We start from the raw sequence: 72,089 nt of genomic DNA, 5'->3' as shown, positions 1-72,089 counted from the left end.
TGATAAGTTTCATGACCCCCTTCCCCTTAAACCCGAAGTGAAGCACTCTTATAAAGAGTGTGATGTTAACAGTGATGATGATGGTTTTTGGGATGATGAGGAGGATGGATATGGTGTGTTACATTCTTCACCCTCTTCCCTTCACTAGTAGAAAAAGTCCTATTGACATCGCCATAAAGACATAAGTTTTAGTTGAAACGATGTAAATGTTTATAAATAACATCGATTCTTACCAAACCGATATAAAATGTGTACAGTTATTTTTCCTTTACATCGGTTATTTTTAAAAAATGATGTACAAAAATGTTTGGGACATCGGTTTTAACATAAACGATGTAAATGGTGTATCACTAACATCGGTTTTAAATGACAGATGTAAACATTTTCTCGTTAACTGCAAACTATTAGCCCTAGCCTCTCTTGTTCACACGGCCCTTCACTTTCCCTTTATCATCCACAGTACCCTTCATCTATCACAATCCCTCTATTTTTCTATCTACTTGCCTCGCTCTTCACTGCTGTCTTCACCAACGTCTGCCGCTAATTTCCGTCTCATTTGTTTGTTCGTCTCTCTCTCCCGTCAAACATGCATCATGCCTGTGTTTTTTTAAATCATCGAAGAGGTTTAATCGGCATGCACGAAGACCAGATTTCATCTCATCCTCTATCCTCCATAATTCAGATTTCTTACCAAATCTCATCTCAATCCATTTTTAAACCATTGGGGAATTAACTCCTCCAAGCACAATCTGGATCTGCTGCCGATTCTGATGACGGTGCCGATACCACCCGTTGTGTATTCTTACCAGTTTTCTTCATTTTTTCTATTTTGGATGGATTTTCAGGTGAGTTGTCCATTTATTTTTGTGTTATTTATTTGATTCAGTTAATTTTGAGCCATCTTCTTTCGATGGTTGATTCTGGTTGAGTCCCCATTTGTTTTTGATCAGTTTTTTTCCGATTCAATTCAGTTGTTAAGTTTGAGTTTCGATTTTAATTATGTCTGTTGTTGTTGTTGTCCGATTACATATTTTCATATTTACTTGATTTTCTTTCTAATTTCGTTTATGAAGCTAATTGATTTCTCCACCAGTTAGGGTTTTATTCTCTAACAACTCCTTTAATCATTTTCAGTATTCTACACTTTTCTTTAGTTTGTTCCATTTACTTTAGATTTTTTTTAATAATAAGGGTTTATTAAATGGTCATAAGATAAGGCAATGAGAAAGACTAACTATTCTACTCACAATTATACTAATCTGTACATTAAACAACTCTACATTCAAATTTGAGGTTTTGATATACCTGTACAGAATACAGTGTACACTCATTCGTTGGCCTTGCTCAAATTTCTTGTCGATGGAATTTGGAACCTAGCCCTCCTGGACTTTACACTTAACTGATTTATTTGGTACTTTTTGATGAATTGTCTGTTAGAGTTTTTTAAATGGAAAGCTGCAGGACATTCAAGTGCAGTTAAGAAGCTAGAGTCTAGTGCTGACTAAGGACGAAGAAGTACCAGCTGTAGGTGTTGATGAAATGACAAAGCTTGCATACTTGCATGAACGAGGAGTCCTTTCTAACTTAGCCATTAGATATTCAATAAATGAGATCTATGTAAGCCGACTTTAATGGGTTTTGAGACTCGTCTTTATATAGGTGATTTGTGCCCGTGTTCTTGAATAACCAGGTTTCATGTCAATTGCAGACATACACAGAAAGTATTCTTATTGTAGTTAATCCATTTCAAAGTTATTCACATGATGGATCAATATAAAGGAGCACAATTCGGGGAGCTCAGTCCCCATGTTTTCGCAATAGCAGATACTTCATACAGGTGACATCTACTGTCAATATTTTAATTTCTCCACCTTTTTATAACATCCTAATCTTCCACGACTGACATATCTGTTGCAACAAGGGCGATGATTACTGAAGGAAAGAGTAATTCAATCCTGGTTAGTGGAGAAAGTGGTGCTGGTAAGACTGAGACAACAAAGATGCTTATGAGCTATCTTGTACTTCGGAGGACGAGCTGGTGTAGAAGGTCGTACAGTTGAGCAACAATTTCTCGAAGTAAGGAGCTCTAGCCTCTCTGATTTTGTATAGGTTGTATAGTATTGTATTTATTCAGCCACCCTGACAAGGTTATGCTATGGATATTATTAATCCCTCTATTCATTCTCATTCACTAGATTTTTCTTTTCTTGACTTTCAAATTAATTCACTACATTCCATTTTTAGGTATGAAATAACACAAAAAACACTTTCAAGTGAGTGTGGGCCTCATTCTTCTCTCAAATATTTTCCATCTCCTAAAACTTTTATCCTTCGGTAAATGATTAAATGTTGTGTTCAAGTGAAAGGAGAAGTAATCTCCATCGTAAGTTTGTTGAAAAAATGCAATTTGAAAGTAGTGCTGCACTTTTTTGTCTAATATTGGATATCTATTCAGTTTTAGTCTTCTAGAAAGAGTAGAAATGGCAAGCTGAATCTTGTTTGGTCATGTGACAATCCAATCCGGTTCTTGAAGTATTTGGCAATGCCAAAACCTTAAGAAACAACAATTCACGGTCAGTATGAATCATTTCCCGAGTGTCCTTTATAAATATCTAGCTTATGTTTTTGTTCTGAATATGGTCATAATCGTGTTTTTTCCTTCAAAAGTTGTACTAAAAAGCTGATTATTTATCTGCATTCTGTCAACACTGTAGTCGTTTCAGGAAGTTTGTAGAGATCAAATTTGACAAGCATAGGAAGATTTCTAGTGCTGCTATTTGGACATACTTGCTAGAGAGATCTCGTGTCAGTCAGGTTTTAGATCCCGAAAGAAATTATCATTGCTTTTATCTCCTTTGTGCGGCTCCTTAAGAGGTAGGATACTTCCAAAGCCATGAAACATTTGTGTTAGTTCGGTTCCTTAAGTCTTATTATTGGGAACTGATGCTATATGCATGTATGAGACACCTCTAATTCCAGTGAACATATGTAGGTAAGAGAAAAATTCAAGTTGGAGAGCCCTGATAAATACCAGTATTTAAATCAAAACAATTGCTATAAGCTGGATGGGGTCGACGACGGGGAGGAATATCTTGCGACCAGAAGGGCTATGGATGTTGTTGGGATGAGTGCAGATGACCAGGTCAGTATTTAAGTTTGTATTGAGAGATTTTATTTGTTCTCCTTTTACAGACCGGGGGTAATAAGATCTCACAATTCATAATTACAAATGTGAAGATAAATAATTATTCAAATGAGTTAAAATAAAGTAACAGCTTATCTATTTGTGATTCTCACAACACAAATGGTACACATAAGATATGTATATGTTTCTCAATAGTAATTTTTATTATTGTACATCTGCAGGCTCAAATAAACATCGATTTGTTTTCAAATTGCTCTAGGCCATGGAGAGTTAAGGATAAAAACTCGACGCAGTATTGCTAGTTAGAAGGAGCTCAAACATATGGAACAAACAAGGAGTATTACTGTATTATATTAGTTTTCTAATTTCATTTTGTATCGTACTATCATTATTATCATTATTTAGTAAAAAGTATTTTACATGTATTTATTTAAGTGTATATCTAAGAATATTTATGTTCAAAACAATGTATTTTTTGGAATGTAATTTTTTTAATTGATTGAAGCTCTCATTTGAGGCGTTTTTAATAAAACGCCTCAAATATAATTTTTTTTAAATAAAAAAAATACATGTCAATAAATGATGTAAATAAGGTTGATTTACATCGGTTCTGCAACAAAACCGATGTAAATTAGATGCTATTAACATCGGTTTTACATAGAAATGATGTAATTTAAATGCTATTAACATCGGTTTTACCTAGTAAACGATGTAAATTATATAGTATTAACATCGGTTTTTGAACCGATGTTAAGGTAAAAATACTATATACGTCGCCCCCAGAAACATCGCCATAAAATCGATGTAAATGGGGAAAAATAATCGATGTCAATGGCACTTTTTCTACTAGTGCTTGTTTCTATACTTGTTGACTCATCTTGCACTAATATTGAGATGACACATGCTGATAGTTCATTGATGCAAAGTGATTTGAGTAATGTTTCGATCGTTGATGATTTTTAAAATGTGATTGTTGAGCATGAGAAAGAGGGGGTGTTTGTGTCACATGATGAGACCATAGTGAGCGGGGTGGGAGAAGAGGAGATACTTGTTTTTAATAATATGAAAGATGATATTTCTACACTTGTTGAATTCATTAGCATAGAGTTTGGTAAAAAGGTGGGGGAAGGAGAGGACAAGGTAGTTAATGAGTCTTATATTCACAAGAAGGAATCACCCATTCCACCTCTTGAGACTCAATCTGTGTTAGTCCCTCAAAATTTTTATATTATCCTCATTCCTTATTTGACTATCCCTATATCAACCTCATCATATAAGGAGTCATATCGTGACATGACAGCTAATTTTGAACAATATAGAGGTAAAGAAAATTATTTGTTAAATCTTTATACGTCTTTTGTACATGTATGGCTTCGACTGCTCTTACACTATTAATGTCACTTCTCGTTTCTGTGGGCTAACATGTTTGATAGGTTACTAAGGGCATTAAATTGTTCTGCACGTGACTTAACATTTCACTCATTCTCCATGGTCCATTGGTGAGTTACGGTAAGCTTTCTATCTCAGCTTAAGTCGTGTGGTTTTACCATTCCGCGAGATGTCGAGCCAACGACGTTAAATAAAAGCGCTCCCGGGAGGCTTGTTGGAAATCTAGATCTCTTTACTAACATATTCATATATGTTCTAATTAATTTAGTCATAAAATTAATAACAAATCTTATGCATGCAAACAATAATAAAATTAGAGAAGAAATCGGTTTCTCACCATATAAATTTCGGTCATCATATGGGCACCAACAAGATCTCCTTCTTGTTAGTTCTTGAGCTTTCCAATAATGGATGAACATTCAAAATCCCAAAGTAGAGATTCTCCTCTTGATTGCACCCAAGACTATCCCTTATCTCCACTAAATAATATTAACTAGATATTAGTTTAGTAGTTTACCTTAAAATTGATTACTAACACTCATATATTACATTAATAATTTTAGTAATCCTTTTGGAACAATTTGAATCAAAAACTCATATTTTTGATGAAGAAGAGGATGAATATATGAGAGAGGGAGAGTATGCATGAGAAATGAATGGTGGTGTAAGAATGATAATAAAAGAACCAACACTACTCAATTAAGAGTAGTGAGGCCGGCCAACCCATGCCAAAAGAGCATCTTTGTTTTTCTTTTTCTCTTATAAAAAATATAGGTGTGTAAGAAAGTGGTGTAGGTTGTAAGGCTAGTCAAGAATAGCCATGATAACATCTTATTTTATCTCTTAAAATAAAACAACCACAATCCATCACACATCCACCATTTCGGTCCACTTATATAAAATGGACTACCATTTTATTTTGTCAATTTGTCATTTGTCACACAATATGTCTCATGTAGTATGCTACATGTTATTAATTAATTTTAATACATATTTATCACATAAATATCATTTTATGAATTAATTAAATTACATCCAATAATTTGACTAGTGATACTTGATCACATAAATAAAATGGGTCATGTAATTATAATTCACAATATTCTGTAATTATAATTAACCATTCATTCCTATTTCTATTGTTTCTCAAACAATAAATAATTTTAGTAACAAAACATTTTATTACTAAAATAAATCTTATTTAATCCCATTACAATAAGATATTTATTCTCTCTCACAAATCGAATTGTTCAATTTTAAGGAATTGATCAACTTGCATCGTCATACAATTAATCAACTTTATAGATAAGGGCATTATCCTTTAGGTGTGACCTTAAGGGATCAACTGACCACCACCGTCCCACGACAGTAACGTCAAACTCTAGCAAGCCAATCGTTACCGATTAATGTTGATCAGTTGACTATATAATTGAATCATCCCTTACGTATTCTTTATATGAGATTTAATAATGATATTTAAATCATGTGATCGCACTATTGTTGAGGACACATTTCCCAACAATCTCCCACTTGTCCTCGACAAGTGTGCGTCACCAATTCTCTTGTCCTATTACTATCTCCCACTCAATGCAAGGTGTCTTTCGGGTCGTACTTGTTGGGAAATGTGTCCTCAGCAATAGTGCGATCGTATGATTTAAATATCATTATTAAATATCATTTTAAAGAATACAATTGGGAAGTATTTATACTGTCAACTGGTCAACATATATCGGTAATGATTGGCTGACTAGAGTTTGACATTCTTGTCGTCTTGACGGTGGTGATCATTGACCCCTAGGTCATACCTATAGGGCAATACTCTTAATTAATCATTTAATTAATCGTATAATGTTACGAGTTAATTAAATTACTTGAAAAAATTGACGGACGATTTTGGAAGTAAAATTTACGTATCAAATTGAAATGTGATTAAATGAGATACTGATGTCCGAGTAATCGAATTGTATCATTACTCGGATGAAATTATTGTTTAAAGAAACAATTGGATTTGAATGAATTATTATAAATGCGATTTATAAACGGTAAAATATTTTGGTACAAGTAATTATGAATTACTAAGTCGATTTTTGTATATGACGTATTTTTATTAATGCGTTGATTTTTAATATGTTAAAAATACATAACAAATTTATGTTACATATGACATGTGACATATTGACAATTGACAAAAATAAAATGGATTTCATATTATCCATTTGGACCGAAATATTGGACTTAATTAACATATTCTTATAATGTTAATTAGTGTAGTGGAAGATGTAATCATTCTTTTTACACTAGGCATGCATACCTAGTGCTTCTTGTGGAAGAGCACCTAGCCCATGCATTGGCCTTCCTCTTCCACCCAACCGGTTTTCCCTTGGATAGAACAAGGGTGCTTTTGTTTAAATTATTATCATTCTCTATATGCATGTTTTTGGTAATAATTTTATTCATTCACTTCACAACATATTATTTTTAGAGAGATAAAAATAATACTCTTCCTACTTACTACTCCTACCCGGTTTTAGAGAGTAAAAACCAAATATTTTTGGTTCAATTTTTCACTAGATTAATATTATACTAGCTCAAATAATATTAATTAGATTAAGAGTTAACTTTGGGTATTATTCCTAAGGAGAGATCCTACACTTGGATCTTGTTTTTCCATTAAAGGAAAGCTCAAGAACAAAAGAAAAGGAGATTTCTTTTGTGCCCCATTAAACCGAAATTCCATTGTAAGGATATGATTTCTTCTCTATTTTATTATATTGTTTGCATGCATAAAATCCGTATTTAATTTTATGACAAATTAATTTCAACATATATGAGTATGTTAGTATGTATATTCAATACATTTCCTTCAGTACTTGCAAGTGATCATATCGAGAGTGGTTTCCTCGATATGGAGAATAACTGATTGACCGGATTTATCTATCATAGATACCTTCCGAGCGTGGCCACGCATTTCCAGTTCATTGCTCCTCGAGTGGCCCTGAGATATTGTTTTAACACTGACAAGGGGGGTGGACAATTCCTATCTCACTTATTCCCTTCGACTAGCTACAACCATCATAACCAAAAATATGCTCATTTGACCCCATTTACGAAGGTCGTAGTAACACAAATCAAAGTTAATCCGAAACTGTGCCATCTTAGGCGAACAGTCTTTAGTCAAAAGAATCGACTCATTAGAATACTATAGTAGCTCTCGCCACGACCAGGCTATATAAATTTGCCAGAACTCTATAAGCGGTCACTGCCCGACAAAGTGTTCCTAACACTCTGCCTATGTGATCGACTAGTCATCTCACATGACTCTATGGCACTTGAACTTGCCATCAATCGCATCACACTCTTGTCACTTTGAGACGTCACCTCATACAAGTGACTATGGGCGAATACAATGCTAATCCGTGTTCACTTTAACGGGGTTCAATGTTGTCTCTACAACCCGTTTGGATGTAACAAGGTATAATAGAAGAGTTTTAAAGTAAAAATCGAACGACAAATGCGATTATCACATATGAATAGTCAATACCTGATTACTATTTCATATTCTATAATCTAATTTGATCTTTTATGTAGTTGTTCATTTCAATTCAATTGAAATAACATGACTCATCATGTTTAGCCTATGAGAAGGCTTTGGTTAGTAGGTTTTATCAACTTCTTGTACCTTACTCAACCTTACTACATACTCGTTTTCCTTTGTAATGTATACATTTGCATCACAAAACTTTCTGAGTACGTGTCGAGATCCAATCAAGACATAAGTCCTCTAGCCTAAGAATAGCTCCCCTTTGTTTTCACGATTGTCAGGGACTCATCCTCTTGCACATCTCATGATTGCAAGTGTACTCAATTTCCGTTATAAATATCTCTCATTGTTCTTTATTGCCTAGAACAATTCTAGAAAATCTATTTCTTAAATAACATAGCCACAATGGTATCTTAACCATCCTAATGTGTTTTGATTATGGTTTTGTCAGAAACCATGCGCAATCTCAATTGTCAATTGTCACTTGTGTAACACCCTTACACAACATTGCATCATAAACACTTTTCTTTACTTCCTTAATACTTCTGCAAGCACTTAAGGGTAATCTTTATGGCTTAGTTGGTAAACATTACTTAAATTCGATTTTGAAACAATTCATCATACTCAAAGTATATGAAGTGTTATACATCATTACTTATTTAATTGATCCGGCAGCGGAAGCAAATGGAATCAATCAAATATGTTCAATTCAATTGAACTAGTCATGAATCTTATCAACATAAGACTTCTTATTGACGCTAATATCATGTGGATTTATCTACATAAATCTAGATATTAAAGATGTATTATATTACTCCAAAAGTCTTAAATCATTCGCAATGATCAATGTGTCACCCACATATAAGACTAATTTAAAATTTCCGTAACTCCCACTAAACTTCATGTATAAACACAACTTCTCGACTTATCGAGAAAAGTTTTATAACATGATCAAAACATTGATTCTAACTCATTGATGTCCTACTTAAGACCCTCTCTTAAGTTTCACATTATATTAGGATTGCAAGAATCTTCAAAACTCAAGACATGTATTGAATACATTCCTTCTATTGAAGAAGTGGGTTTTAGATTCACTTGTTGTATGTGTGTCCTCATAATGAAACACAATCCCTAAGAAGATCCAAATAGACTTAAGCATTTCAATTAGTGCAAAACCCTTTGCAACCAATCAAGCTATGAAATTTCTCTTTATTAGTGCAAAACTCTTTGTCACTAATCAAGCCTTTAATTTCGTATTTTCATGGCTCTTATGCCTTGTGTTGAGTTGTGACTTAAACACTCTCATGTAAGTCATATGTTTATTACTTTCCAGAAATAATCAACTTGAATCAAACAATTTCTTTGTAAGTTATAAGCTCTTTACTTTCTTAAAAGTAGCATGAATTCATCATTTTTAACAAGTGACGAATTTAACCTCCTAGGTTTTAAAGAAACAATGTCTTACACAAAACGTCTCATGTAGCCAAGAAAGACCAGTTTCTTGCGACATAACATTCTTTGTGGCTCTTGAATAATTTCTCCCACTCTGTCTTCTAGAAATAAACTTGTATTTTAGAAAGACAGCTTCACGAGCCGCAAACTTGACGTACTCGTGATAATTGAAAGGGAAAAATGAGCATTTGTTTCTTGTGAAAACTTACAAACATGGTACCTTACCATATCATATCTCATATGATTCGTTTTAGTTTTAGTGGAAAAATAATTTAGACAAAATGATAAAATCCCCAAAAGAATCAAGTAACTCAAAGTAACTTGATTGAAGTTCAAACCATATCGAATAGCGTTTGATTTCTTATCCAATCACACATTATCCCATAATGTGTGTTAAGAGAGATTAACTTGTGATACTATATCACATTTTATTTGGCTTATATCAAAGTCTTCACTTTGATAATCCCATCACGATTAAATCGTGATTCCTTGAACTCTTTGAACTTCTTCAAAGATTTCCCTATTTACCTTATTAAGTGAACACATTAGCATCAACTTAAATCGTTGGTAAAAGAAAATGATCAACCTATTTTGGATCAATGATTTACAACCTCGATCTCCTTTTCAACCAAAAGCACGAGACATCTTGCTTTGAATACAAGATACGCATATACCATTAACAATCTAATGGTTTCAAGAGTACTCGATAACTCTTTGCGTTCATCATTCCAAAATTTAAGGTTTAATCTTGGGTTACCAATTTGAGTCTTACATAATCTACATGATATATTATTCTAGTTTGGTTTAGAATATAATCACCTTGATAATGGGCTAGCCATACATCAAATCGTGGTGTATAGGGTCACAAAAGTGAAACCTCTTTTGTATCTTTAACAAGTTTGTATTCTTATTTAGAGTTTATTTACTTAATAGTCACAATTAAGTACAACTCCAAACCCGAAAACTAGATTTAGTACACAATGACTCTATCTCTCGACTTCATGGTTGCTAGTCATCATATTCTAATCATCCTATGTATCAAACATAATGATGAAAACCTCCACTGGTTTCTAATATTGACGAAGTAGTTCTAGCAAAATTTATGTCAATCAAATAAACATTTAAAGAAGAAGGTCCCATTAGATGTCCCACAACTAACTTGTTGATTCTTCAATAATTTGGGGTAGTTTCCTTTCTAGTGTCCAACATTTAAGACAATGGAAACTTTATCGGTCGGGATTGATAGGTTTAGTATCGCTATTCTCAACAACTTTACTTTTAACATTACCTTGTATCAATTCCATTATAATCTTTACTTCTTGAACCTCATCCTTTTCTTAACGGTTTAAGAGAATGCTCCCACTCATTTCAAAGAGTCTTTACTTAGAGAAGCAAAGTTGAATCTTATGAAGAATACTCTTCAATTCAATCGTTTTAGTCTTAAAACTTTCATTGAAGTGGTTGCGTTATTTTGGTCAATTACGAATTCTGACAAATCTAATTACCAAAACAATTTATCGCTTCAAAGTACTTAATTCAATTAAGTATATGAAAAACAATCCATTGTAAGTAGATGTGTTAGTCAAGAATCAAAAATCTATTTGATAATGAATAACTTTAATCTATACTCTTTACAAGAGATCCTTAGCAATGGTTTATTTGAGGTTTTAGAAGCAAATTCATATTTGTCTTTAGTTACGATGTTTTAATGGAGATTTGAATCAAAAATCAAAATGATATCATATATGAATTGTGGTAAAGAAATAGAACAATATGATAACGAAATAATGGAAAACTTAACATTTATCGTTTTATTAATACTTGTAAATAACAAGTAAAGCATTTACATAGTGACCTCTACCCAACTATGATAAATGATTCCAAGATCCAAATTCATATTAACTTGGGCACGGTAGAGCCGATTCATCCCTTATCAATATAACTCGGTAGATTAACTCTTTAATCGATTCTACTTTTAGAACTCTTGGTCGATAAAATTACATTAACATTTATCTTTAGCCCAGAACACATGCGACTACGGTTACGAATACTTCCGTTGAGCTCAATCCAAATTTCGAATAAATGTGTCCATGATCCAAATCCACATCAACTTGGGCACGGTAGGGCCGATTCATCCCTCATCAACATGAATTCGGTGGATAGACATTTATCACCCACTTCACCAATGTAACAAGGTTTGTCTTACGGTAAAGCCGGCTCAACTCCTTAAACCGGTACTTCATGGTTTCTAATTTTTGGTAAGGCTAAGTCTCAATTGATTATTTTTAGCGAGAGGTCATGTCAATTTATTATCTATCACGTTTTAAGTGAACTAAAGCGGTGAACTACGATAATTATAATTGACACGGTCGATAAACTCGATAAAAAGATAATGCATGTTTCAGTTATGGCGATTTAGCGATGCATGCAACATATAAATAAAATGCAAAGCATAAAAATAAATCCTAGTATGGCCTTCCTAAAATAGAAAATCTAATTAACTATTACATATTCGGAAACCAACTCCATTGGTCCCTTGAACTTCGGTTTTGGCACGCATCTCGAGGTAACACCGTCTTTATGTATCGTCTTCCTTGAGTGACACCGTCTTCAAGGAACTCCGGAATAAATAAATTACATAACAAATTACATAATTTCCTATTATATATTTGTAATTAAAATAAAGTAAATCTATTAAATTACAAAACGGTGATACGAGATCACAATAAATTACAACCGAATCGATATTCACATACATTTCGGGTAATATCAATTAAAAACTAAGGTCATACTAAGTAAAAATTACATAATTCAAAAATTACATAAAATAAAATTATGACAATCATAAATAAAATGCAGCATTATAATATGTATGAACATGCCCAATTTTATGCTAAATCGCTTTTAAGGAGCCAATATCGTATATTAATCGGTTTTTACGGATTTGCGTGATTCAACCTTTTAAAATCACAATAAATACATAAATTCATATTTATGCACAAGTTAATTACCCTAACCAACTTAGGACTCAAAATTAGTCTCCACTAACTATTTGACTATAATTAACTTATATTTCTTAAAATTGTTCATTAAAGGACTCAAAATTACAATAAAATGCTATAAACTCCAAATAAATCATAAAAATTTCAAATAAGTTCAAAATTTGAAATTTAAACTCATGAACATTCTGAAAAAATACCATGATACTCATAATGTTCAAAAACTTAGGTTAAAAGTTTCGAAATTTATCGGGAAAAACAATATTGCGGTTTATCGTATTTATCAATTATAATCATAAAAACATGAGAAAAATTATATTCATCAATTTTCAATTTTATATCTGAAAAAGATAATAAAATGCAACATGTGACATTTTTCCTTAGTCATGAAGTATGTTTTAGCAATTTTTCACTAATTAAGTCACTATTTATGCTATTTTTCATCAAAAATCCATAAATCATGCATGAAGACTTCATTATAGCCTATTATTTTACACACATCTTGTAAAATTGCATGTGACAACATACTAAATTTATATGACCAGATTCGAAATTTATCTCATATTAACCCATTTTTCATTTAAATTTGATTTTTATCATAAAAAATCCATATTTTGAGCATAAGAACTCCAAAAATTTTGAAAATTTCCAGATCATCTAAAAATAATATATGTGAAAACATATCCAAAAACCACTGTAAAATTCGAAGTTCAGCTAATTTTCGTCCAAAAATGACATTTTTATCATAAAAATCACATTTTAATGCCAATATTATATAAAATGAACAATAAAATCCATAAATTAACCAAAATATCTTAAATACATTTTAGGATCAGAAACTTTAACATGCATAAATTTATTTTGTGATATATCATAATAACACAAATTTACAAGTTTTATATGTTAATCGTATAACTCGGAAAAACTATAACCGATTTGCATGCAAACAACCAAGGCTCTTGATACCGCTTGTTGGAAATCTAGATCTCTTTACTAACATATTCATATATGTTCTAATTAATTTAGTCATAAAATTAATAACAAATCTTATGCATGCAAACAATAATAAAATTAGAGAAGAAATCGGTTTCTCACCATATAAATTTCGGTCATCATATGGGCACCAACAAGATCTCCTTCTTGTTAGTTCTTGAGCTTTCCAATAATGGATGAACATTCAAAATCCCAAAGTAGAGATTCTCTTCTTGATTGCACCCAAGACTATCCCTTATCTCCACTAAATAATATTAACTAGATATTAGTTTAGTAGTTTACCTTAAAATTGATTACTAACACTCATATATTACATTAATAATTTTAGTAATCCTTTTGGAACAATTTGAATCAAAAACTTATATTTTTGATGAAGAAGAGGATGAATATATGAGAGAGGGAGAGTATGCATGAGAAATGAATGGTGGTGTAAGAATGATAATAAAAGAACCAACACTACTCAATTAAGAGTAGTGAGGCCGGCCAACCCATGCCAAAAGAGCATCTTTGTTTTTCTTTTTCTCTTATAAAAAATATAGGTGTGTAAGAAAGTGGTGTAGGTTATAAGGCTAGTCAAGAGTAGCCATGATAACATCTTATTTTATCTCTTAAAATAAAACAACCACAATCCATCACACATCCACCATTTCGGTCCACTTATATAAAATGGACTACCATTTTATTTTGTCAATTTGTCATTTGTCACACAATATGTCTCATGTAGTATGCTACATGTTATTAATTAATTTTAATGCATATTTATCACATAAATATCATTTTATGAATTAATTAAATTACATCCAATAATTTGACTAGTGATACTTGATCACATAAATAAAATGGGTCATGTAATTATAATTCACAATATTCTGTAATTATAATTAACCATTCATTCCTATTTCTATTGTTTCTCAAACAATAAATAATTTTAGTAACAAAGCATTTTATTACTAAAATAAATCTTATTTAATCCCATTACAATAAGATATTTATTCTCTCTCACAAATCGAATTGTTCAATTTTAAGGAATTGATCAACTTGCATCGTCATACAATTAATCAACTTTATAGATAAGGGCATTATCCTTTAGGTGTGACCTTAAGGGATCAACTGACCACCACCGTCCCACGACAGTAACGTCAAACTCTAGCAAGCCAATCGTTACCGATTAATGTTGATCAGTTGACTATATAATTGAATCATCCCTTACGTATTCTTTATATGAGATTTAATAATGATATTTAAATCATGTGATCGCACTATTGTTGAGGACACATTTCCCAACAAGGCAACCCAAAGATTATTATTTAAAAAAAAAAAAACTGAAAAAAACGAAAATCCAAAAAAAAAAAGAGAAAAATCAAAAAAAATCAAAAAAATTGAGAGAGAAAAAAAGATCGGACAATACCTCAAGATTCATTGTATATTTATGGTGTTGGCGTCATAAGAAGGGCGACATAGAAAGGCAATTAGGTAAGTTAGTGGTTAGGGTGAGGTGTAATCGCGGTGTGATGTTGTGCGCACCTCCTTATTGCGATTGGATAGAGTTGTGGTTTGGAGTAGAGGAGTATAGGTTAGACCAAATACGATGGTGTCTTCTTTTTGTTTAACTTGTGCTATCTGGTCTTTGGTTAGGTTTGGAGTAATAAGGGGCGTTAGTGTTCTCTGATTACTCTTGTTTTCTTGGCCATGTTGTTCTTGTGCTTTATGGTGGATGCTAATGGCCAAGTGTGGGGAGGAGGTGTGGTGAGTGGTTGACATGCTTATGTGGTTTGCAGAAGGATGGATGTGCTTGTACAGTCGTCTGATGCTAAATGTACCATGAAGTATCTCTCTTTCTCATTTTATTGTGTCCTATACAACATTGAGGACAATGTTTAATTCAAGTGTGGGGAGGAGAATCGTTCGGATTGTAATTCATTGTACTTGTGTGGTGTGCTTTATTTCGGTTATTTCTATTCCAAAAAAAAAACAAAAAAAAACTGAAAAATGAAAAAAGAGGTGAAAAATTAAAAACAAAGAAAAAGAATGAATCCCGGTTAGGTGAAAACCCGAAACGGCGCCTAGGCAATATTAGGATGTGGCCGGGGACGGAGTGAAAATCCAAAAGGACGCTCCGGGTAAAATGAAGAATCGAGTTGCGTGCCACTGAGAGTAGTGTGAGTTGAAAAAAATGATAAGTTAGATTGAAAACCCGCAAGGGCGGGCGTTCTAGGCAAAATGAGAGATCTAGGCAAAATGAAAAAATTGATGTCCCTTTACAATATTGGAGACTTGTCTTTATAAGTTTCATTGTGAGTCTTGTTGATTTTTTCCCATACTTCTGTAGATTGGTGTTGGTTTAATTTTATTTGGTCCTTTGAGTTTACTCGAGGACGAGTAAAGATCTAAGTATGGGGAAGTTGATGAGACGGTTTTAGTATGTATTAAGAGGGTCGAATTAGTGAAGTTCAAGTTACAAAGGCGGTCCTTAATGATTTATAATGGTACAATGCTTGAAGTTGTAACGTTGGCGGAACTTGGATCCAAATATTGAAGATGAAGCTTGGAAACGACGAAAAAGAGCCTTTTGGTCGGTTTTACATGTTTGAGACGGAGTCCAAGTCCAAGGATAGGTGGCCCCGAAAACCTATGAAGATACCTTGAGAGGCGTGCACGAGCATATGTCGCACTATTTATGCGCGCATACGAAAGAGAAGACAAATTTGGCAACAGCGTTTTTCGCGACTGACGTTCGACTGAGGCGCGACAAAAGCGCGACCTACATTTGACACATGTTTGTGCTTTGGTCGCGTAATTCAGCATCGTTAGACTCGTGCTTATTTATTTAATTTACTCGGTTTGTTCCGATTATTATTAGTAGTAGTAATACTTTATTTCCTAATCTAGTTGTTTTACCTTCTTACTATATAACTTAGTATTTCAGTTTTAGAAAGGACGGACGCAACTTTTGGAGAAAAACCCTATTGTTATTTTCAAGACTATGTGTAATTAATCTTTCATCCTGGATTCAAGCGATTGAAGCACTCTAAATCCGATTGTGAGTTTGAATGTTTTAATTTCTCTTCTTGATTATTGTGAATTGCTTAGCTTTTAATTATATGATTTGATTGATAATTGCTAGGTGTGCAACTAGTAACCGATTTCTTCATTCTATTGTTAGTATTGTTGATTGAATAGGATTTATTGATTGACTTTACAATAGTAACAACTAGGAATTAATATTAAACGGGATACGTTGATATTAGTACTTAGAAGCGATTCACATAAATATCTAACGTGCAATTGGATTGTATGCGCTATTTATTCTCTGTGGAATTCTCCAAATTATATTGCTGCTATTGAATTAAACCTTGAACTGTTTAATAGTTAGGGTTGATTAAGAATGGGATTCGTCTTAATTGGTTGTTCGTAAGGAGAATTGGAATTTTACATTCACGATAGAGTAATCAAGATTAGTAATTGAAACCGTCTTACAATGATCAATTGTTATCGAGTGTGGATATATGCTTGGATCTAAGACCTTTTAAATAATCTGAATTCTTCTATTTTATTATTTGCTTAGTCTTAGTTCTTTAGATTAATCAAAGCAAATCAAATCCCCCCTAAACTGGTTACTTTACTCTATACTTTTGGACATTTAATTGACTTAGTCCTTCCTTGTGGGTTCGACACTTACTTTTGCTATAATACTGTTTTAGTAGTTTAGTAAGTAAGAGATTATGTAATTTTGTTATATTACGTAAAGAGGGACGTTTGGTTCATGAGTGTTTGTGAGGGTGTTGTTGGAGCCCAACATTGGAAGCGGTGGGGAAGAACGAATGATCTTCGTGATGAGTTGTTTGTAGGGTTTTTCCGAGAGGTATTAGGATCGAGAAATTCCTTATACTATGTAAAGTATATGTGAAAGATTATGATTGTTATTGATGCAAAATTACAAGGGTTACATATGTTTATATAGTATTCACAAGAAAGATCTAGAAACGATAATTTACCTAAACTCGCTAAGCTAGAATTAGGAAAATACAATACAATGAAATATTAACAGAGATTTATTAACAATGATATGGAAAAGCTAATATCTACATAGTATAAAAGCCAGGTTTTTTAGAGAGTTTCTATTGGTTCCTACTTTTCAGGAATTTTTTTGTTTTGTTTTTTTGTGTAGGGCCCCCCACTTTCTTTGGCTGATTTAATTTCTCTCTTATAATTAAAGAGTTTTTGTGCATTTCATTGAGTAAATATTTATAATATACCAATTTTAAAATTTCAAAATAATAAAATTTGTTTAAATTGTTGGATAGGACGTGAGAAAAATTTGGATAGGACGTGAGAAAAATTTATTGAAATAATAACAAATCTAAAAATATCTTACTTTTATAATTATTATTACTAATAGAGTAATTTTATTTAAGCCTTACTTAACTAACACAATTATTATTGCACTTATCAGTAAATATAAGTTTCAATAAATTAATATAATGAGCATCAATTGAAAAATAAATGATTTAACACAAATTAACAACCAAATTTCATTTTAAAATATTATAAATGTAAAAACAAAAACAAGAGTAAAATAAGTATCAGGCAAAAAAATGGAATCGGAATCATTATCAGCAGATTCATACTAATCCGGTCGAAAAAAATATGAAGCTTAGAAAATTTAAATAGATGATTTTCCTCAAAAGGTATGAATTTTTTTTTAATACTATAAGTGGAGAAAAACGAAAACAATAATTGATTATTAAAAGTTAATCTCGAATAGTTAAAGAAAACACAAAATTAAGTATAGCCATGGAAATACAAAACGGTAAATTATCTTATTTACTATAAGATCCTATAAAATTAACTAATTAAGTGTGCAAAATTAATAGTATAAATGTTATGTAACAATCAAAGAAACACAATTGTAAAAAAAAAAAAAAAACAATCAAAGAAAGACAATTATAATATTATCTAACCTCATATATCGGATGCGCGCTTCGTTGAACCAAAAAAAAATATCGGATAGAATACTTAAATTTTATCATATCAATCATAAAAATTGCTTCACTAACAATGATCTACATAGTAAAATAATTTTATTTGTAGTTAAATAAGGTTTAAGAGGTAGTGAAAGATGAACTGAAGTTGGAAAAAAATTGGGGGAATGAGGACCACGGTTAGGGTTAGATTTTCATTTAACTTAAGGGTTCATCTCTACATTTATCATGAAATTATACCGAGAATCTTTCCTTTTATTGGCTCTTAATGTGTGCTCTTAGGGCACACATTAGAAAAACCCTTAACTTAATACGGTATTTCAATGTGTTAGGTCTTTATGATATTACCGAGTGTTTGTTACTCCGTATAACAATTGGGCCAAATGTGTTATACCTCGAAAGTCCGAAGTAATCAATCCTCAAATCACAAAGGTCGTATAATAATTTTCAATAAGTCTTGCTTAAAACATAATATTCGTTTATTTATAAAACAAATTCAAATATTAACATGGTGATAATAAGGATAAGATTTTTTGTATTTTTCAGACAGTTTATCATGTCATTTGGTATGTATTTGAACGGATTCAAATACTAGCATGGTGATACTCCGATGTCATATGGTAAATAAGGCCAGAAATTTTATTTGGCATTTCCTATATAGTTTATTATGCCATTTAGTATGTATTTGACCTGTCTTACGGTTTAAGACAAAAGTACATGTTAATACTCCGATGTCATATATTGGGCCAAAATTTTAATATTTCTGATAGATGAAAAGTATCCACTAAATTCTTACATATTTATTTCTGTTTAACAAAAAGACTATTTTAATTGTAGACTCTGTTTGGTAAAACTATTTAAAAAGATAGTTGAAAACTGAAAAGCTAATTAGTGCATAAAAACGTAACTGACTATGAGAAAAATGTTTGACTAATAGTTGAAAATTGAGTTGATTTTAGTAAAATGACGTAATAGTATATGATAATTATTTAATATTATAGACTAAAGAGGTAAATAAAAAACAAAAGATAAAATAAGATCTGGTATCTTTTATCTAAAATGCTCGCATTTGATTTCAGATTAACTTATTTGTTTTAATAAGTTATTTGTCAAACACTTGGAAAAAATAAGGTACCGAAAATTTTGGTCAGCTAAGTTATGTGAAATTTCTTATCAAACAGAGCCTTAGACTGGATTTCAAAGAACTTAAAATTACGTAATTTTATTAGATAATTTATATACTCCATTTTGTAACTTTATTAAATATATACATCTAATGTTATTTACAAATAAATTTTTCTATATTTGTAATTTTATTAGATAATTTATATACTTTTAGTCAAATTATTGATATTCAATCTCGTGCAATTTTTGCACGGGTTTAAAACAAGTTAGGAAATAGTCTTAACACTTACTCCCTCCATTCAACTCCACACTAACACTTTCTTTTTTCACGTTTGCCAATGCATCTTTTACGCGCTAAATATCGTTAGCTACGTATTTGCAAAAAATATAAAAGTTAGGTATTTTTAATGTACTCGTAACGACGAATAAAACAAGATCCCACATGAATATATTTTCATTTATGTATTGAGAGAAAATTGAAATTGAATGTTTAACTATGAATAGTGTACAAAATAGATAATGGTAGTGTGGAGTTGAATGGAGGAAGTATTAATCGTCCAAGGTTATTGAATTTCTACATCGGTTACGTACTTCTTGTCATTAATGATTATTCCGCAGCCCATATCCATTTTTTCACTATACAAGGGTGAAGATAACTAAAACGACAGAGAATCATGTGCAAGGTTGACTTTAGTTGCAATAATGTAGGTTATATGTTGTGGACAGTAGAATATCCTGAATCCTGATACCTCTTTTTTCATCAGCTGTCTTTGGATATAATCATGTGTTATTTTGTCCTACTGTTGTTAATTGAGTTACTGGCAATTATTTGAGGAGATCAAATGTACCCTTGTTAAGATGTCGTTTCGATTTCACAAGATTTTGTTCTCTTAGTTTCAAATCTGGCTTTCTCTGTTGTGCTCAACTATACTGTGTATTATTTCCATGCTCATTCTTGTCTGGAGGCTGTTTCAAACAATAATAAAGAACATGGTTGTTGTATGTCTTCTGCGCATTACTCTTCCTCCTAACAACAGCTCTATCCACGAGTTTGTGCCTCTAGTTTGCGTTGCATGCCAGTACCAATGACGGATACCCTGGATCAAGTTATTTTTCAAGTCCAGTTATGATTGTTCGAAAACACGGTACAACTTTATCAGGTTTATGCAGTGTTAGAAGCTTTTCAACTCTTTCGTACTCCGGTTCTCCAAAGGAGAGAGATATGGTCGATACATTACAATAATACAATATGAAGTTGATTGAAATTTCGACAGGATACTCCTTTAATCTATAGACTATAGTTCTATACTAAAAGTATCCGTTCAAGTTGTGAATTTTAATCCTTCAATCTTATAAAACTTAAGGAAGAAAAATTGCACGCTATTTTCAGCAAAAAAAACTATTTTTAGAAAGACCCTCAAAACTCGAAAGAACAAAAAATACAGCTTTTAACGTTTTAGTTATATAAACTGTAAGGTGATCCGATAATTAAGTTAATTGACCCTTTAAACATCTATTTAAATGTTCATGTCCAAAATCCTCATTTCATTAAACCAATACACTACAATCTTTTGTGGCTTGTTTTCTGTTTATTGGGGAACTGTGATCATGGCTGATGAGGATACGCCTCAAGACATTGCCGATAGGGAGAGAATCTTCAAACGATTTGACATGAATGGCGATGGCAAGATATCGTCCACTGAACTTGGAGACGCTCTCAAAACACTTGGGTCTGTTACCTCTGAGGAAGTTACTCGAATGATGGCTGAGATCGATACTGATGGCGACGGCTTCATTTCGATCGAGGAATTCACCGCATTCGCCCGAGCTAATCGCGGTTTGGTTAGAGATGTTGCTAAAATATTCTAGCTAGTAGTTAGTTGCCAAATTAGCCTTCTTTTTACAAGATTACAATTGTATTTTGATACTTGACCAAATAGGGCTTCGGAACTGGTTTGTTTAGAATACAGTTGAACTTGTTTCATTCTTTGTTGATACGTCAATCGCTTCTTAGCAAAGAACAATTCATCAAGAATTTTTACACCAAGTTCCTACGACTCCTATACAATCAATCATTAACACTCTTTGCTTCACAATTCTAGAGCCTCATAATGCCTCCCATGGTCGAATAAAAAGGGACAATAAACAAGGCAAAGAGAAAAGATAGGAAAACCGAAAAAAATCTTGCTCTTATGGTCATCGACTATACAGGAAATCGTCCTCTTCTAATTCCGAAGCTTCTAGCATAGCCAAATGATTCTTCATATCGCTTTTTGTTCTTCGCAGTATTTGAGAATAGCTTCCATTCCGACTGAAACTAGCCTTGCCCTTGACCGAGCAAGCTTCTCCCCTTAAAAGAGTTATGGCTTCGTTAATGCTTGGCCGATATGCTTCGTCTGTATTAACACAGGCAGAAGCAGCCCGAGCCATCTGCGTAATCAGTCTCGAACTTTTCTGAGTGATCTTGGCACGTGGGTCTAGTAAAGTTTCAACTCCTATATCACCTTTGTCCAAGAGTGGCTTTGCCTGCAATGAGAACAACCCATTGGAATCAATGTACTGAACGCCGTAAAATTTTATACACTGAGAATTTTTTTGTGTAAATTACCAAAATCCCCAGACCCATGTTACTCCCTCCGCCCTTGTTAAGGTATAAACAGTAACATCTTTACAGAGATGAGATAACACTTCAAAAGGGTTCCTCTATAAAAGTGACCCCGAAGAAAAGCAGGCCAAATAAGAATTTTAAGAATTAAGGCAAAATAACACATCATTACTTCGAAATGGCTTCAATTTTTGAATCTTGGTAGTAGTAGTTGTAGTACTGGTGGTGGTAGTAGTATTAGTGTTCATAGTGCCAGAGCAAAATGAGATGAGACCGATGATAACCTAAGTCACGAGGCTAAACCAGAAAGTAGCAGGCAAGCTTCTGAAACTGTAATAGTTGGCGATTCTATGTCAAATACTCCCTCCATCCTTTCATAGTTTTTATCCAAGGGTTGTTTTTAGAAAAAAAAAAAAAAAAAACAAAAAAGTGAGGAAATGCCATCATTACCAAATTTTTGGTGAAAGTGAATAATTGGAAAAGATGACCCAAAAAGGGAATTGGGACAATTAAGATGGAGTACAAGATAGAAGTTGACATATGAATGGCGGACTTCCCTTTCCAACACATTGTTAATATGAAACAGACCTAAGAGAGTTGGCTACTAGTCATTGTCCCTTCTCAAGTTAGAACTAGTAACCAAATTTGAGGATAATAAATTATTAATCAATAATCTTGATGGCCTAACCAACCTCAATGAAGTAATCATCTTTCTTGGCCAAAGACAAGTTTCGGATGAACCGCTTGATCAAATCCAAAAACTAATCAACTACCGACCACCGATTCAACTCAAGTAATATTAAAGACTTAGATAGCAACCTACCCATTGGACCAAGTTCTCCTCTCCTTGCACCCTTGATGATTCTATCGGCTTTCGGCCTGTTATTAGCTCTAGAAGGACCACTCCAAAGGCATAGACATCGGTCTTGTCTGATACCTTACCGTGCTGGAAGTACTCAGGAGCTAAGTATCTGCAACAATTGAATGTCAGAAAAGGTGATAATCACAGCTCAACCAAAGACAAGTATAAAGTCCAATTCATTTTCCAAATTAGAAACACTTTTTCTTGTAATCTTACCCAAATGTTCCTTTCACAGTTTTGCAAAGGAAAGGGATTGATGGGGCCGGAGTCCAAGTTGCTAATCCAAAATCACATAACTGCAAAAAAATTAAACCAGTTCAGATTTCGTACGTGAATATAACTTACCCTGATGCATAAACCGGCTACCGCAAATGACAATTTAGGAGTTGTATGTAGACAACCTTACCCTGTGTCCAGAAAGACGGCTTCCACGTGACTCGTAATGAAAATGTTTTCAATAATTGCATCAAATAACTACTACTTTAATATAAAAAGAAGCACAAGTTTTGTGGGTCACTTTGTTTATTCCATAATAATCAAAACCAAAGTATAGTGAATCTCTTTGGCTTCCTACGAAACCGAACATTTCATACACTATATCAAATCAAAAGTAAAAGCTGAAAAAAACACAAACTCACCTTTGGCCTTTTCTTGGAGGAAAGAAGAATATTGGAAGGTTTGATGTCTCTGTGGACAATGCATCTATCTGTTCCATTGTGTAAATATGCAATAGCGTCAGCAATTCCTACAGCAACCTTGTATCTAACAGACCATGAAAGTGACGTGAAACCCTTCACACCTCTCTTCTTCCCTGCAAATGCTATCAAGTTGTAATTTCACTTATAAATTATACAATACAATGAAAATCTTAGGGCTAAAACAGAAGCTATACCATGTAAATGGCGCTCAAGGCTCCCGCTTGACACGTATTTGTAGACCAAGAACAACCCTTCTTCTGGATCGATACAAAATCCCAAGAGAGGAACAATGTTTGGATGCTGAAGTGAACTAGCAATCATCAGCTCCCTACAAAATGCCTTGGGGGTCTCTTTATCATCCTTGTCTAGCCTCTTAATTGCGACGACTGTCCTAAATAACCCAACTCTACCTCTAAACACATAGCTCAGTGCACCTCTCCCAAGCACTTTATCTATACATTCGCAAAAATCTTCAAGTTAGTCCATTTTCTTGTTTCATTCTTTTAACCGGAACTACCCGTCACAATAGAACAGTTTCAGTAGTTATACATCAAGTTTTTAAGAATTACTGTACATTAAAATTCACCTTACCATTATGTTAACTCCATTATACATAAACACATGATTAAATACGATGGAATATGGACTTTGTTATACAAAAGTGGAAAATTGCTCAAAATGTCCAGCAATTAAACCAATCCCTTAAAATTTCCTGATATAGAACCATTTTTAAGTGCACAACAGCAATTTAAGAATCATATAAAGTACCTATAGGCTAGAGTCAAGATTTCATAAAACTAAAAATATCAGCAAACTGTCGGTCCTAAAAGTTAGAATTGGGTAGCATGATTTACATGAGCTTTCTAAGTAACTAAAGCAAATCCCAAACAATAGAACACTGATAAGAAAAGAAGCCAGTCAGCCACCTTTTGAATAAATAGAAAAATATCATGTTTAAAGTCGTCTTAAACTTAACCCGGTCATTACATGAACCATATAGCAGGCCGTCTTATGCTTAAGACGGTTTCAGACGAGATTCTTTATAACATAATTAACTAGATGAACAACATATTAATTACGATCAAGATTTTAACATAAATTACACAAAAATTAATTAGAACCCACCAAAAAACAATCACAAAAAAAGGAAAACGAGATAAGCGCCACCTGGTGGCGCCTATTCTGAGTATCACTTTACATGTTGTATGTGATAGGGTGGTACCGATACTGAGTACCACTGGGTGACGCCCTGACTCAAAAGAAAAAAGAAGAGAGAAGGGATGGAAGCAAGATTAAGTACCTGCAGAGAAATTAGAGGTAGCAGCGAGAATTTCAGCAAAAGTAAATCTAATCAAAGAAGTAGCAGCAGGAGAAATACTCTTCTCAAGAGATTCAATCCGACGCCATTTCATCTCCTTTGAATAAGAATCACTCATACTCGTACTATCTAAGTTCACCATTAATACAGTTGTAGATGGAGAAAAGTTTGCAACTTTGATAGAATCAAGCTCCACTTGAGAGCAAAGACTAAACCTGAAACAATGACGGAGCCAGGATTTAAAGTTAGGGGGTGGCGAGAAAATCTCAGAAATATAACTGAATTTTAGTTTAAAAAAATCGCATTTGTTGAGAAAGCGAGCGCCCCTGCTAGACCCCGTAGTTGGGTGACTGACCTGAAAGATGAGTGAACTGAATGTGGCTCACAATTAGCCAAATCACCACCTGATTCTGCAAGTAACCAAGCTTTGTTATGCTCTATATTGTGACTACCATTTTTGGTGTTTTTCTTCTTCCTAGTTTTGTACTCCATGTTTGGTGATGGTACAAAACAACCAAAACCAAAGTCCCAAATCATCTTCATTAACAAAGATGTCAACTTTAACTCATTATTGTACTTGTAATCATCATCATCACTATCATCATTATCAACAACATTGTGATTAACATGATAATTAGACATGAATGAAAGGGAATTTAGAGGGCTTGCTGTGAGTATTGTTGATGGGCTTTTTCCTTCAACTGGATTTATTCTTGAATCACTGTAATTGCATTGGGAAACTCCCATTTTTTTATTTTTTTTTTGGATTTGTGGATCTCAATAAGGTTGAAAACAAAAATGGTGAAAGAGTGCCACTTACTTCAGGATCAGCAGGAGCAACAACAATATTAATACTAGTAGTACGAAAAACAGGAAAAATGAAATTTATAGAATTATACGGTGGGGTGTACAATAACCCACTGTACCGATTAATTCTTTACTCTTGTTTTTTTTATACAAAGACCCGTCTTAAGCTTAATTTCATCTTTGAATTAATTAAGTACTCCGTATAGGTGAAGGGGGATGGTGCAAAGATGCTCAATGTTGAGAGGAATGAAGACAAGGAGCGCCCCACTTGGGTCCGTTACTCCATAATTGGATGGTAGCGGGAGAATGAATAATTAAGGTGGTAGAGTGCAGGGAACAAAAGAAGGGTTTTGATTTATACAATCTTTTGATTGTATTCAAGTATTTAATATTTTTTAGATTTGGTATTAAGTTAGGAATTTAAAACTAATTTATATACAACTCAATATAATTAATGTATATTTTAACAACTTCTTTCCCATATTTTGTTTCTTAAATACAATTCATTGGGTTATATATATCAAAATTCATAAAAGAATTAGAGAATTAATTATAATTATGTGGTAAGAGGGGATTAACATTTTCATGTAATAAAATTGTGTAGAGTCCGTGTGAATATATTTGGAAAATTTTAGATATTTGTTTTTATGATTTTATCAAATGAACTATCCCATTTGTTCCGGCCATTTATTTACCTTTTTTATTTTGTGATGTCTCATTTATTTACCTTTTTTATATTCGGGGTGTTTTTCAACGGTAATTTAATAACACTAACCACAAGTGGTCCTTTTAAATACTACGAGTAGGTCTTCTGAGAGACGGTCTCTTAATAAGCTTTATTGAGAGATAATTGTACAATTTTAAGAAAAAGTGGTACTAAAGATAATAAAATAGGTACAAATCATGATTAATGATAAAATGGGTACATTTATTATGTAAATAGGTACAAAAATACTATGTCACGATTAACAATAAAAGAGGTACGAAATACAAATAAAAAGATATGAAAGATTGGTCTCTCAAAAACTTAGTGAGAGACCGTCTCTCCCAAGTTTTTGTTTAGGACAAAAGGCCTTCATTATATTCTTGGTATTTGGAAACTAATATCATGGTAATTTGTTTCCTATGGTGTGCACATTTATGGCATTTTAATTATTTACGATACAACACGATAATAAATATAATAGCCTTGATATGTTTGATGATTGATGTGTTGGAAATGGTAGAGTATTTTGTTCCACATCGGTAGAATAAGGAATTTTTGTTGTGTTTATATATCTTGTATCCCTTTACTAGGTACTTGTTATTACGGAGGCTAGTATGAGTTGTCCCCACCCGCACGCAGCCGCGGCTCGGCTCGCACGCGCCGCGTGGTAGGGTCTGTTTTGTTTTTGTAACAAACAAAAATTTTCTTGTCTTATTTTTTTTCTGTTGCACCGTGACTCTTCGAGTCTTTGTGTAGTCCGTATTGGAGACTTCCCCATCTTGTTACTCACAAATTCAGTTTTGAAAATTGTTATTTCAATTTAATACTCATCAGAATTTGGTCTCTATTTATACTTCCCTCCTATTCTAAATACACCACAAAACTCATATTTTATCTTATTTTAATCATCTTATCCCACAACAATACTTATTTTAATCACCTTACCCCACAACAATACTTATTTAAATCACACAATACATTCCATCTCTCCAATCTCCTACCCCACTACAATACTTTACCATATAATACTCCCCTCCCCGAATTCTCGTGCCCTCCATAAATAGGGAGGATTATTAAGAATAGAAGGGAGTACTATAAATAAGACAACTTTCTGGCATTTCTAATCATCCAATTTCATTCTATCAAATATACTCTCTCCTCTGTTCTGAGCAACAACTTTCGAGTTCCTACTCTTTTAATTGGGTGCAAATTGGAAGAGCTCTGTGTATACCTTGGGGAGCGTCGTTCTCAGTTGGACAACACCGTGTCGAAGTCGATTAAGCTTCTAAGACAATGGCTTTCATACCATGACACAGTGAAGTTATTGTAATCCATTTTAGTTCGTTTACTTTGCCCTTGCAGTAACTATTTTTCCAACATGATGTACAATATTAAGATATTGTTAAGTAAATTAAGAGATTGTTCAAGAGACTATCTGTGGATAGTTCTTTCACATATTCAATTTCTTTCTCTCTATTTCTCATCTGTTTACTCAATCAATTTCCTGGTTTTAGCTTTAGACAAATCAAATTCGAAACTCTTTGTTACCTAACTTATTTTGGACCGTAAATTCGATAAATTTATGTGAGTAAAGTGAGCCACAAAGGCGAATATAAGCTAACAGGGTTTGAAACCAGGTCATGACTCATGAGTATCACCCATTATGACTTTACCAACTAAGTTATCTGACAATCTATGTCGTCAGTTTCAATAATAAACTATGCATTTTCTCCAAATTTTAGGAAAGGGCCCTAGTTCGTTAAAGAAATTGAGCTTTCATTTTTTTCTTACTAAATGGTTCGTCAATAGTCATTGTTTCAGTTGAAGGGTATAATATGGCATACATAGAACTGATTACTAATTGGCATAACGACTGCAAAAGGGCTAGTAGTGGCAGTGGTTCTATGAACATTGAAGTTTTTAATTTTTCTTAATTTATTACCCGCTTCTCCTAGAAAAAAAAAAAAGAATTAATATGGGAGTGTATTTTAAAAGTAATGTTGTCATATGGGAGTGTATTTTACAAGTAATATATTTTACATTATGTTTAAATATGTAAACACCTATGATATTCTATATGTTAAGTAATGTTCACGTTTTTTTTCGTTATGTTAGCGTTTTAAGAAGTGAATCACCTATGACATTGTATATGTTGAGTAATGTCTTCATTATTGCCCAATATTTTTTAGTCGAAGATGTGACCCTTTTTTACATTACATCTGATTTAAAAGAATCATAGAATGATAACATATCGGAATCAAAATGGTGACATAGGATATTTGAATGAAATTTTATTATCATAGTTAGAAAATATAACCATTTTATATTATATTTAATTTGATTTAAATGAATCTTATCATCATAACATATATGAATAAAAATGGTGATATATTAGATAAAAATGATTTGTCTAATATATGACCATTTTAGTTCTAAAACACTACAAAAGTTGTTCATTAGTTCGAATAGTGATAAAGTTATCGATGATAGTATTCCGAATGACGATCAATATTTGATAGTCGATATTACAAGATAAAATTAAATACAAGTTAAAGTTCGTATTACATACAAGATGTTCACTTTTTCGTTTAATATGTGACCAATCTAAAGATGGTAACATTTTGTAGAATAATATAAACATATAGCTGCATTAGGGAAACTTAATGCACATCTCAACATGTTCACAAAATTTTTCAATATGTCACCATATGTTACCATTTCAGATAACCCTATTAGAATATGCAAATGAAAATAATTATCCTTAAAATGGTCATATATTATATTTTGGAACATGTTCACCTAAATTTTATTATGTGACCATTCAAAGAGTATAAGTCTATGCCAAGTCCTAGCATTTAGTATGGAGTTTGTTGACCGCTTAAGGGCAATCCATCTTGATGACGAATTCCAATCATTTTCAGTCAATTAATATGTGATGGGGCAAACAAAGTACACACAGTTAAATATGACTACAAACATTTAGGACATTGAAACATATTTCAGTCTGTTACATGTTTACTTAATTCATCAATATGTGACCATCTTCCAAGGTCTGTAAGATTTTTAAAATTTGTTACAACGTACTTTAATATATAAACAAGTGATCTCGATATGGCGACATTGTCTTCTGTTATTTAATCAAAATTTCTTAGCAACTAAAAATGGAAACAATCATTGAATTTAATTTTAAAAAAAATGATACAAAGTTTAACAAAACATAACAACCATAGGAAGGAAAAATGAAAAAAAATTATAACAATCAAACTATTTTTTTTTTTTGCTAAATAATGTAAGATTTCATTGATAATGGTCAGGCATTACAAGCCTATTTCTAGAGTATAAGCAATTTACAACAAATAAACTCTACTCAACTATTGCTTATCCCTAACTGATAAACTATTACATTTCCCATATTGCATACGACTACTAAGCATATATTGTATATCCTTGATGTGATATTCAGGCCTTATAATCTTGGAGTTCAATCTTGCTTCATTCCGTTGTATCCAAATGTTATACCAGACAATAAAGTGCACAACAATGAATATCTGTTTTTTAACCTTGGACCATCTTCTTGTAACACCCCCATTTATTTAAGAGCCTTTAGCAATACATTTCCAAATAAATAAAGATGTTACCATCTCAGTTGCCTGAGGTAGTAAGTATAAAAGAAAAACAATTACTAAAGTACTTTAAGACAATATAAATTAAAGTGCCTCAAGAGGTTTTATTACAAAATTCCAACGAGATAATTAAATATTACAAAGTACGTTTAAAACAACTGCAGCGGAAATAAAATAACTAATGTCTAAATAAATTAAGGCGATCTCTAGACTCAAGTGATAATCTCGTCCCAAGCTCCCCTTTTAAGCATCAAGCACTTCTCACAAGCTAACCTAAAATCAATCTGCTCCCTAATATTTGGTTCATCACAGGTGTTCACGAATACACAGTCAACCACGAGGTTGAGTAAGATAACTAAACAACAATAATAATACGATAACTTGCGTTACGATATAATCAAGAAACTCAAACCAAGATCGTCACACACGGCTCAACCGTGTGCCACGTCACACGCCAAAACCAAACACAACACAACTGACACCACACGCGGTACTGCTCAGGTCCACAACACCCTCCGAACACCGCCGTGCCTGGCCGACCAAAACCGTACAGGACCACGGCTCTTCCACATCCCCGTGGCTGACCGACCAAATAATCTCAAAGCATTGTCAATCCTCTTTCACAATACCAACCAACAATAGAGAACCAACCTACAACGATAACCATATGATTATGAGATACGCAAGGCAACAATTATATCAAAATGCTCAACACAACAATTATGACGATATGCTCAAGACAACAATTACAACAAATCCATCTTTAACCATCATCAATTACCAAATATCATAGTTGAGTAGTTAACCTACCTTTAGCAAAAATCTTCTCAAACAATCAAATAATCAAAAAGCCTCTTCCACAAAATCCCCACCTAAACAAACAATTAAATTATATATAATCATTAACTAATCTTATTAATGAATAAAATGTAAACTACCCAAAACAATTCTGCAAAAATCATCATAAACACGCCCTCATGTCACGGTTGACTCGACGGTGGTCAAACCCATCGGTCAACGTCCCTCTCCACGGTCACGGTGGTCAACGACTCAAGGGTACGGGTCAAGGTCAACGTAAATAATTGATGTGAGGCAATAAAATAACTTACCACAAATAATTTGCGCGAGATGAAAAATCCTCCTTAGGGTTGTCTCACAAAAGCTCTCCTCACAATTATGTATGAGTTTTCGAAGTGAAATAATTATGATGGTAAGGCATAGCGTAGGTAGGTGAAGATCGAAAATTCTAGGAAGGTGTTTTTAATATTAAACTAATGAAAATATCAAGTGCATAGATAACACCCAAACCACATATCACTTCCCTCCATATACTCGGTCCAACCGTGTGCTACACGGTCCAACCCAACCGTGTCCAATCACGGTCCAACACCCAAGTCCGTCTTATTTGTTTATTTTGTTTTTCTTTTCTTTTTGCGACAACAACTTGTTATTTATTCACATCTTATAAATTATAAATTATTAGTTAAAAATGCGGAGTATTACAGTCTTTCCTCCTTAAAAAGAACTTCGTCCCGAAGTTCACCACACCTTACTACCCGAACTAAGCAATTAAATGGTAACCGACACGCACTTAGTTAAATTACTATCACAAATGACCAAAAAATTAACGCGGTGTTATATTCTACCCCCGTAAAAGAAAAGGTTACGTCCTCGTAACCAATATACCTTACACAAACAAATGATGATACTTCTCCTTTATCTCGGCTTCAACTTCCCAAGTTGCTTCCTCTACATTATGATTAGACCATAAAACTTTCACCAAAGAAATCTCACTATTTATAGTCTTCCTCACTTTTCTGTCCAAAATCTCCTTAGCCACCTCTACATAAGACAAATTCTCATCCATCTCAACTTTCTCAGTTGCTAACACATGAGTAGGATCACTCACATACTTCCTCAACTGTGAAACCTGAAAAACATTATGTACTCTTGCCAAGGCTGGTGGTAGTGCAAGATGATATGTCACTTCACCAACTCTATCTAAAATCTCATAAGGTCCAATGTACTTCTGAATCAGCTTTCCTCTCTTGCCAAACCGCATCACTCCCTTCATTGGTGACACTTTCAATAACACTCTGTCTCCCACAGTAAAATCAATCTCACTCCTCTTCAAAGTTGCATAACTCTTTTGTCGATCTTGTGCAGCTCTCATTATCTGTCTAATTATATGTACGTGTTCAATCATCTGCTAGATCAACTCCAGTCCCAGTGTCACGGCATCAGTGACGTCGTCCCAACAAACTGGTCTCCTACACTTCCTTCCATACAAAGCTTCAAAAGGTGTCATACCAATGCTAGCATGATAACTGTTATTATAAGAAAACTCTATCAAGTCTAACCTCTCTTCCCATGAACCTCCAAACTCCAAGACACAAGCTCTCAACATATCCTCTAAAGTCTGAATAGTCCTCTCAGTCTGTACATCTGTAGCTTGATAAAATGCAGTGGTCATCTTCAAAGTCGTACCCACACACTCTTGCAACTCTTGCCAGAACGTAGAAATAAACCTCGAATCACGATCAGAAACTATATCCTTTGGAATCCCATGTAATTTCACAATATTTTTAACATAAGCTTTAGCCAACTTAGTCTTACTCCAAGTGTCTTTCATAGGAATAAAGTGTGTTGTCTTAGTCAGACGATCCACTATCACCCAAATTATATTATCGCCCTTCTGAGTACGAGGCAAACCAACAATGAAATCTATAGCATACTCTCCCACTTCCACTCAGGCACATCTAAAGACTGTACCTTACCCTGTGGTCTCTTATGCTCACCTTTTACCCTTTGACAAACTAGACACCTCGAAACAAACTCAACAACCTCCTTCTTTATCCCAGGCCACCAGAATGTTTTCTTCAAATATTTATATAACTTATCCCCTACAAGGTGCACAGAATATGGTGTAGAATGTGCCTTAGTCAAAAATTTTCTTTTCAATTCCTCATCATCAGATACACACCATCTCCCATCAAACCTCAAACTACCATCTACCCCTATGACAAACCGTGACGGCACGCCCTCCACCACGGTCGTGCGCCACTTCTCCACTTTCTGCTTCTCTCTGATCTCAGCATACAACTCGGCTCAATAGTCAAATCCCCAACTGAATCCCCTTTCCTTATCACACAAATTCTCATCCCCTACTCATCTTCCAACTTCACACGTGATATTTCTAAACACAAGGCATGAACCGACTTCTTACTTAAGGCATCTGCTACAACATTAGCCTTTCCCTCATGGTAAACTATCTCCATATCATAATCTCCAATCAACTCTATCCACCTCCTCTGTCTCATATTAAGTTCTTTTTGGGTATAAATATATTTGAGACTTATAATCTGAAAATACCTTAAAAGTAGCTCCATATAAATAATGCCTCCATAACTTAAGCGCAAACACAACCGACCCTAGTTCTAGATCGTGCATCGGATAATTCTCCTCATATGGTTTCAACTGTCTCGAAGCATAAGCTATCACCTTCCCTCTTTGCATTAACACACACCCTAATCAATTCTTTGAAGCATCAGTATACACCTCAAAAATCTCACTCCCTTCAGGTAAAGCTAAGATACGAGCTATTGTTAAGCGCTCCTTCAAGGTTAAACAAGCCGTCTCATAACTCTCATCCCATCTAAACATGTTCTCCTTTCTCATCAAGGCTGTCAAAGGCTTGCCTATCTTAGAGAAATCTTTCACAAACCTTCTGTAATAGCCAGCCATCCCTAGAAAACTCCTGACACCTGCCACGTTTTTCGGTCTCTTCCAATTAGACACTGTCTCGATCTTACCTAGATCAACCGACACTCCCTCCTTTGACACCACATGTCCCAAAAATGCTACCTTATCAAACCAAAATTCACACTTACTCAACATAGCATACAAATCATTCTCTCTCAAGGTCGGTAACACAATCCTCAAATGCTTCTCATGCTCCTCTTTATCCTTAGAGTACACCAATATATCATCAATAAAGACAATGACAAACCGATCAAGGTAAGGACTAAACACTCTATTAATCAAATCCATAAATACTGCAGGTGCATTAGTCAAATCAAAAGGCATAAACACAAACTCGTATTGTCCATACCTCGTCCTAAAGGCAGTCTTAGGAACATCTTCCTGCTTAACTCTCAACCGATGGTAACCCGACCTCAAGTCAATCTTAGAGAAAACTCCAACTCCACTCAGCTGATAAAATAAATCATCAATTCGAGGCAAAGGGTACCTATTATTAATTGTCCCATTATTCAACTCCCCGTAATCTATACACAATCTCATGCTCCCATCCTTCTTCTTAACAAATAACATTGGTGCGCCCCAAGGTGACATACTTGGCCTCACATAACCCTTTTCTAGCAACTCTTACAACTGTTTCTTTAACTTCTCCAACTCCTTAGGCCCCATTTTGTAAGGTGTTTTTGAAATAGGTCCCGTCCCAGATTTCAATTCAATATTAAAATCCACATCCCTCTTTGGAGGTAAACCTGGAATCTCCTCTGGAAATACATCCTGGAACTCACTCACCACTAGAATCTCGTCCGCGCCCTTCACTGCTTCACGCGGGTCCCTTACGTGATATAAAATCAACTCTCCTCCCTTCCTCAAACACGACTTCAGGGTAACTGTTGATATAAGTATCATTTTGGGTCGTACCACAAATCCCCTATACAACACTCTTACTCCCTTTGGTCCCCTAAAAGATACTTTCTTTTGATGACAATCTATAAAGGCGTTATTTTTACTCAACCAATCCATCCCCAAAATAATTTCAAAACCACCCAATGGAAATTTTATTAAGTCCATAGAAAACAAAACCTCGCCTATAAGAATATTTATATTTTTGTATGCATTGGTACAAGATATCGACTCCCCAGAAGGTATTGTTACTTCATCTTTTATTACTACTGGGTCAACCAACCCCAACACCTTAACATGGTCACTTGATATAAACGAATGGGTCGATCCCGAATAAAAAAAACATAAGATGATTTAGAGTTGGTTAGAAAAGTACTCGAAACTATATGTGCATCTCCCTCAGCTACCTCTTTTCCTATCATGAAAAACTTGCCACTGTTTTTTGTGCCGCCTTGCACCATAGATGCTGACGCCGCCCCTTGGTTCACTGTTCTATTCTCGTTCCCTCCATTTCCATTGCCTTAATTGTTGTTGAAGCGATTCTGAAAATTGTTGTTATTGTTATAGCTCCTCTGGTTATTCCATGACCCATTAAAACGATTGCTTCCATAGTTAGGTGCTGGTGTCTTGAATTCATAATTTCCACCACCAAATCCTCAATTCATACTATTCCTCCTTGCAGTGGTCCTACACTCAATAATTTTATGACCAAATCTACCACATTCATAACACTGCGTCTTGTTCGCACCACTCGCTCTACTTGTCACTCACCGCGGCCAAAATTGCCACCACTCACGGCTCCACCGGCAGGAAACGAACGGTGTTGATTGTAATTCTACTTCTTGTTTCCTCCAGCTCCTTCACTAGTAGTCTCTACCTTTCTCTTTTCACCCTTATCTTTCTTTTCCCCCTTTACCATGTCAACAATTCTCTCAGCATGTCCCGTTCTTTGATATACTTCCTCTTCTATACTTGGCTCTCCAGCTGCAAGTCTCTTTTTGATGCGCGTAGTTAAACCCCTCTCAAACCTCAAAGCCAACACCTCATTCCGATAGTTCAAGTACGACACATACTCAACTAACTTCATGAATCTGTTATGATAGTCTTCTATTGTCATCTCTTCCGTCATCTTAAATGCATCAAACTCTGACCTCATTGTACTCCTAATATGTTCTGGTATAAACGTGCCCCTTAAGGTATCCTTAAAGCCCTTCTATGAGACAAAAGGTTAATCACTCTCCCTCCAAGCTTCCCTTATCACTGCTTTACTACAATTCCACCACAACCCAGCTTTTCCTTTTAAGTAGTGAGCAGCCTGATCCACTTCCATCTCCTCAGGGCAGTTTAAGAGTTCAAAGAGGTTGTCAAACTCCCTACACCAATATTCCATCAACGACGGTTCACCAAGTCCATCGTACTTCATCGGATATGACGAGCAATGGCAGCACTCATCTTAGCAGGATCCATCGTTGCAGTCTTTGATTTCAACGCAGCAGTCAAAGCATCATTCGTTGCAATGAGCCTATATGTAATACCCGTCCTTTTACGGACTTGTTGACCATCGTTGACTGACCTTAGACACCTGTCTACACCTTTGGAAACCTTACGATTTAACCTTGTGAAGTAGTAACCCTTTGAGTTTAAAAGACTCGATCTAGCGGAGGCTACTTGATCTAGTAGCTCAGTCACTCGATCGAGTAAGTTTTATACTCGATCGAGTAACTGGAGTTTAACGGTAAAATATATATCGCGATATCTTGAAACCAAAATCATTTCATTTCTTTTCTCCTAAACCTAGATGCCGTCACCTCTCTATCCCTTTACTTATATTCATCCTTTTAGAGCTTTTGAGAGTTGAGACATCATAGGGATGGGAAGCATGAGTCGGGTAGCGGTCTTGTCGCCGGAATGCTATGTATAAGTATGTTGTCACCATCATCATCATTTTCTTTAGTTCTGTTTATGGTTGTAGTAGTAGTAGTAATAGATCGTCATACTGTTTGTAATAGGTGCTTGTGGTGGTTACTTGTCATCTTGTGGTTGTATGCGGTGTTGCTGCAGATTGCTAGAGGTAGGTTTTCCTACTCAGTACTGTTGGTTGTTTAGTGTGTTGTTTGTGGAATCTGATTGTATTAGTATTATGATTGGTATTGTGGATTGGTTGTTGTATGTTTGTCTCTGGTTCGCGAGGCACGTCCTCGGCTGAGTGGAGTCACTTGCGGGAGTGGCTTCACGCCCTTGATTTTCCCTCTGTGGAACCCGCCACAGGAGGGGATGTGCACATTAAGGAACTTGGTTTTTCGCTCGGGATTGATGAGCGGCGATTTGGTGGGTACGACTGCGGTCCCGCACTGGCGGCGAAGATTATTGGTTGCGATTGGTAATTTGGCAGGGCTGGACCTTCGGGCAGTCAGAGGAGTGTGGGTGATTGGAGAAGGCGATGGGTGTATGTTTGTTTTAATCTAGTCCTTGTGTGTTCCTTTGGTTACTGACCTTGTGTGGTGTTGTTTGTGTTTTCTTCTTGTGTTGTGTTTGCCGTGATCCATTATGGTGAGTAGTCAGTCTTGGCAGGTTGATATGTGGATCTTAGCTGGGTGCTTGGAGGGACGAGTCAACCACGAGTCATGGCAGAGATAGTATCACTTAGTTGATAGATGTCACAAGTTGTATCTTTTCTTTTGTTGTTAACGTGTAAATAACTTAATTGTTCTTTTATCGATACTTGATATTTACTGTTCCTCGGGCAACCGAGATGGTAACGCCCTTATCTATTGGGGAAGGTCTTGTTAAGGCTCTTTGGTAGATAAGATTTAGCTAGTGTTCATGTCATGTGATGTTGTGGAATTTAACAGGTAAATGTTTTGTATACTCTTGTGAATAAGTGTAGCAATGTGAATCGTAAATTATGACTTTCATATTGTTGTGATATGCAAATAGTAGAGCAAGTATGGATAGTAAGTAATAGTTGGTTTTCCGAATGGAATGTTTAATATATTATAATCACATGTTGGACAATCAAACCTGGATATGCGTAAATAAAAGTAGAATAATATTGTTGTTCCATTTGTACATGTGAGTTGAAGTATGCCGTAGTTAGATTAATTTGCAAAATGTTGGTATATGACGGAATGATATATATGTGGTGTTTCGTTGAGGTGATTGTGTTATATATGAGCTAGTGTTAATGGATAGTAATTGGATGGACATAATCAGTGACGATTTCCATGTACACCTTGGGCTCGGAACGAGTTGTAGTTTTGCAGAAACCGTTAACCGAATTCGTAATCTTTGACCTTGTCCCTAGTCTTATTCGACCGAGTACAAGTGCCTACATGACCGAGTAGACCTTACTCGATCTAGTAGTTGGGTTATTGGATCGAAATCGTTGGAACTGCCAGCGGAAACTCGATCGAGTAGAGGCCACTCGATCGAGTAACCGAGTCACTCGATCGAGTAAGTTGCTACAGTACCCATATTAAGACGGGATACATATGCTCTATTTCATCCATTCTTTTCTATTTCTTCTTCCTACTTCAACCCTAAATATCTTAAAAACCCCCTTTCTCTCTAATTCTTGGGTAATTTGTGGTTGAAATCTTTTTGGTATTTCATTCAATTCTATTGCAACTCATTCAAGGTAAGATTGTTACTCTCTTTCTTTGCTTTTAATCAATTAGTAGCATGTAAACGTGTTAATTTTCTGAAAATTTGATTTATACTCATGGATTTTGGATTATAGTTGTTGTATTTTGGTAAAAATTGCTTTAATTCGTTGTTGTTGATGCTAGAAATTGCAAAATCAGATCGATTTGTGTGTATAGTTGGACTGAAATTTTTAGGGTTTGTCTTACGAACTTAATTTTATTCATCTTTTGCTTACCTAAAAGGGAAAATAGACTAAAGGCATGTTATTGGTATCATGTTTGGTGTTGATTTTGGTTATTTCACTCAAACATTTCGTCTTAAAACTCCGTTTTAAAAGTGCCCTAAATTGAATTTTTGCCCCAAACTTATGATAATAATCTCTCGTGAAGCCATTTTTGGGGGATTAAAATCTCAACTTTCCTAGTAATGGTTAAAATTTTGTGTTTTGAAAACTATGAAACCGTCTTTTATGAAGTATGCGAATAAGATGAATTGGAAATTTATAGTTGTCTTATAAGAGTTTACTTTAAATTGTTGTTTCTCTATCCATGCGTATTCTTTGAAAAGTTCTTTTAGCTCAAGTAGGAATCCGTTTTGTGTGGCTAAAAACATGTTGAAACAGATGCCAAGAGCCGCAGCCGTGACCCGCCAGAGCAAGAGATCGAGGGCCTCTGAGCCCGAGGTGGGAGAGAGGAGTCAGGGATCTACTGTCCCACCGATTTCTGAGTATCCTGCCATTGTCTTTGCTGACTTTAAGCAAAGAGATGCCTTTGTTGAGTTGTTGAAGCGCCGTATGAAACCTACTAGATGCATCGACACGACCATCCTTGATGACCTGAAGTATAGGTAGACGTGAGACGTATCTTTGAGACCTTGGGTTTGACGGGCTTGTATCGTCTTAGGAAGCACTCTTACCCTTTCTTGACCTTGGAGTTTATGAGCTCTTTTTCTTATGATGTGGTAGCTAAGACCGTAGAGTTCCGTCTTATGAACACCAGCTTTCTCTTGACCATGGACCAGTTTGCTTCTCACCTTGGCCTTGCATGACCTGAGAAGGGATTTCTTAGAGATATCCCAACTAAGTGTGGGGCTAGCAGTTAAATGCCCGGTTTCACTGGTAAACCAGCTCCTACTTCGATAACATGTTGATTAATGATGTTCAACATGTAACTTTGAAGATCTTCCTCCGAGCTTTGACCTGTTTACTGTATGATGGAAGGGTTGTGAGTAAGTTAAACTCGTATGAGGTTATGTTGTTGGTCATCTATCTGAACCCCACCCGAGCGCATAGAGTCTCCTTTAGTGCCCCAGCCATCGTTTGTGCTAGCGTGGCCTTGATGGCCTCCTCTTCGACCCGGTACTTGAGTTGTGGTGCCATTGCCACCCGGTTAGCTGAGCGGTTAACTACCTTTGAGGCCTCTTTGACCCTCACACCTATGGTCCCAATTGTGCCCACCTTAGATAAAGATTACTTCATCGACCAGAAATGGTTGAGGACTTTGGAGGGTGGTGGGTTAGCTTGGAGGGTGTGGGGCATGAGTTGGATAAAACTCCCTAACCCAGAGCATCTCCCTGTGACTGAGCCTTTGACATCAGTGGTGGTTGCATCGGACTCTAATGATGATGAGGCTGCCCTACCCGGCAGTACTACCTTATAGATGATGATCTTTTAGAGGTGATGGCGGAGCCGACCAAGGGAGACCAGGCTAGACCTAAGGATCAGATACTTAGAGTGGGTAGAGGTCCTAGACGGGTGAGAGAGAGGGTTGGTGAGACTCAGCCTATACAGCCTATGCCTCCACAATACCAGTATCCCAATTACCCTTGTTCCTTTAGCCCCGCGATGCAAATGAGTGAGCTCACATAGAAGGTATCCAACACGTTGACACTCCAGAACCTTCATGAGATGACATATCTGCAGGGCATTGGGACCGACCTGGCCCAACTAGTGTGGTGGAGGGGTGTCGGGGATGATAGTGGAGTTTTCCACTCTTATGGAGTAGACTCGGCTACATGGGGGAGCCTAAGAGTTATCCTTTCGGTTGTCTAGCGCCATGGCGAGTAGGAGGAGACTCAGGTACGGGAGCTACCACAGGGGAGGGTACAGTTGGAGCCGACATATCTAGTGGAGGAGGAGTAGATAAGGAGATGGAAGAGGATCGAGGTGGCAACCTCGAGTGATTTTTTTTTGTAACATGTGAGCTTTATATTATATCAAATATCAAACAGAATACAATCCAGTTTTCCTTACAACTTTAGAATACTCATGGCTATTACATACATCAAAGACTAATGTTAATCAGTCGTAGCCAATCACGATCTCCCAGCCGAGAAGTATTGCCTATGTTCTGGACAAGTCTTACCCTCATCTGCTGCACGATCCCATTGATAATCTTCTCAGGAATTCTGACTTTAAACTCCAATCGACAGACATTCCTCTTACGCCAAACTGCAGACCAATATGCCATCTTCACCATTCTGTATACTTTCCTCTGAAGTTTTGAATAACCAGTATAGGGGCCAGAAATATGTAAAAGGAGCCATTTATCAAGCCCTGCAGTAATCTTAGAACTGAAAGCACAATCAGAAAAAAGATGCGCAACAGATTCCTCATATGATTCACAAAGGACACATCTATCAGTCATACTCAGGCCAAGTCGATACAACTTTATTCTAGTGTTTAAGGCATGTATCTGAATCAATCAACCAATCACAGAATGCTTTGGAATAATCCAATTATCCCACACCTCTTTGTACCAATGGACAGGGGGTGTGAACCCTGAGTCCATTGATAACCCACACCTACAGAGTACCCGGCCACCAGGTGAGGCAACCCACTGAGTACCCTGAAAACTAGCAACTAACTTATCCCTTACTTTGCAAATATTTCTCCAGTTCCAATTGGAATCTAGAGGAGGCTGATAATCATCTCAATTGGCACCTTTCAAGTAGATATGATCAATCAATAACACCCAAAGTCTATCTGCTTTAGTATATATCCAGTTCACTAGCTTGCCCACACTTGCCATATTCCACACCCCTGCTTCCTTGATACCCAAACCCCCTTCATTCTAACTACAACAAACATTGTGCCATTCAACCAAAGGAGATCTGCTATACTCAGATGTTCCACTCTATAGAAAGTTTCTACAAATTGCCTCAATCCTCTTGACTACTCCTTTTGGGATTAAGAAAATAGATGCCCAATAGTTATGCAATATATTGATCACAACATTGATAAGAATGATCCTACCAGCATAACTCAATTTCTTGGCTTCTATCCCCCTGATCTTTGTTACAATCCTCTCAATAAGAATATTATAGTCCATTCTTGACAATCTCCCAGGTTGAATAGGGACACCCAAATATTTGAAAGGTAGTTTCCCTTCAAAAAAACCTGAAACCTGGACTATATCTTGCTTTAAACAATCAGCCACTCCATTAAAGACAACCTTAGACTTAGAAGCATTGACACTAAGCCCTAAAGTAGCAGAGAAAGTGGCTAAAACCCTGACAACAAGCATAATAGAGCTAACACCCTCCTTACAAAACATGAGTATGTCATCATCAAAAAGCAGATGAGTCAACTTCAACCTCGAGTGATTGTTTCTTCGTGTTGTTGTTGGTTATTAGACTTGTGACATTTGTTTTCTTTTGTTTCCTCGTACCTTGGATTTGTTTGGTTTGTAACTGGCCATAAGGCCGTATTTTGTCGGACTGTTTGGACTCGTAGTGCAGGTGAAAGATACCGGGATGGAATCCCGGAGTTTGGTTAAGATTCTTTGCTTGTGTTGATGTTGCAAAAAATGGGGAAACTTGACTAGTGGATACTCGATCGAGTGCCCCTCACTCTATCGAGTACCTACTGGATGCGGCCTAGACAGTGTATTGATCTCTTGGTACTCGATCGAGTGCACCTTACTCGATCGAGTAGCCAACTCCGGACTCGATCGAGTGCCCTAAACTCGAACGAGTTACCCATGTTAACCTCATACCCCAATTTTTAGACCTTGTGAGAGGAGTTGGATGCTTGTACCTTGGGCCGTTTTAATAGTTATGTTAATTTCATGAGATGCCATGTTTCGCGCTAGATAACCGTCTTTCTAAATGATGATTAAGGTGTGAATGATAATCTCGAACTTGATATATGTTACGTATTCATGTTAAAAAATAAGTAATCAATTTTCATATACATTTCGTTTTACGCCGCTGCGTTTCATGAACTCGTTTATCGTTTGTTTTCTGAACTCTATGCACATGTATACAAATTATCTAAGTAATGTCAATGAGGTGCTATGATAGTTGTTGATCTAAACGTATGTTAAAGTTGTTTCGTAATGTCAGGATTGTATGGAGTTATCTTTTCGTATAATGTTTGTATCTCTTCTTGAAGGTAAACTTCGGGGACGAAGTTCTTTTTTAAGAGGGGAAGAGTATTGTCGCGTGAAGAAAAATGACAAATTATGACAAAAATATCACATTTTAAGTATTTTGTTGGTAAAGTTCACCGTATTGTTGTACTCCATTTTAGGTTGTTTAACTATTTTGTTTGCTTAAAATTTAAACTTTGAACGTTAGCTATGTAAAGGTAATACACGTGGATGTTAAGTGAATTGTTAAGTAATTGAATTGTTATATTGTTGAGTAATATAAATGATTTAAATCAGTAATATAGGTGTTGTGGAAATAGTCTAAAATGAATGTTAATTTGTTTATTGTATAAGTGGTTGATAATTTACTGAACCTTGGTGGTTAGTAACTAATTGCTATCAATGATCAATTGCTAGATGGGTAAATAGAATAGTTGTATCAGGTGAGTATGATGTGTATGATGTATGGAATCGTGCAATGTTAAAATTTGGTTAGTAAGGTAGAAGTAACGGTTGTGTTAGTGTCTTCTCGCGTATAATGCATGTTTGATGACTCGATAGGAGGTCGTATTGGATGGTGTGTTGCTAAGGTAGATGATGATGATGATGGGTGGTATATGGGAACAGTGACGCTTCTCCTTGTCGGGGCGATGGTTGTCGGTTGCTTTAGTTCACATTACACCTTGTCTCGTGGGAGGTTGATGAGTTGGAGTTCAGGGATAATGTTATTTTTAAGGGGGGAAGACTGTAATACCCGTCCTTTTAGGGACCCGTTGACTGACCTTAGACACCTGTCTAGACCTTTGGAAACCTTACGAGTTAACCTTGTGAAGTAGTAACCCTTTGAGTTTAGAAGGCTCGATCTAGTGGAGGCTACTCGATCGACTAGCTCAGTCACTCAATTGAGTAGAGGCCACTCGATCGAGTAAGTAATATACTCGATCAAGTAACTGGAGTTCAGCGGTAAAATATATATCGCGATATCGTGAAACCAAAATCATTTCATTTCTTTTATCCTAAACCTAGATGCCGTCACCTCTCTATCCCTTTACCTATATTCATCCTTTTGGAGCTTTAGTTGAGACACCATGGGGATGGGAAGCATGAGTCAGGTAGCAGTCTTGTCGCCGGAATGCTATGTATAGGTATGTTGTCACCATCACCATCATCATCGTTTTCTTTAGTTCTGTTTATGGTTGTAGTAGTATTAATAGTTCGCCATACTGTTTATAATAGGTGGTTGTGGTGGTTGCTTGTCATCTTGTGGTTGTATGCGGTGTTGCTGCGGATTGCTAGAGGTAGGTTTTCCTACTCCGTACTGTAGGTTGTTTAGTGTGTTTTTTGTGGTTCTGATTGTATTAGTATTGTGATTGGTAGTGTGGATTGATTGTAGTTGGTTGTTATATGTTTGTCTGTGGTTCGCGAAGCGCGTCCTCGGCTGAGTGGAGTCAGTTGCAAGAGTGGCTTCACGCCCTTGATTTGCCCTCTGTGGAACCCGCCACTGAAGGGGATGTGCACATTAAGGAACTTGGGTTTTCGCTCGGAATTGATGAGCGGGGATTTGGTGGGTACGCCTGCGGTCTCCCATCTGCGGCGAGGATTACTGGTTGCAATTGGTAATTTGGCAGGACTGGACATTCGGTCAGTCAGAGGAGTGTGGCTGATTGGAGAAGGTGATGGGTGTATGTTTGTTTGCATATACTCCTTTTGTGTTCCTTCAGTTACTGACCTTGTGTGGTCTTGTTTGTGTTTTCTTCTTGTGTTGTGTCTGCCGTGATCCATTATGGTGAGCAGTCAGTCTTGGCAGGTTGATATATGAATCTTAGCTGGTTGTTTGGAGGGACAAGTCAACCACAAGTCATAGCAAAGATAGAATCACGTAATCGATAGATGTCACGAGTTGTATCTTTTCTTTTGTTGTTAACGTGTAAAATATCTTAATTGTTCTTTTATCGATACTTGATATTTACTGTTCCTCGGGCAACCGAGATGGTAACGCCCTTATCTACTGGGGAAGATCTTGTTAAGGCTCTTTGGTAGATGGGGGTGTTACACTATCAATCTCTTCTTGTGACATAGCTATGGATACATCTCTCTTTGGTGCCATTTGGGTTCTAATAAGAATAAAGAAGAAATATAAGTTTCCGTTCTAAAGAAGTTTGTGGCATAAGGTAGAAGATAAAAATTCCTGCATACAAAAGAATGTGTGATTGGTCGAGCTGGCCTTGCCCGACGAACCACCGTGACACACCGACACCACGACCTCTCACGGCCTTCCTCTTCCTTTTCCGAAATTATTTATTCTTGATACATTTTTAGTCTTTAAGTCACGCAATCTCATAATTTTATGCACAAGTTCAGGGCAACACATACCACATATCTCTAGAGATAAAATTTTACTAAACATGTAATTCATGTATATGCAACCAATTCATATAAAGATGCAATAACTCATGATTAATATTTCTCCATCCTATGCCATTTACGATATGTCAACAAAATTTTCATGCGTAATCATTCTACGAGTTAAAACAAGCTCAAAAACAATTTTCAACCACTGTACTGCCATCATATAGGCCACATTCCTACTACCCTTCCTCCATCTCAAAATTTATTACCTTTTGTTCTCATCCTCCAAATAAAATTTAGTACCTTTCACAACTTCAAGACACAATTAGACCCTTAAGGTAAAGCATCCACGCTAACTATCCTTCTCTCTCTTTAACCTTCCTCGAGGTGACCGGCTCAAAACTGAAAAGGGCCAGATTAAGGACGTCTCCCTAACCTAAAAGAGGGCTCCTAAACAGTTTCTACCATGAGTTTATTTTATTAGACTCATCCTAAGTTCATTAAATTCATTTGTTTAGGCCTTAGGAACGTTCACTTTGATACCACTTTGTAACACCCCCATTTATTTAAGAGCCTTTAGCAAGACATTCCCAAATAAATATAGGTGTGACCATCTCAGTTGCTTGAGGTAGTAAGTATAAAAGACAAACAATTACCAAAGTAATTTAAGACGATATAAATTAAAGTGCCTCAAGAGGTTTTATTACAAAATTCCAACGAGATAATTAAATATTACAAAGTACGTTGAAAACAACTGTAGCGGAAATAAAGTAACTAGTGTCTGAATAAATTAAGGCGATCTCTAGACTCAAGTGATAATCTCGTCCGAAGCTCTCCCTTTAAGCATCCAACACTTCTCACAAGCTAACCTGAAATCAATCTACTCCCAAATATTTGGTTCATCATAGTTTTTCACGAATACACAGTCAACCACGAGGTTGAGTAGGATAACTAAACAACAATAATAATACGATAACCTGCGTTACGATATAATCAAGAAACTCAAACCAAGACCTTCACATACACGGCTCAACCGCGTGCCACGTCACATGCCAAAACCGAACACAACACAACTGACACCACACGGTGTACTGCTCAGGTCCATGGCACCCTCTGAACACCGCCGTGCCTGGCCGACCAAAACTGTACAGGACCACGTCTCTTCCATATCCCCGTGCCTGACCGACCAAATAATCTCAAAGCATTACCAATCCTTTTTCACAATACCAACCAACAATATAGAACCAACCAACAACGATAACCATATGATTATGAGATACGCAAGGCAACAATTATATCAACATGCTCAACACAACAATTATGACGATATGCTCAAGACAACAATTACAATAAATCCATCTTTAACCATCATTAATTACTAAATATCATAGTTGAGTAGTTAACCCACCTTTAGCAAAAAGCTTCTCAAACAATCAAATAATCAAAAGGCCTCTTCCACAAAATCCCCACCTAAACAAACAATTAAATTATATATAATCATTAACTAATCTTCTTAATGAATTTAAGATGTAAACTACCCAAAACAGTCCCGCAAAAATCGTCACAAACACTCCCCCCATTCCACGGTTGATCCGATGATGGTCAAACCCGTCGGTCAACATCCCCCTCCACAGTCACGGTGGTCAATGGCTCAAGGGTACGGGTCAAGGTGAATGTAAATAATTAATGTGAGGCGATAAAATAACTTACCACAAATAATTTGCGCGAGATGAAAAATCCTCCTTAGGGTTGTCTCACAAAAGCTCTCCTCACAATTATGTATGAGTTTTTGAAGTGGAATAATTATGATGGTAAGGCATAGGGTAGGTATATATTAATTGGTAGGTGAAGGTGGAAAATTCTAAGAAGGTGCTTTTAATATTAAACTAATGAAAATATCTAGTGCATAGATAACATCCAAACCACATATCACCTCCCCCATATACTCGGTCCAACCGTGTGCTACACGGTCCAACCCAACCGTGTCCAATCACGATCCAACACCCAACTCCGTCTTATTTGTTTATTTTGTTTTTCTTTTCTTTTTACGAAAACAACTTGTTATTTATTCACATCTTAAATTATAAATTATTAATTAAAAATGCGGAGTATTACACTTCTCCTCTGAATCAAATTCAGTTTGTCAGGATATTACATTTCACATCCTAGCAATTATGTGCAGACTGATATACCTGCACTTCTGCATAGATAAAACATAGACAGCATAAGTTATCAGGAGCAATCCCTAGTTGATCCAGTTTATCCTTCAGTCTTAGAGCCTTACGCATGAGTAGCCAGCCAATGAATTTATGTTAGGTAGGGTAGTTCGATGCCTCACATTCCTGTACCACACAACAGTAGGTCTAGGACTCCTCAACCAGTAATAACAGCCCTTGACTGAGTATGTCTCATTGCCTACCATCCACTCATTCCCCTGGAACCCTTCTTTAATTTGATCACGAACCTGACAAATTTTATTCCAATGCCAACTTACATTGGAGGAAGGAGTATAACATATATATATGTGGTGGACCCATTGGACCCATAACTTCTCTGTTTACCCACCAACCACCAGACAAGGTTCCCTATGGTAGCAATATTCAATTCATGACTCAATTTCAGGCCCAAACCCCCTTCTTTCATGAGGACACAAACCCACTCCCAAGCAATAAGAGGAGATCTATTATATGCAAAGGAGCCTTCCCATAGAAAGTTCATACAAATGGAATCCACTATCTTCATTACTACCTTAGATAGGATAAATATAGAAGCTCAGTACCCATATAAAGTACTGGACTAAGACTAGTTTCTCTGCATATGAAAATCTATTGGCACCCATGCTTCAGATTCTGGACACTATTTTGTCAGTTAGAACAGCACAATCCTGCTTCTTCAGTCTGCCTGCAGTAATAGGTACTCCTAGATATTTGAAGGGGAGGCAACCCTCTTTGATTCTAGAAACACATAATATCCATTGCATGTTATTTATCCACTCCATTAAAATATGCACAAGACTTCTGACGGTTCATTTTGAGCCTAAAAGCCCGAGAAAAGGAGCAGAAACATCTGAGCAACACCATCATGGATTGTGCATCTCCCTTGCTAAACAGAAGCAAGTCATCGGCAAACATTAAATGAGTGAGCTTCATTTGTTTACACAAGGGTTGGCATTGAAACTCAAGCTTATCAGTAGTGCAAAGGATAATCCTACTAAGGTACTCAATACAAAATGTAAAGAGAAAAGAAGAGACATAATCCCCTTGTCTTAAACCCCTCTTCCCATGTAAAAAGCCATAAATCCCTCTTAGAGCAATAGAGAAGGAAGAAGAGGTTTACAGGTCATAACCAGGTTTTTAAAGGACTTAGGAAAATTGAAGGTAGTTAATAACTCTTCCACAAAATGCCAACTAACTGGATCATATGCTTTGATTAAGTCCATCTTAAACATGCATCTAGGAGAGTAGCCAGATCTATTATACAGCCTCACAAGATCTTGGTATACAAGAATATTTTCTATGATACTTCTCCCCTTGATAAAGCCACCCTGGTTAAGGCTAATCAAGTCTGGTAACATACTAGCCAATCTAGTACAAAGAAGCTTGGAAATACACTTGTAAAGGACATTGCAGCAGGCAATGGGCCTAAACCGTGTAACAGAGGTAGGCATTTGGCACTTGGGTACTAGAGTTAGGATAGTAGTATTTAGTTGTTTGAGAATTTTACCAAATTGAATAACATTCAACACAGCTTCACATACTTCTTCACCGATGACACCCAAAGAGGCCTTATAAAATGCACTATTATATCCATCTGGACCAGGAGCCTTGTGATTAGGAATTGAGAAAATTACAGCTTTTATATCATCTTTGGTTACAAATCTAAGCAAGGCAGTCCAGTGCTCAGCATTGCAAATCTTCCCTTGTCTGATAATAATTTGATTAATAGGAGTAGTAGTTTCAGAGGTACTTAATAAATCCTTGTAATACTCAAGGAAAGCATCTTGAATGCCTTGAGGGTCAACATACTCAACACCATATTTATCCTTGATAGTGATGACTTGATTCCTTACAAAGTTAATTTTAATGACACCATGAAAATATTTGGTATTTGCATCACCATCTTGCAGTCATTCCACCTTAGCTTTTTGTTTTAAGAAGGATTCACAAGCATGCTTAAGCTCTTTATATTCCTGCAGAGCTTCCTTCTCCTTGTCAAGCCAGTATACATCAGTAGAATTAGTGCTAATGCTAATTTGTACATATTCTAAATTCTTCAAGGCAATAGGCGTGGTTTTTTCAATATCAACAAAATAATCCTTATTAAATTGTCTCAAATGTTGCTTTAGATGCTTTAACTTGGTGACTACTCTAAACATTTTGGTTCCAGTAACCTCCATAGACTACCAAGTGTGAAGTTGCCCAATGTAATGAGGAGATTTATCCCACATATTGGAATATTTAAATTGTAACACCCCCATACACCAAGGTGCCTTACCAAGACCACCCAATGCATGAAAATGCTACCATCTCGGTTACCCGAGGATATGAATATCAAATAGACCATAAAAGAACGTACTTTAATAGATAATTTTAAGTGATTACATAACAAAACCAATTGTAAAGTAAAGTACAACCATTCTAAAACCAAACTACAACTAAAGTAACAAAATTATTGTGACAACACAGCAGAAGACTACTATCAGACTCGTGGCAACTCCATCCCCAGCTAATCCCGTGCGCATCCACAGTATACCTGCTAGACAACTCCCTCACCACCCCCGAATGGATCACCACTGTTTTTAAACATTTAAACGGGGTTAGTTACTGATTACACAAAAACAATTCAACCGAAACAATACACAATCACTCAATCTCCATCATAACTCCATACACCTGACTACACATTAAAGTGTGTAGTCCTGCCAGGATACTCGTCGCAACAAGTATTCGACACCGCCAGTGGGGGACCGCAACCGTTCCCACCTAAGCCCCGCTCATCTCATCCGAGCGATAACCCATGATCCTAAATGTGCACATCCCCTATGTGGCAGGTTCCATAGAGGGAGAACATGGGCGTGAAGCCACTCCCGCAAGTGACTCAACTCAGCCGAGGACACACCTCGAGAACCACAAACAAACAATCACAACCAACTATACAATCAACAATTACCAATTTCCAATTCCAATACGATATAAATCAACAACAATAAATAACCATTAACAACACTATGTAATCAATAACCGAGTAGGGAAACCCTACCTGAAAAAGCAATCACCAAGATCGTCAAAATCAGCTAATCAGAAAGTTCCTCTACGAAATCGCCTCCTACAAATATACAATCATACAATCACCATCTAGCATCAAAATACTCTCAAAACCCCCAAATTACCCAATTAGGGTTTCAACCAATATGAAAAAAAACAACATAAAAACTATACTAGGATCTTACCTACAATGCGACGGTCTCAACGGCGTAAAGAACTCAACGATCCGACGACTCTAGCCCTTAGGATTTGATAGCAATCTGAGAGAGGAGAGCTACGTAACCTTGTTTTCTCTTTTGTGAAACTTATAATGAAGTAAGAGTGAAAAACAAATGACAAAATATTTTTTTATAACCTTCTCGTGTTGCTATCAAAACCCGACAAATAACCCGTAAAAACACACTTACTCGATCGAGTACATCACTTACTCGATCGAGTGCCCCATACTCGATCTAGTAACCCACTTACTCGATTGAGTACCCATAAGCAGAACATTGCCTCGTAATCCAAACATACTTACTCGACAGAGTAAGCCTCACTCGATAGAGTACTCAAAGACATAGAAAACCATAGTATTACAGTCTTCCCTCCTTAAAAAGTACTTCATCCCCGAAGTTCAACTCGTACTCAAAAACAAAACATACTAACTCAAACACGACATAACAACGCAACTAAAACTCAAACAAAACTCCCGATCACAACTCAAACCGACTCAAAACGACTACTAACTGTGCAAAGACTAACATAAAACCATACCAAAACCTTATGCAATCCACAAACGCCGCTAGCTCCATACACTTCCAAATACCATCCACAAACGGCGCTAGCTTCGTCTCACTACATATTATCCACTAGAAAATCCAATATCAAGACACTCATAAACATCAAATGGAATGTTACATTCTACCACCCTTAAAAGGAACTTCGTCCTCGAAGTTTACTTCCACTCATAACATCATCATCCAACTGTCAACACTATTGAACTCATAAACATCATCATCCAACTGTTAACACTATCGAAGTATTCTCACACTCCTAAACATCACACTACTACAAGCACGACCGTGACCTTTAATAAAATCAACCACAACAAAGATCCATCCTTTATGCTACACTAACACTCTACTTCCAATTACACTACAACATGTTTAACCTTCAAACTCTCTTTATCGCATCCTACTCCTCTTAAGATAAATGCTACGTCCTCGTAACTCACTAACACTAGATCCTTAGTTGTATCTTCTCATCACCACCGCATGTGGAAGATAATCGTCAATAACCTCAACACCTACAACCATTCCTATATCCAGGTCTCTCTTCCTCTAACAGTCCTCATTCCCCAATTCATTCTGCACTCCATCTAATCTATACCATAAAATCCTCAGCAAAATCACCACACCAACTCTTCAACATTACCGCAAAATGACCTACCCCTGTAGACACGCGCTTATCTCCATAATCATAATTCACGATCCACAATTGTTACACACACTCCCACTAGATCCTCAAGCTCTCCCTTTTATTACCACAACTTAACATGATACTAATTTCCAACACCCTATACTCACTGTCCCAATAAAAGATTATGAACCACGTGCAGGTTCCAGATCAGTACAAAACATGTTCCACAAATCAGTTGCCATTACTATGTCAACCAATGCCTCCTCTAAAAGAACATCACAAGTACTCCAACCACCTCTCGCAATTGTGTCCCATCAATAGGATATCACTATACCATGACAACAACGGAACATACACAACTGTCTTCCATATCATACTCTACCCTCACTCCCAAGCTGAAACTGGTAAGAAACATCAATAAACAAAACAACCGTCTATCTGTGCAAACTGAAACTCGCAGGAAACAGCAGTAAACAAAACAACAATCTACGTATAACTGGTATGCGTATCGTAATCATCCCTCCTACTCCACCACAACCGATGACGACATCACAACACCTCCACCAATAGCCGCACCGCAGCGCGAAAATACCCGCATCAGCACACGCAAAATCGTGCCCGGATCACCACCCGAGGCACAACAACCACATCGATAGTCATCGTAACTTACACAATTCCCATGAACACTGACTCAGTATCACTTCCCTGACAAGAAAACTTACTCAAAACCGCTTTACTAGATCACAACGCAACATATTACACAGAATAAATAGATAAGAACCTCAGGAATATCAGCCATACCATTACCCGTAATAAACATATATCATGAATACACATACAAGTATAACTAGCCATGCCAGATCACCCAAACTATCACTTTTGAATATCATTCCCCTAGGTTACCGTACCCAACATATATTACAGAACATTCAGATAACAACTTTATAACTATCACACCATACCACTTCTCGTGAGGTCAGAACCTCACCCAAACATTTATACACATCATAGACCCGTAATCACATCCAACTAGTCAATCCTGATCATGTAAGTTACCACTTGATAAAGTCTATCTCTCGCCCAAGCTTAACTCGCATGCCCCTCATAACACATTCTCCCATTCGCATAACCATCACTTCCTGCCAACTATAACCATACCGCTAATACTCCACTACTAGCAACCACCTCCTATAACCACATCCTATACTTCCTCACAAGTCACAACCGTACATATTAATCCGACCTCTACAAAATCAACCTCTTTAGAATCGCTATCTTTCTTAACTATCATCACCCTTAACCGGTAGTGACAACACCACAACACCACCACTGTTCGTATAAAAAATCTCTTACACTCACCTCTAAATATAACAGTTTCTTTCCTATCTTCGGTTAACATCCCAAAGGTTGAACATTAAGTCTATCAACAAACATTATCTGAACATTCATCCCATTTCTATCCTTAATTGTATCGTCACCTAACTTTCCACCAAAATCTCATATCGTGCAGATACTCTACCAACTTCTTACTCCCTTAATTCCTCGAAACTCATGACTAACATGTTGTCCTGAAACTCCTATATAACCATTAACTCCCACCCTCATGATAGTATCATACATCTCGACGATTCCTTACTTCTATATCACATAACTCCGGTCAACATTCTCCTAGTTTACTCCCCTTATTCTTTTCTTTTTACACTCGACAAAATCAATTAACAATTCAACTCCTTATTCCTTCTAACTAACTCTTTAGTAATCCGGTTACCTTTTCGTTGCTCCAAAACTCAAATTCCATTACTTCATATCGGTACCTTCTCACTCTTTCTTACCATGGGTCCTCTCTCATCATTCTACTCACTCACAATTGCTACTCAGAAACCAAGACTCATTTCATACCGTTAATTGCCCAAGGAAATCACACACTAGTTTTACCTCTTAATAAACCAAATTCCCCAAACTCACTCACTATCTACAAATCCACGTCACGACATAACTCAATCTAAGCTCTTTATACACCATTCTTTTCCATCTATCTACAACGACCTTTCCATTACATATATTCTTAACCAACCCAGTTATAACTACCTTCATAATCCTTAAACATCCCAAGTTGCTACTATCCACAATCTTCCTTTCCATTATATGTTCCTTACAATTATATCACTCCTTGCTCATATACACTTACCTTTACATTACTCAAATTCGCAATTATATCACTCACCACGTCTCACAAAACATGCTCCATGCCTCAATAAGCTATTTAACCTCCCTTTTTCTTTTTCCACCATCCATCACAACCACATATAATTCATGTCCTCCCCACCACACTCATACTCATCATAAGGTACTACTCTTACATCATAAGATTGGGTAACTTAAGCATCAAGACCAACACATATGTAAAACAATGCATAAAGAAGCAAAATAACACCCTTGAATTAAATATAATATGCGACGAAGTCAAAAGATAAGCATATTATCCAAAACAGGGGTCACTAGAAAGAGTACAGCCTACTCGATCGAGTAGGTGAAGGTCAGAATAAAGTACAATAAATTTCCAGGGCTACTCGATCGAGTAAGCGGTACTCGATCGAGTAACAGGAGGTGCTGTAACACCCCCATATACCGAGGAGCCTTAACTAGACCTTCCTTAGAATATAAGGGCATTACCATCTCGGTTGTCCGAGGTAAGTAATCATCAAAAGTCGATAAAAGAACAATTATAGATAAATTACAAGTGTTACAACCAACTAACAAAATAAAGATACAACTCGTCAGCTACACACTATCTCTATCAGGACTCGTGCTGACTCATCCCTGCCAGGACTCCAGCTATCGACCACATCAACACCTGCTAAGACTGACTGCTCACCATAAGGGATCACGGCAGACACATAAACAAACAAAACAACCACACAAGGTCAACAACTGAGGTAAGACACAACACAACCATCAACAATCGTCAACACAACATGAACACAACCAGTCACACACAATCATACCCACTCCAATCAATCTCCGTCATCGACTGTCCACTGGACCAACCCTGCCAGTGGGGGACCACAACCATTCCCACCTAAGCCCCGCTCATCATACCGAGCGATAACCTTGTCCCATTAATGTGCACATCCCCTCCCGTGGCGGGTTCCACGGAGGGCGAAACTAGGGCGTGAAGCCACTCCCGCAAGTGACTCCACTCAGCTGAGGACGCACCTCAGAAACCATAGACAAATAATCACAGACACCTGCAATACAACAACACCCAACAAACTGTATACACCAATCGATTACCGCATATACGCTGCCACACAAACACAACAACAACACAACAACCACGACACAATAACCGATACACTAGACCATCCACAGGAACTGAGTAGGCGAACCTACCTTTAAGCGACTGCAACGATTCCATGCCCATACACGTAATACCCAGCAATCAAGCAACACCTATATACACAATACAACATCTATTACTACCATTCTAATCCTAACTGAAAACACAAGACACAGATGATGATGACGACATACCTACATGAGGAAAACTTGGTAAAGGATCGCTACCCGACTCAAGCTACGCACTCCTAAGGCATAAGGACCTTCAAGGGCTCCCATGGAGGACATATGGTGAAGAGAAGAGGAAAGGGCGACATTTAGGTTTAGGAGAAAGAGGCGGAAATGATTTGCGGTTTTAACAAAACATGATTATAAACCCCCGCTGAAAACGCGTTACTCGATCGAGTGGCCCCTACTCGATCGAGTATCCAAGCTACTCAATCGAGTAGCCTCTACTCTATCAAGTACCACCCCTAACTCAAAACACAGGATAACTTTGGTACGCACTTCTAAGGACTATTACTGCTTCCAAGGTCGGTCAACGTTGGTCAACGGATCTATAAAAAGGCGGGTATTACAGTTTTCCCTCCTTAAAAAGAACTTCGTCCCCGAAGTTCAACTCACCTGTCCCGAAGCACAAGGTACGGAAACAAAACGACCTCACTATTCTTCCGACATAGGTCACTACTCCCCGGAAATACTATCCCCCCATGTCATCATCATCAACTGTCTAACACTCCATATAGACCGACTACTACAAACTATTACTTGAAATACTAACCTCACCACATGGACCAACACAACCAACGACTACACTGCTGCTCACAACTCTTAGCCACGCACTACGAGATTACACGTTCACTAATAACAACCATCAACACGAAGCATGTCACCTTAACACCACTATGTTACTCAACGATACGATTCTATCCCAACACATGACATCATAACTATCTCTTTATGATAGTCTTTTAGGCACACTATTCAACTTTAACTTCAACATACAAATTACTCAACGAACACGTGAAAACAATTATAGTTTCGTACAAGAAATGTAACCAAAGTGGAAAACATTATAAAGAAATAACCATATAATTGTAATATCGGCCTTTTATTTCGCGACATTACTCCTCCCCTCTAAAAAGGAACTTCGTCCCCGAAGTTCATCACCGAATTACTGCACATATTACATAAAACTTACCTCTTGACATGTACCTGTAATACTCCGTATTTATAAGTCTTGGGGTACTCTATCGAGTAGGCCTTACTCTGTCGAGTAAGGGTAAGTTGCGTTTTAGAAAAGTTTCTGACCTGTTGGGTACTCTATCGAGTAGAAGGGGCACTCGATCGAGTAAGGGGGTACTCGATCGAGTACCTCGGGTACTCGATCGAGTAGCCGGTTTTACGGGGAGTTTTCTCGTGTTTTGTTAATTATGCGATTAAGGTATATAAGCTTTGTCGTCGTTATTCTAAATCACTTTTGTAAAACCTAAATTACTGTTTAAGAGAGAAAGCAAGCAAGTTCTTCATCCTAATCGCATTATTAGCAATACCCGGAGTTTGGAAGGTCAGTTCTTAGCGTTGATTATACCGTTGAGTTCCTTGCGTCGAGGGTAAGATTTATGTACCCTTTTTATTGTCTTTCCTTTAATTTGGTTAAACCCTAATTTAGAGATTTTGGGGTTTATGTGTAGTATGTGATTTGGTAGCCTTTATGTGTTGTATGATAGGAGGAGGGTTCATAGAGGAAGCTTTTTGATTCAAGAAGAGAGACCGTCGATTGTGTGCTTACCAGGTAGGATTTCCTACTCAGTATTAGTCCCATAATGGGATATTGGTTGATGTGTTGTGTTTGGTTGTTTGATATAGTAATTGTATTGTGATTGTGGTTGTGATCGTTGTTTATGGTTCGCGAGGCGTGACCTCGCCGAGTGGGGTCACTTGCGGGAGTGGCTTCACGCCCTAGTTTCGCTTTTCGTGGAACCCGCCACGAAGGGATGTGCACATTAATGGACGGGGTTATCGCTCACTATGTGGAGCGGGGATTTGGTGGGTACGGCTGCGGTCCCCCATGGTGTGGCTGGTCCAATGGACGGTCGGTGATTGAGATGATTGGATTTGGCGTGATTGTGTGTGTGTGACAGATTGAGTGTCTGTTTATCTTATTGTTGGTATATATTGAATTGTGTGATTAGTATCGACCCAGTGTTGTTTTTGTAAACTGCGGTGATCCATTCGGGGATGGTGAGCAGATATTGAGCAGGTATTGAGATGATCTTTGGGATATTTGGGATGGCCACGACATGATGATAGGAGTCTTCATTTGTAGCTTATTAGTTATTTACATTTCAGTTAGAACAGTCAGTTGAGAACATGTATTGCATTTTGGTTTGGTTTTGAGAATTATAACTCTTCACTAAGTATTTATATTTAAACGTTGTTTCTTCATTGTCTATTTGATTATCATTGCCTCGGGTAACCGAGATGGTAATGTCCTCATACCTGAGTGGTCCTGGTAAGTCACTTGGAGTATGGGGGTGTTACAGTACCCAACACATGTGATTCATTATTGACATTACTCAATACTCATACAACCATTAATTCATAAAAGCATATGCAATTATATTCGAATAACTAGCCACCGTCAAGAATGCATGTATATACCATTTGTATTTGTATATGGAAGGACACAACTCCGGTGAAATATAACTAGTAGACGTTACGGATGTAAAATGAATGCAATAAGAACCAACTACTACTTCACTATTCGTTACGAATATGCATCCAAAATCCAAACACGACTTTCAACATATGAAATTAACGGTTCAAACATGTTACTAATCATCAATAACCATGTTAAACACCAAAACATGTAATGATATAACCATTAAAACAATTTTAATTAACGAAAAGTTCCTGTAATAGTGCTACTCGATCGAGTATATAGGGTTCTCGATCGAGTGCCTGCTACTCGATCAAGTGTCTGCTACTCGATCGAGTGTCTTGGCTACTCGATCGAGTAGGCCTGAGATCAGAATACTCCATCCTTGTCACACCTTAGAAATTCATGTCATAACACCATATATATATATATATATATATATATATATATATATATATATATATATATATATATATATATATACATATACATATATATATATATATATATATATATATAACGTCACATAAGCGCGAGTCGGGATGACAACCCGACCCCCAAAATCCTGCAAACAAGTTCAAACTAAGCAAATTCGGCCTTATGGCCATCCATAGAAACCAAACGTAAAAAGTACCAACTAACAACGACTACTATCATTCAACACAACCAACCATAAACAAAGAGAAAGAAAAGGAGTATCACTCCTGCTGCTGCTGCTCATCCATCATCTCATCTCCACCACCATCTCCTCCCGACGTGCCTGCTCCCGATGACCCAAGACCCGCATCAACCCCTGCCCCAGCTCCTGGACTCACATACCATGGGGTCAAACCACCAAAAGCAAAGGACTATGGTGTCCCCCAAGCTGTTTGGTCCACCTCGTAAGAGTGGAAAACCCCACTGTAGTCCCCAACTCCGCTCCACCACACTGGATATGGTCCCTCGGTCCCAATCCCTGAGCATACGCCATCTCATGCATGTTCCGGAGTGTCAAAGTAGATGACACTCTCTCTGCCAAGTAGCTCGCACGCGTCTCTGGGGTATCGAGCTAGGGGTAACAAGGAAAAGGGTGCTGCTGCGGTGCTGCCGGTTGTGGTCTGGTCTCAGCTGTCCTCTCCCTCACACGACGAGGTCCCCTCCCCAACCTAGGCCTATCCTCCACCGCTGCCACGTTCTTCCTCTTCTTCGGCTCGGGCTTCACCTGAAGGATCGTGTCATCAATGAGGTATGTCTGCAACTATCGAGGTACATCATCATCCTCCTCCTCCTCCTCATCGGAGTCAACAGCTACCACCACTGGGTCTAACAGCTCTGTCGGTGGGAGGTGCTCAGGAGCCGAAATCCTCATCCAGCTCATACCCCACACTCTCCAAGCTAGGCTACCATCAGCTAAAGTTCTCAACCATTTCAGGTCGAGGTAGTAGTCTCTGTCCATGGTAGGCACCGGTGTGGCTAGGGGAACGTACTCAGAAGAAGCCTCAAAGGAGGCTAGCTTTTCAGCTAGCCAAGTGGCAATAGCAGCACAACTCAAGTACCGAGTGGTAGAAGTAGCAATCAAAGCAAGGCTAGCACAAACCATGGCAGGAGCATTGAAGACCACCCTCTCAGTTCGCTCCGGGTTAAGATAAGACATCAAAAGCAACAACTCGTGATTGTTCAGCTTACTCATATCCGGCCTCTTATAAAGAAGATTTGAGATAGAACGAAGGAAGATCCTCAAAGTAACATGTTGAACATCATTAATCAACATGTTGCTGGAGGTGGGAGCTGACTTTCCGGAAAGACAAGGCATAAGGCGGCAAACACCGCACTCAGATGGAATCTCGCTGATGGAATCCTTGGGAGGCTTGGCAAACCCAAGGTGAGAAGCAAAGAGGTCCATGGTCAACACAAAACTCGTGTTCATAAGAGGGAACTCAACAGACTGTGCAGCTGGCTCGTATTTAAACGAGCTCATGAACTCCAAGGTCAGAAAAGGATATGTATGCTTCCTCAAACGATACAACCCCATGAACCCCAAGGTCTCAAAAATATGACGAACATCTGTCTCAATTCCCAGGTCATCAAGAAGTTTGATATCCACACAACGGGTGGGTCTCATCTTGCGTTTCTGTAACACCACAAATCTCTCTCTCTCTCTCTGTTTGAAGTCCACGAAGACCACTAAAGGGTATTCAGGTACAGCTGGTACCACGGGTCCACTACCCTCCCCAACTTCGGGTTGTGAAGCCCTCCCCCTCTTACTATGACGGGTCCCCATGTTTAGTCTCGGCATCTGTTTCAGCATACAGTTTAAACATACTTGCATAGGCACTTAGAACATGTAATTTACACAATTGAACATTAAATAATCATCTAGGTACACACTTTCACCAACAAATTCCCAATTTGATATATAAATTCAGTTTATAGTATTTCAGACGATCTCTATAGCTGTGAAAAGTTTAACATGATAACCATTATTTACTCGACTACTACAACTGTCAAGACATGGCTCAGATACTACTCCATATATACTTGGAAACATGTGAGACATTCATGTATGCTCATAGAAGGCAACTAAGTACACACCATCACCAACATTCAACATTATGAGCAAACTTCTCAATTAAATAGTCAGACGGTCTCTACAGCTGTAACAATTTGACATATTTGGCAAGAATTAACATCACCACTACTATATTAAAAGTTTAAATCTTACATACATCTTCATATTCAACACAAAATCCCAATTATAGAGAGCGAATTTCAATTTGGGGCACTTTTAAGACGGAGTTTTAAGGCAGATTTTAAGGTGAAAAATCACAAAATCCAACTTCCAACATGATATATGAAACATATAGTACTCAATTTCATTATCCGACATGTCGAGAACACCCAAAAATCAATTTGATTTCCCAAACCCTAGAAAAATTCGTCCCCAAATTGCAATTTCTATTCTATTTTCTAGTCCAATAAACATCAACAATCATGAAAGGAAAGCATGTGAAGCATATTACAACAATTACAAGCAATTTTCGTCCATATAAATCGAAATTTCAGACTATTCTATCATTCCAAATAGATTCTAAGTGGTGGAAACATAAAATTAAGAAAGAAATTCATACCATTATCAAATAGGAAGTGAAAGAACAAAATTAAACAAAGAAAACCACCCAAATTAATCACCACAACCACAAAGATATGAGAGTTTTAGAGAGGTTTGAGAGATTAGGTTTCAAAATAGGAAGAAAGAATAGGAAGAATAAGAAGGAATAAGGGTTTTAAGAAACCCGTAAAAGCGCCTGTACTGTAGCCTACTCGATCGAGTGCCTAGGGTACTCGATCGAGTGCCCTCTACTCGATCGAGTAGGTGCTATTTCGTCGAGTATCCGCAGAAAATACCCACATCTCGACGTCATAGCTTCCTAACTAGATCGAGTGAGGTCTACTCGGTCTAGTAAGAACTCGCACTCGGTCAAGTAAGATTGAGTACTCGGTCAGAATTACAAAATTAACTGAAGATTCCTGCAAAACAATATCACGTGTCGATTCCAAACCAAGTTCGGAATTCGTCACTGGTTATCGTACTCACTCATATATCACCATTACTACTCAAATATATCATATCGTCTCATCAGATAAGATTCATATCACATTACGCTACAACAAACTTCACGCAACATGGTTTACCTGCTACCGAGTCATCCGTATATGCAACTATGTCATTGTATCATGTCTAAACTCATCTTACCACCTTGCTAGCAAACTTATACTTACGTTAATTAAAACATATAATTAACGATAAATTTTTCCACACGTCACCCAAGTGCATAACTAACATGTTCAAACTTCAACATAAACACATTTTTCTACACCCATTAATCACTACGCATGCGGAAACTTTCAACCATTAAACATTGCATATACTCATCACTATTTGCTATTTCTCATACTATAATTCAACACTTCTTTAACTATCATCATTATAGCTACGGTAAGACTTATAAACTCATATAGGATCACCATCACTAATATCCTGAAGCAAACACCAACATGACCACTTTTCATACAACAACATACACTTCTACACTTTTCACGCATTTCTATTAAATAAAACCTTTTACGTTTCTCATTATCATCACATATACTCACTAATTCTACCAAAACTTCACCATACACGATCAGGATGGAACTATCATGCCTATATCAACTTCAACAAAGACTCAACCACAGATAGTTCCAACGTAATCAACATGCACATTAAGCACACACTTATGGACTCCACATTCTCATACACAGTGACTGGCTTAAGCACAATGGGGCCAAGACTTTGAAATGAGGGTGCCTTCTCACCCAAAATCTAGCATTAGCTGGAGCTCCCATTATACAAACACCAGGTTCATTTTATTAGACTCACTACGTTCATTAGGTTCATTGGTTACAGGTTCCAAAATCTTCGCTCTGATACCACTTTGTAACACCCCCATATACCGAGGAGCCTTAACTAGACCTTCCTTAGCATATAAGGGCATTACCATCTCGATTGTCCGAGGTAAGTAATCATCAAAAGTCGATAAAAGAACAATTATAGATAAATTACAAGTGTTACAACCAACTAACAAAATAAAGATACAACTCGTCAGCTACACACTATCTCTATCAGGACTCGTGCTGACTCATCCCTGCCAGGACTCCAGCTATCGACCACATCAACACCTGCTAAGACTGACTGTTCACCATAAGGGATCACGGCAGACACATAAACAAACAAAACAACCACACAAGGTCAATAACTGAGGTAAGACACAACACAACCATCAACAATTGTCAACATAACATGAACACAACCAGTCACACACAATCATACCCACTCCAATCAATCTCCGTCGCCGACTGTCCACTGGACCAGCCCTGCCAGTGGGGGACCGCAGCCGTTCCCACCTAAGCCCCGCTCATCATACCGAGCGATAACCCTGTCCCATTAATGTGCACATCCCCTCCCGTGGCGGGTTCCACGGAGGGCGAAACTAGGGCGTGAAGCCACTCCCGCAAGTGACTCCACTCAGCTGAGGATGCACCTCGAGAACCAGAGACAAACAATCACAGACAACTGCAATACAATAACAACCAACAAACTGTATACACCAACCGATTACCGCATATACGCTGCCACACAAACACAATAACAACACAACAACCACGACACAACAACTGATACACTAGACCATCCACAGGAACTGAGTAGGCGAACCTACCTTTAAGCAACTGCAACGATTCCATGCCCATACACGTAATACCCAGCAATCAAGCAACACCTATATACACAATACAACATCCATTACTACCATTCTAATCCTAACTGAAAACACAAGACACAGATGATGATGACGACATACCTACATGAGGAACACTTGGCAAAGGATCGCTACCCGACTCAAGCTACGCACTCCTAAGGCATAAGGACCTTCAAGGGCTCCCATGGAGGACATATGGTGAAGGGAAGAGGAAAGGGCGACATTTAGGTTTAGGAGAAAGAGGCGGAAATGATTTGCGGTTTTAGCAAAACACGATTATAAACCCTCGCTGAAAACGCGTTATTCGATCGAGTGGCCCACCTACTCGATCGAGTGGCCCCTACTCGATCGAGTATCCAGCTACTCGATCGAGTAGCCTCTACTCTATCGAGTACCACCCCTAACTCAAAAGACAGGATAACTTTGGTACGCACTTCTAAGGACTATTACTGCTTCCAAGGTCGGTCAACGATGGTCAACGGATCTCTAAAAAGGCGGGTATTACAGGTGCACTCGATCGAGTAAGGGCCATTCGATCGAGAACCCTACGCATTTCTCAGCACTGTCCAATTTTCGTAAAACGGTCATATATTACTCGTTTCTTGGTCATTTTGGGCATGTGACCTATCGTTAGAATCATAAAAGAACAAGATATCACCTCCAAGTGGAATCAAATCAAAATCATATATAAATCTCAAGTTATAACAGTTTAAAGACAACCCCTCTACAATCGGACAACATAACTACTTGATTTTTACTTCCAAACAACTTAAACAACAACAAGGTATAGAAAACAACTCAACACTCATAAAACTACTATCCCTAACCACATGTTAATATCTACAAAAGCCAAACAACAACATGCATCATTCACATATATTATTCAACTTATTAATCATGTACTACCCGCATGCTTTAACTTTATAACTTTTCGTAAAACAAAACATACACTACTACAATTTTATGCTACGAGAACGTCACTTAAAGAACGGTTGATAACAGAACTGGTCTGTTCCTTTTTTTTTGTGTTGGGCGCGTATATATGACTTAAAAAGAGAGCGGTTATTTATTCGAACCGTGCTGGTAGATTAACAAAGAGAACGATTACGTTTGACCAACCGTCCTAATTTTTAAAAGAGAACGGGTATTGTATAAACCGTTCTCCTTGATACACAATGAGCATGGTCCCTTATCTAACCGTTCACCCTGTTAATATCAAATATCAAAAACTTTAAAACTTCCAAGTCTCCTTCTATCACACTAACATCTCGCTTTCTCGAAAAAAATCATCTCTTTTGCCCTAGAAAGGATTAATCTTCACTCGTCACGCCCTTGTTGTCCACGGTGCTCTTCTCCGGTGACCACCTGGTTGTCCAGTCGATTCCCTTTCATCGTTGCCGATTATTCTTGCTGCTGGTAAGACTATTTTTCACTACTCTTTAATGTTAGTTTTTAAGATAATACTATAATCGACATTATATTCTCTGATTAATTTATTTAATTGCTACTTTTAAGACAATATCCATGGAACCCCTTGTATAATTTAATGTATGCTAATGTTAGGGTTTAGTTTTTGGGGATAATAGGGTAAATATGATTATATTTAAGTGTATTATGATTGTTGTAATTGCATGTTGTTGTATTTTGGTTACTTTAATTATGATTGTTGTAATTGCATGTTGTTGTATTTCCTGTGATTTTTTTTGCTGATTTCATTGGTAACCTCCGACTGTTGGAGTCCGTTGTTCCCTTACTGTGTTTATTCTTCATCGACTTCGTCCAAAATAGACAATGGCTTTTATTCCGTATATTTGAAGACGATTGTGAATCCTTTTCTAACAGGGTTTTCAACCAATTAGGATTATTAAATTCAAATAAAAAATGAAGATATTTTAAAAGATGAAATTGACAAGAATATAGCTACTGAGATTCATTCTGTTCTTTCGGTTTGTCCCCATAAGACAGTCTATTCCCCTTGAACTTGAACAAGTTATTATTTTAGGTTAATTGCTGCTTAATTCTGTTAGTGAAGTTGTTAGTTTGGCGATAGTGAAGAGCTTATTTTAAAGCAGTGACTAAATATGATGCTCAAGTGCAAAACTGATTATTATTTAAGCTAAGTGAAAACTGATTTAGGGAAGCTCTCATAAAAGATGATATTTTGAAGCAGTGACCAAATACGATGATCTTCTCCTTGATTACAAGAGATTTGAGAAGACTAAATTAAGAAATTACAGTAAACTAATTAACACCCTAAAATTGGAGAGGGAAAAAAAAGAGAAAAAGGGTCATAATCCTATCATTACTACCGCTACTGATTTCGTAAAATCCTCCCATATTCAAAAGAATCAGACTCCCCTTTGCAAGTTAGTTAAGTTCTATTTTTAATAAAAGAAAGCTAAAATACCAAAACTGACCCCTTAAAATGATATGGTCAGTGTAAGAGTAAGGGCAGTACGGTCATTTAATTGGGGGGGAAGGGGGGGGGGGGGTCTACTTTAATTTATTATTTCTTACTTCTTATTATGCCATAAATATGTAAATTTGAAGCAATTGAGACGGAGCCGATGATTGCTGCAATAATATTGAAAAGGAAACAGAGAACACAGATACCTAGTAGTGAGCTCAACACAATTAAAATTGAAAGTAATTAAGGTAGATTGGAAATAAATTAGGGGGTCGGGCTACTCCTAGGAAATAGATACAAACTCACATTAGTAGAGTGATGGTGCGGCTATGATTGGCGATTGTAGTTACAGAGAATTTGATGGTTTGATATTGATTACTGTGTTCTTGGAATGGCGACGAAAATGGGACATCGAAGTGGGAAGTGTCGTGGTGACGGTGCTGTTGCCAAGATATATAGTACAGAAATGACGCGGCGGGTTAGGATGGTTCCGAGATGCGGTGGGACTGTTTGTAGGTGGTGCAACCCTCTGGTGGTTTTTGGTGTCTGTGTAATGGTTAATTGTTATTGCCTATTGGTGATGGTAAATTGGTAATGATGGATATAGAGTATTAGGTTAATAATTTAGGAGATGAACTTTCAAAGGAGGTGAAGGTTATTATTTTAGTTTTTAGTGATTTTAGTTTTTTTAAAAAGAAAAATAAGTGTGACCTGACGATTGTTTCCCCTTTTTTTTATTTTTTTTTTATTTTAATGAATTACTGCCAATTATTTTTCTTTGCGGTTGTCCTCCACTATTCTTGTTTTCTTGAACAACTATAATAAAGCAATATTTGAGTGATCTTAGTGATACTTTGAAGTCTACTGTTTTATATGGATTCTTGTTCCCCGAGATGTTGTCTAAATTTGCAGCTGTAAGTGAAGAGTATCGTTCGGATTATATTGCTAGAGCTATGACTTGTAGGGAGTGTGGCAGGGGTCGAAAACTTATATTTGCACCTTATCACGAAGGGTATACATAAACTTTCCCTTTTTTCAACCTTGCTTCTATTTATTTATTCGTGGCTAATTACTTGAAGATATTCTCATGGTTCCCTTGTTTTAATCGTAGTGATCATTGGATGTTGGGTGCGATTAGTCCATCTGATAGTACTGTGTATTGGTGTGATCCTGCTGGATATATGGAGCCTCGACAATTTTTCGTGGAAACTGTTACTAGGTAAATCGTGTATTATACTTGTTATTAGTGCTTTGATTTATGTTTGAAGTAACGACTTATTTTAGTTAATTGAAATGTAGTGCGTTCGAGAAAAGAAACTCTATTGATCCACTTGCCGGGTTCGAGGCGAAACCGCTTACTTGGAAAATTATTAAGGTATATCGAACTTTTATATTGTGAATATTTTTATTGCGTAGATAGGTCGGATATAGAATGAGATCCCGCCTCTACTACCCGCCTGTACTACCAGCATAAGGTTAGGATTGTGGCGTAAAATCGACTCATAGCATTTATGATTCAAGTCTACTGTTATCATTTCAAGCATTAAATAGATATTTTTCGTACAAAAGTGAACCGTCTCAAAATACACTATAATTTGTGGTCCTGTGAATATGCAAGTAATGGTAACATATAAGGGAGTTGAAAATTGGCTTATACGTACTGAGAAGACCAAAAATAGATACTTGTTGTACTTTTCACTTTTTCGTTTTGATAAACATCAGTAGCTAGTTAGATTTATTCGTGGTATAAATGTCAGCGAGTTGTTTAATCCTCCTTGAGATCATGTCTCACTGCTCTTTTAATAGTTGACCTTTTTCGATATGTATAAATCTATGCATATCAGAATAGCAGAACAAGATGATACTTCTACGTGTTATAACAGTGCTTTCTAAGAAGCCGAAATATAGCTTTATTTGTGTTAGAGAAAACTGATTGCTTTAATGGGAATTGGGTGAAGAAGTGGGAGAAGAAGTAAAAAATTTAATAGAGAAAAGAAAAAGAGAGGTAGGTTGAACCTTTTGAGCATTAAAAATCCGACCTATCTACGCATACCTTTGTTAGTATTGACTATGAAAATCATTGCTTACATGTAGTACTAATACTATTGCTTCAAAGGTATGTAAATCCTGTTGTGAATGCTAATTGTGTTGGTAGATGCTTTTGTGGCTAACCTAATAAGATGACTAGAATGATGCTTGTACCATTGAGGGGCATAATGAGTAGGGTATCTACAGTAATTAATCATTTTACAAATCTCATTATGGGATTTTATTTTAGTGTCCTCGTGATGTGACCATAATTATCGCATATTTAGCCTCCAAATTAGCCTTGTTCCCATGCTTTTTAGTGCATATTTGGGTCATTTATTGTCTTTAGTTCTTTGTTTTGCATATTCTTTGAGATTTTGATCCCTTGGTAGGAAAGAAGTAAGAATCTTGCATTTTCATGGCAAAACGAGACTAAATTGATTGAATTCAATGACCAAGCATCAAGGAGAGATAAGATTAGAAGGCCTTTGTACATATTATAGTAGTTGGGCAATGAAGAGAAAGGATCCTTGCATCCCCGAGGAAATCCCCAAGGATTTTATGAAGAAAAGGGAAGAAAAGAAGAAGGAAACAATGCTGAGCTACAATCCGAGCGGATTGCCCTGAATCCGCCCGTCCTCCACAGCACAATCCGTGCGTCTTTTGCCAAAGACGCCCGGGCAGCAAGCCCAGAAGACGCCCGGATTCCCCTGAAGACGCCCGTCTTCCCCTGCTACAATCCGCCCGTCCCGACACCAATACGCACGGATTCCAGTCCAGCACAAATCCGTTTCTTCAAGCTTTAAAGAAAGAAGCCCTTCCTTCGAGAAATACCGGCGTCTCCCTGCTCAAATCTCAAAAGTGTAATTACTAGTTTAGCCCTTAGTTAACCCTAATGCATCCACCTAATTTCCACTATAAATACCCTACTTGTAAATAATCAAGGGGGGATCCTTTCATCAAGTTTTAGAGTAGAAAATCCTTCTTAGATTAGATTAGGAGTAGATTAGAATAGATTGCTCTTTAATCTTTCCACAAATTACACATTAATCTTTCCATAATTATTGTTCAAGTTTATTATTCAAGTTTATTATTGGGTAATTGAAGACTATTGGGTTATTATTGGGAGATTGACAACCTTCCATCAATCATCAAGTTCTTCTATTATTCTTTGCATTATTATTTTGGAATCTCCATAGGTATAATTCTCTTAATCCTTTTTTTAATTATTGTTAAATCTTTCTTACTTGTTCATCATGTTTTACCTTGTTAATATGATTGACAACCTTGTTAGCATGTTAAACTTGATAATGAGTGAGTAGTCTCTTAGCTAGGATTAGTGGGTAATTAGGGGAAACCAACATGAGATTGATTCATGCTTAAATTAATATGCTTTCATGCTTTATTTGCTTGCTTGTTGTGATGTTAACTTTATGCACATGTTATGTTTGATGAAATGCTAAGCCTATGAATCCTTGCATTTACAACCATCTCTTATCTACTCAACTTGACTTGTAAGATATAAACCAACTCGAGTCTTGTTAGACCATGCATAGAAGTTGAATAGGAGGAAAGTAAGTCGACTTGTAGGTGTTGTACAATCTAATCGATTCGGCTCCGGGGCCCAACTCTTCCTATGAACCGTAAGACATAAACCAACTCGGTTCCTCCAGAATATTAATTGCTTGCTTATAATTGTAAACATGTTTGTATGATCAACACCATGAATCCCCTATGTCCACATGATATCCTAGCATCTTTAATTAATTGTTTACATCCTTCTTTTATTGCTTGGTTCATTATATTGCTTGCATTAGTGTAGACACAACTACAAACTCAAACAAATCGTGACACTAGCATAAATTGAGATAGATAGACTTAGAACCCAAAGCACACCGTCCCATGGATCGACCTCGACTTACCGCTAACTAGTTGTTTGTTGAGTATTATAAATGTGTTTTGATTGGGCGTACAACGACACGGCCAAGTCAAAAATGGCGCCGTTGCCGGGGACGGTGTTAGCTTGATTTTGATTTTCTTATATTGTTATTAGTTGTGTTTTTCTTTACCTTGGGGAAGTTAAACTCCTAAAGGTTTGTTCTAATTGTTTTCAAGTTGTTTGATATTTTGCATGTCTAGAAGGTCAAAAGGTGATTTGTTACCTTTTGATCGTGAAATTGAAAGAACTTTGACAACCAATAGAAGACTTTCTAGGAGGAATTTGAGAGGTATTAGTGAGGTTGTAGATATTCAACCAACTATTGAGTTCATCAACCCTTTTACAAGAGAAGGTGAGGAGAACCCAATATAAAATACCACACAAAATCAACCCACAATGCCTAAGTTTTCATCACATTCCGTACCCACCGAGGAGAACCTACCCAATGGTACTCCCACACCACAACATCTAACCGGAAATTTTATTGCCAAATCCGCCTTTATCCAATTAGTCGAAAAGAGCCAATTTGGGGGGATGCCTAGTGAAGACCCTCATTCTCATATGGAAACCTTTTGTGACTATTGTGATGCGATTTCTCAAACCGGTGTAACTCAAGACCAAATTCGATGGGTCTTATTTCCTTTTTCTCTAATTGGCACCGCGAAACAATGGTTGAAGGGCCTTGATAAGGCCACTCTCGGAATTGATTCTTGGAAGAAGTTGGCTCTAGCTTTCTACAAAAAATTCTACCCACCGGAAAAGACTAACATGCTAAGAGCTCAAATTACGGGTTTTAAGCAAAGGGATTAAGAATCTTTGTATGAAGCTTGGGAGCGGTTCAAGGGAATTTGTCGCTCATGTCCTCATCATGGACTTAACGAGTGGTTCTTGGTACAATAATTTTGGAATGGTTTATATGAAGATTCAAGGAACATTCTCAACATGGGATCAAATGGAATGTTCACCGAAGTTGATGACAATCAAACATGGAACAAAATTGAGGAAATGGCGGTCCATAACTCACAATATAGTAGACCTCGCAAGGCTACTAGAGGAGGAAAGCATGAAGTGGACTCCGTTACTCAATTGGGTGCTCAACTTAGTGCTCACATTGACACAATCAATTTGAAGTTTGAAAAAGCTATGGCTAGACTTGAAGAAGCCTCAAAATCACCAAAGCATCATGTTAATGCCATGACGGCATCTTCATCAATCCCAAGTGGGATATGTGAGAATTGTGGAACTTTGGGACATGACCAAAGTGAGTGTAGGGGAACAAATGAACAAGTGAATGCTTTCCAAGCATACAAGAGTGGTACCCCTTATTCCAACTATTACAATGAAAACACCAAATTCCATCCAAATCTCTCATACAAAAGCCAAAATGTTCAAAACCCTCAAACAACATACAACCTACCTCCCATGAGAAACCAAAATCAAAGACCCTTTTACAACCAAAACCAAGGTTACCAAAATCAAAATCCATACAATCACCAAAATGACCAAGGTTTTGATGTTCAAAAAGCGGTCCTCCAAATGCAAAAGAATCAACAAGAATTTTTCGCTCAAATGCAAAAAGATAGTCAAGCAAAGGAAACCACCATCAACAACATCCTAGCTCACACCAAGATGTTGGAAACCCAATTGACTCAACTAGCATCTTCAAGCTCACAAAGACAAAAGGGGCAATTACCACCTCAAAGCAATCCCCCAAGACATGAAACGGTTAGTGCCATTCACTTGAGAAGTGGTACAAGGTATGAAGAACCGAAGAAGTAAGTTGAGGATGAAGTGGTGGAAGCTAGTGATAAAAAAGAAATTGTGCAAAACTCCAAAGATGGAGAACCATCAAAAGAAGAAATTTCAAAGAAAAATGAAGACAAGGTCAAGGAGAAGGAGCCCATTGTGATTAGACTTCCTTTTCCAAGTCGTCAAGCCAATCCCAAATTTGATGACCAACTGGGAAAGTTTATGGAAATTGTGAAGAATTTGGAAGTCTCGATTCCTTTCACGGAATAATCAATCACGTGCCGGCCTATGCAAAATACATGAAAGACATCCTCACAAAGAAGAAGTCGATCCGGAAGCTTGAGACTATCGCCTTCACTAAGGTGAGTAGTGCAATACTTCAAGGGAGTTCACCTCCAAAACTAAAGGATCCGGGAAGCTTCTCAATACCGTGTACCATTGGCGACACCACGATCAACAAAGCCTTATGTGATCTAGGGGCTAGTGTGAGTGTTATGCCGTATTCGGTGAGTAAAAGGTAGGGGATGTGAGAGCTTAAATGCACCAATACCACACTCCAAATGGCCGATAGATCGACGAAGACACCATTAGGGATATGGGAAAATGTTCCCGTACGAATTGGGAAGTTTTTCATCCCGGGGGACTTTGTCATTGTTGATATGGAGGAAGATTCCAACATTCCAATCATTCTAGGAAGACCTTTCTTACACACTGATAGGTGCATTTTATATAGTCTTCTTAGCCTATTTTATGCAC

The 72,089-nt window shown here is 36.8% G+C and overlaps 3 protein-coding genes and 1 non-coding gene across 4 annotated transcripts; 1 reads left to right on the top strand and 3 right to left on the bottom strand.

Annotated features, from left to right (window-relative positions):
* The first annotated feature begins 21,107 nt into the window (after positions 1-21,107).
* Positions 21,108-21,579, top strand: LOC141610543 (polcalcin Che a 3-like). The gene has a single exon (XM_074428675.1). The coding sequence runs from the start codon at positions 21,148-21,150 to the stop codon at positions 21,493-21,495; it is 348 nt and encodes a 115-aa protein (XP_074284776.1). The 5' UTR covers positions 21,108-21,147; the 3' UTR covers positions 21,496-21,579.
* A 1-nt stretch (position 21,580) lies between these two features.
* On the bottom strand, positions 21,581-26,244 carry LOC141610538 (putative serine/threonine-protein kinase PBL7). Its single transcript, XM_074428660.1, has 7 exons — positions 25,465-26,244; positions 25,092-25,324; positions 23,986-24,243; positions 23,732-23,904; positions 23,310-23,389; positions 23,055-23,202; positions 21,581-22,152 (listed from the first exon to the last, which is right to left on the bottom strand). The coding sequence occupies exons 1-7, from the start codon at positions 25,854-25,856 to the stop codon at positions 21,823-21,825; spliced, it is 1,614 nt and encodes a 537-aa protein (XP_074284761.1). The 5' UTR covers positions 25,857-26,244; the 3' UTR covers positions 21,581-21,822.
* Positions 26,245-40,831: 14,587 nt separating this feature from the next.
* On the bottom strand, positions 40,832-49,664 carry LOC141658148 (uncharacterized). Its single transcript, XM_074465372.1, has 6 exons — positions 49,433-49,664; positions 48,681-49,324; positions 47,607-47,732; positions 47,461-47,547; positions 41,708-42,091; positions 40,832-41,242 (listed from the first exon to the last, which is right to left on the bottom strand). Exons 1-6 carry the CDS (start codon positions 49,662-49,664, stop codon positions 40,832-40,834), a joined length of 1,884 nt encoding a protein of 627 aa, XP_074321473.1.
* A 20,688-nt stretch (positions 49,665-70,352) lies between these two features.
* On the bottom strand, positions 70,353-70,459 carry LOC141617505 (small nucleolar RNA R71). The gene has a single exon (XR_012531123.1). It is a non-coding gene; the product is annotated as a small nucleolar RNA R71 (small nucleolar RNA).
* Between the last annotated feature and the right edge of the window lie 1,630 nt (positions 70,460-72,089).

Source organism: Silene latifolia, chromosome 1, assembly GCF_048544455.1.
Source record: "Silene latifolia isolate original U9 population chromosome 1, ASM4854445v1, whole genome shotgun sequence".
NCBI lineage: Eukaryota > Viridiplantae > Streptophyta > Magnoliopsida > Caryophyllales > Caryophyllaceae > Silene > Silene latifolia.
Note: the sequence above shows the minus strand (reverse complement) of the source record. Positions and strands in the feature narration are given on the sequence as shown.

Coding starts and splice junctions, on each gene's coding strand:
- LOC141610543 (XM_074428675.1), top strand. CDS start 21,148: ATGTTCATGTCCAAAATCCTCATTTCATTAAACCAATACACTACAATC.
- LOC141658148 (XM_074465372.1), bottom strand. CDS start 49,664: ATGGAGGTTACTGGAACCAAAATGTTTAGAGTAGTCACCAAGTTAAAG. Junction 42,092..47,460: donor TTATCTATGCAGAAGTGCAG/GTATATCAGTCT, acceptor ATGTTTTGTAAG/GAGGGTGTTAGCTCTATTAT. Junction 41,243..41,707: donor GAGTAGTCAAGAGGATTGAG/GCAATTTGTAGA, acceptor TGATTGATTCAG/ATACATGCCTTAAACACTAG.
- LOC141610538 (XM_074428660.1), bottom strand. CDS start 25,856: ATGGGAGTTTCCCAATGCAATTACAGTGATTCAAGAATAAATCCAGTT. Junction 23,905..23,985: donor CCTTGAGCGCCATTTACATG/GTATAGCTTCTG, acceptor TAGCATTTGCAG/GGAAGAAGAGAGGTGTGAAG. Junction 23,390..23,731: donor CCTCCAAGAAAAGGCCAAAG/GTGAGTTTGTGT, acceptor ATTTTTTTGCAG/TTATGTGATTTTGGATTAGC.